The following is a 72,089-nucleotide window of genomic DNA, read 5'->3' as shown; positions in this document are numbered from 1 at the left end:
AGGTGAGAGGTGACACAGAGTGCCACGTAAGGTCGTGACATCTCATGTTTGCTTGTAATTGTGGGCTTGCAGAAGTGCTCGCTCACTGCACAATCATTGTCTGCGGTTTTGAAGAAGCGCTAATCAGAAAGGTTGACAGGAAACATCTGCTATGAAGACGAAGACAATGTTCTTTTAAACTGTGTTAAAAGTCATTGTGGTTTTGATCTGACCTACGTATGAAATGGATCTGACGTTGAGGGGGCGTCATTAAATTTAAGCCCCGATGGTATAAAATATCTGTTTATGCTTTGATTAAGTCGGAGATCAGCCCTGTCTGCGAACGGAGCTGGTTTTCCCACGCGTGTATTTCATTAAAATCAATTGTTTGACCAAGCTCTTGGACCATGGTTGTTTGTACTCTCCTTCCTCAACATATACTGTGTATTGTGTATTTTGTTGTACAGTTATTTTATTTTCAACTTTAATTTATATATTTTATCTTATTCTTTCCCAGTTAAATTTACCCTTCATTCTAATTTGTGTTGTACAGTTATTTCATTTTTAACCTTAATTAGGGCCCGAGCACCGAGAGTGCGAAGGCCCTATTGTATCTACTCCGTTTCTTATTAGGGCCCAAGCACCAAGAGTGCGAAGGCCCTATTGTATCTGCTCCGTTTCTTATTATTATTCACCCCAAACAAGGGCCTTTTTGAGGGCCTAAACATGCTCAAAAACTCATGAAATTTTGCACACATGCCAGGTCTGGTGAAAAATTTTGTATTTTAATGGTTTTACATATGAGCACTGGGAATTGGCTCTACAGCGCCACCTATGCCTTGTTAAATGCAGCCCTACGACCACATCGTTTGAGCTACATGTATGAAATTTGGCACACATGTGTATCATGCCGAGTCGAACAAAAAAGTCACTGGGCCCATTGATGCAAACCCAACAGGAAGTCCGCAATTTAGAAGTGAAGGTGACATTTTGGCTCTAATTTTGCCATTTTCATGCCTCGAACTTTTTCGAACTCCTCCTTGGGATTTGGTCCTATAAACTTCAAATTTGGACAGTGTGTATTACACCCTTGTGCCATGTTGAATTGCGGAGCTTTTGAGTTTTCACAATACTATGAGGCCGTGGCGCCATGGCGAATTTTGATGACTCGCCATGAAAATCTTATTGCCTCTCATTTTGTCATACATTTTCTGACCTTGACCAAAGTGAACACATATGATAAGGCTCCACCCCTGAACATATTTCAACTGCCATATTTGACATCAAGGACAGCGCCACCTAGTGGGAACAGGAAATGTCATGTTTTACACTTTGGGGTACAGTATAGTGATGGGTGACATCTGCAGCCTCAAATTTCTCCAGGAAAGCCTTAAGGAGTTGGTCTTGGGTTACAGTGAAAACTGTGAGTTTTCGCGAAAGGGTGTGACCCCAGCAGCATGGCGAACTTTGATGTCACGCCATGAAGAAACAAATTAGTATAACTCAATGAAATCCAGTCTGATCAGTACCAGACTTTACAGGCATGATGTCAGACCTGCCCTGAACAGATTGATGTGCCCATTGTCGGAAATACGGACAGCGCCACCTAGTGGCAACAGGAAATGTCATGGCTTTAATTTTGTTGTACTGATTTTCACAGGTTCATCGTGGCCACCTCAAAAGCGGTGAATATCACCATCAGTCCCTCGTGATGCTTCAGTGCAAAAATTGTGACTTTAAACTGAACGGCGCACCCTGGTGGCAACGCGGTCCACCATGAAAGATGAAGTGGCTTTTGAGGGTCTTGGCAAGTTTATAGAGGCTTGAAATTTGGCACACACCTCCAATGTGACGAAGGCTTTGTTGTCATGTGATCATTTTCATTGAATATCCCAAAATGGCTCCACAGCGCCCCCTACAAAATTTCAAAACCACAGCCCCTGCTCTGTGTTTTATGTATGAATCTGAAACCTGGTAGGCTTATAGGAGATATCAAGATGTACAAAAAAGTCTCTTGGAGCAATATCCCAAATCCAACAGGAAGTCAGCCATTTTAAAATTAATGTGCAATTTTGGCGACATTTTCTCCTCTTTTCAGGCACCGTGCTTTGACGTACTCCTCCAAGGGATTTCATCAGATTGATGCAATCTCATGTGTGTGGAATCTAAAGACCTTTGTGATGTTAAATTGCGAACCTTTTTACATTCAGGGAAATGGGGTGGTCATGGCGGCACGTGGAGTTTCAATCACTCGCCAAAAAGCAGTAATCTGCTGTCACTCAAAATCAAAATGTCCAATATGTCCCAAAGGTCGCAGGCGTGATGAGACTCGAGCTAGGAAATGTTTGTTATGCCATTTGTCAGTAATGGTTAGAGCGCCACCTAGTGGGACGACTATAATCATGATTGAATGAGATGAAATGATAGCTGGTGGTTAAATGCATGAATTCCATCAATGTGACATCAGATCGGAGGTGCTGGTTTTAGGTGTTGGGCGTGGCTCGACGCGCCGGGGTGCGAGGGCCCTCATAACGCTGCTTGCAGCTTTAATTAGGGCCCGAGCACCGAGAGTGCGAAGGCCCTATTGTATCTGCTCCGTTTCTTATTATTATTAGGGCCCGAGCACCGAGAGTGCGAAGGCCCTATTGTATCTGCTCCGTTTCTTATTATTAGGGCCCGAGCACTGAGAGTGCGAAGGCCCTATTGTATCTGCTCCGTTTCTTATTATTATTATTAGGGCCCGAGCACTGACAGTGCGAAGGCCCTATTGTAATTGCTCTGTTTATTATTATTAGGGCCCGAGCACCGAGAGTGCGAAGGCCCTATTGTATCTGCTCCGTTTCTTATTATTATTATTATTATTATTATTATTATTATTATTCACCCCAAACAAGGGCCTTTTTGAGGGCCTAAACATGCTCAAAAACTCATGAAATTTTGCACACATGCCAGGTCTGGTGAAAAATTTTGTATTTTATTGGTTTTACATATGAGCACTGGGAAATGGCTCTACAGCGCCACCTATGCCTTGTTAAATGCAGCCCTACGACCACATCGTTTGAGCTACATGTATGAAATTTGGCACACATGTGTATCATGCCAAGACGAACAAAAAAGTCTGTGGGCCCATTGACGCAAACCCAACAGGAAGTCCGCCATTTGGAAGAGAAGGTGACATTTTGGCTCTAATTTTGCCATTTCCATGCCTCGAACTTTTGCGAACTCCTCCTTGGGGTTTCATTTCATAACCTTCAAATTTGGACAGTGTCAACTACACCCTTGTGCCATGTTAAATTGCGGAGCTTTTGAGTTTTCACAATACTATGAGGCCGTGGCGCCATGGCGAATTTCGATGACTCGCCATGAAAATCTTATTGCCTCTCATTTTGTCATACATTTTCTGACCTTGACCAAAGTGAACACATATGATAAGGCTCCACCCCTGAACATATTTCAACTGCCATATTTGACCTCAACGACAGCGCCACCTAGTGGGAACAGGAAATGTCATGTTTTACACTTTGGGGTACAGTATAGTGATGGGTGAGATCTGCAGCCTCAAATTTCTCCAGGAAAGCCTTAAGGAGTTGGTCTTGGGTTACAGTGAAAACTGTGAGTTTTCGCCAAAGGGTGTGACCCCAGCAGCATGGCGAACTTTGATGTCACGCCATGAAGAAACAAATTAGTATAACTCAATGAAATCCAGTCTGTTCAGTACCAGACTTTACAGGCATGATGTCAGACCCGCCCTGAACAGATTGATGTGCCCATTGTCGGAAATACGGACAGCGCCACCTAGTGGCAACAGGAAATGTCATGGCTTTAATTTTGTTGTACTGATTTTCACAGGCTCATCGTGGCCACCTCAAAAGCGGTGAATATCACCATCAGTCCCTCGTGATGCTTCGGTGCAAAAATTGTGACTTTAAACTGAACGGCGCACCCTGGTGGCAACACGGTTCAACATGAAAGATGAAGTGGCTTTTGAGGGGCTTGGAAAGTTTATAGAGGCTTGAAATTTGGCACACACCTCCAAATGGATGAAGGCTTTGTTGTCATGTGATCATTTTCATTGAATATCCCAAAATGGCTCCACAGCGCCCCCTACAAAATTTCAAAACCACAGCCCCTGCTCTGTGTTCTATGTATGAGTCTGAAACCTGGTAAGATTATAGGAGATATCAAGATGTACAAAAAAGTCTCTTGGAGCAATATCCCAAATCCAACAGGAAGTCAGCCATTTTAAAATTAATGTGTAATTTTGGCGACATTTTCCCATCTTTTCAGGCACCGTACTTTGACGAACTCCTCCAAGGGATTTCATCAGATTGGACCGATCTGCAGTTTGTGGAATCTAAAGACCTTTGTGTTGTTAAATTGCGAAGCTTTTTACGTCCAGGGAAACGGGGTGGTCATGGCGGCACTTAGAGTTTGAATCACTCGCCAAAAAGCAGTAATCTGCTGTCACTCAAAAACACAATGTCCAATCTCTCCCAAACGTCTCAGGTGTGATGAGACTCGAGCTTGGAAGTGTTTGTTATGCCATTTGTACATAATGGTTAGAGCGCCACCTAGTGGAACAACTAACTAATCATGAATGAATGAGTTGAAATGTTAGCTGGTGGTTAAATGCATGAATTCCATCAATGTGACATCAGATCGGACGTGCTGGTTTTAGGTGTTGGGCGTGGCTCGACGCGCCGGGGGTGCGAGGGCCCTCATAACGCTGCTTGCAGCTTTAATTATTATTATTATTATTATTATTATTATTATTATTATTATTCCGGCAAATGAATTGGCCGTTTGAGGACCTAAACATGCTCGAAAACTCATGAAATTTTGCACACGCGTCAGGTCTGGTGAAACTTTACGTATTTTAATGTTCCCAGACATGGCCAGGGAAAATTAGCTCAGTAGCGCCACCTAGAAAAATGAAAAACGCGAGCCCCCGGTATGGGTATGACCTACACGTTTGAAAGTCGGTACACCTATATAACGTTCAGAGTCGAACAAAAAAGTCTATTATGGCAATGTCCTAAACCCAACAGGAAGTCCGCCATTTTGGATTGAAGGTGACATTTTGGCTCTGATTTTACCGTTTCCATGCCTTGTACTTTAACGAACTCCTCCTTGGGATTTGGTCCTATAAACTTCAAATTTGGACAGTGTCAACTACACCCTTGTGCCATGTTAAATTGCGGAGCTTTTGAGTTTTCACAATACTATGAGGCCGTGGCGCCATGGCGAATTTCGATGGCTCGCCATGAAAATCTTATTGCCTCTCATTCTGTCATACATGTTCCGATCTGGACCAAAGAGCACACATATGATAAGGCTCCACCCCTGAACATATTTCAACTGCCATATTTGACATCAAGGACAGCGCCACCTAGTGGGAACAGGAAATGTCATGTTTTACACTTTGGGTTACAGTATAGTGATGGGTGAGATCTGCAGCCTCAAATTTCTCCAGGAAAGCCTTAAGGAGTTGGTCTTGGGTTACAGTGAAAACTGTGACTTTTCGCAAAAGGGTGTGACCCCAGCAGCATGGCGAACTTTGATGTCACGCCATGAAGAAACAAATTAGTATAACTCAATGAAATCCAGTCTGATCAGTACCAGACTTTACAGGCATGATGTCAGACCCGCCCTGAACAGATTGATGTGCCCATTGTCGGAAATACGGACAGCGCCACCTAGTGGCAACAGGAAATGTCATGGCTTTAATTTTGTTGTACTGATTTTCACAGGTTCATCGTGGCCACCTCAAAAGCGGTGAATATCACCATCAGTCCCTCGTGATGCTTCAGTGCAAAAATTGTGAGTTTAAACTGAACGGCGCACCCTGGTGGCAACGCTGTTCAACATTAAAGATGAAGTGGCTTTTGAGGGTCTTGGCAAGTTTATAGAGGCTTGAAATTTGGCACACACCTCCAAATGGATGAAGGCTTTGTTGGCATGTGATCATTTTCATTGAATAGCACGAAATTGCTCCACAGCGCCCCCTACAAAATTTCAAAACCACAGCCCCTGCTCTGTGTTCTATGTATGATTCTGAAACCTGGTAAGCTTATAGGAGATATCAAGATGTACAAAAAAGTCTCTTGGTGCAATATCCCAAATCCAACAGGAAGTCAGCCATTTTAAAATTAATGTGTAATTTTGGCAACATTTTCCCCTCTTTCCAGGCACCGTTCTTTGACGAACTCCTCCAAGGGATTTCATCATATTGAACCAATCTCCAGTGTGTGGAATCTAAAGACCTTTGTGATGTTAAATTGCGAAGCTTTTTACGTTCAGTGAAACGGGGTGGTTATGGTGGCACTTAGAGTTTGAATCACTCGCCAAAAAGCAGTAATCTGCTGTCACTCAAAAACACAATGTTCAATCTCTCCCAAACGTCTCAGGTGTGATGAGACTCGAGCTCGGAAGTGTTTGTTATGCCATTTGTACATAATGGTTAGAGCGCCACCTAGTGGAACGACTAACTAATCATGAATGAATGAGTTGAAATGTTAGCTGGTGGTTAAATGCATGAATTCCATCAATGTGACATCAGATCGGAGGTGCTGGTTTTAGGTGTTGGGCTTGGCTCGACGCGCCGGGGGTGCGAGGGCCCTCATAACGCTGCTTGCAGCTTTAATTATTATTATTATTCACCCCAAACAAGGGCCTTTTTGAGGGCCTAAACATGCTCAAAAACTCATGAAATTTTGCACACATGCCAGGTTTCGTGAAAAATTTTGTATTTTAATGGTTTTACATATGAGCACTGGGAAATGGCTCTACAGCGCCACCTATGCCTTGTTAAATGCAGCCCTACGACCACATCGTTTGAGCTACATGTATGAAATTTGGCACACATGTGTATCATGCCAAGACGAACAAAAAAGTCTGGGGGCCCATTGACGCAAACCCAACAGGAAGTCCGCCATTTGGAAGAGAAGGTGACATTTTGGCTCTAATTTTGCCATTTCCATGCCTCGAACTTTAACGAACTCCTCCTTGGGATTTGGTCCTATAAGCTTCAAATTTGGACAGTGTCAACTACACCCTTGTGCCATGTTAAATTGCGGAGCTTTTGAGTTTTCACAATAGTATGAGGCCGTGGCGCCATGGCGAATTTTGATGACTCGCCATGAAAATCTTATTGCCTCTCATTCTGTCATACATGTTCCGATCTGGACCAAAGAGCACACATATGATAAGGCTCCACCCCTGAACATATTTCAACTGCCATATTTGACATCAAGGACAGCGCCACCTAGTGGGAACAGGAAATGTCATGTTTTACACTTTGGGGTACAGTATTGTGATGGGTGACATCTGCAGCCTCAAATTTCTCCAGGAAAGCCTTAAGGAGTTGGTCTTGGGTTACAGTGAAAACTGTGACTTTTCACGAAAGGGTGTGACCCCAGCAGCATGGCGAACTTTGATGTCACGCCATGAAGAAACAAATTAGTATAACTCAATGAAATCCAGTCTGATCAGTACCAGACTTTACAGGCATGATGTCAGACCCGCCCTGAACAGATTGATATGCCCATTGTCGGAAATACGGACAGTGCCACCTAGTGGCAACAGGAAATGTCATGGCTTTAACTTTGTTGTACTGATTTTCACAGGTTTATCGTGGCCACCTCAAAAGCGGTGAATATCACCATCAGTCCCTCGTGATGCTTCAGTGCAAAAATTGTGACTTTAAACTGAACGGCGCACCCTGGTGGCAACGCGGTTCATCATGAAAGATGAAGTGGCTTTTGAGGGGCTTGGAAAGTTTATAGAGGCTTGAAATTTGGCACACACCTCCAAATGGATGAAGGCTTTGTTGTTATGTAACCATTTTCCTTGAATAGCGCAAAATGGCTCCACAGCGCCCCCTACAATATTTCAAAACATCAGCCCCTGCTCTGTGTTTCATCTATGAGTCTGACACTTGGTAAGCTTGTGTAAGATATCAAGATGTACAAAAAAGTCTCTTGGAGCAATATCCCAAATCCAACAGGAAGTCAGCCATTTTAAAATTAATGTGTAATTTTGATGACATTTTCCCCCCTTTTCAGGCCTCATACTTTGACGAACTCCTCCAAGGGATTTCATCATATTGAAGCATTCTTCAGTGTGTAGAATCTAAAGACCTTTGTGATGTTAAATTGCGAAGCTTTTTCCGTTCAGGGAAACGGGGTGGTCATGGCGGCACGTAGAGTTTCAATCACTCGCAAAAAGCAGTAATCTGCTGTCACTAAAAAACACAATGTCCAATCTCTCCCAAAGGTCGCAGGTGTGATGAGACTCGAGCTTGGAAATGTTTGTTATGCTATTTGTCAATAATGGTTAGAGCGCCACCTAGTGGCATGACTATAATCCTGGTTGAATAAGATGAAATGTTAGCTGGTGAGTAAAAGCATGAATTCCATCAATGTGACATCACATCGGACGTGCCGGTTTGAGGTGTTGGCAGTGGCTCGACGTGCCGGGGGTGCGAGGGCCCTCATAACGCTGCTTGCAGCTTTAATTATTATTATTATTATTCACCCCAAACAAGGGCCTTTTTGAGGGCCTAAACATGCTCAAAAACTCATGAAATTTTGCACACATGCCAGGTCTGGTGAAAAATTTTGTATTTTAATGGTTTTACATATGAGCACTGGGAAATGGCTCTACAGCGCCACCTATGCCTTGTTAAATGCAGCCCTACGACCACATCGTTTGAGCTACATGTATGAAATTTGGCACACATGTGTATCATGCCAAGACGAACAAAAAAGTCTGTGGGCCCATTGACGCAAACCCAACAGGAAGTCCGCCATTTGGAAGAGAAGGTGACATTTTGGCTCTAATTTTGCCATTTCCATGCCTCGAACTTTTGCGAACTCCTCCTTGGGGTTTCATTTCATAACCTTCAAATTTGGACAGTGTCAACTACACCCTTGTGCCATCTTAAATTGCGGAGCTTTTGAGTTTTCACAATACTATGAGGCCGTGGCGCCATGGCGAATTTCGATGACTCGCCATGAAAATCTTATTGCCTCTCATTCTGTCATACATGTTCCGATCTGGACCAAACAGCACACATATGATAAGGCTCCACCCCTGAACATATTTCAACTGCCATATTTGACATCAAGGACAGCGCCACCTAGTGGGAACAGGAAATGTCATGTTTTACACTTTGGGGTACAGTATAGTGATGGGTGACATCTGCAGCCTCAAATTTCTCCAGGAAAGCCTTAAGGAGTTGGTCTTGGGTTACAGTGAAAACTGTGACTTTTCGCAAAAGGGTGTGACCCCAGCGGCGTGGCGAACTTTGATGTCACGCCATGAAGAAACAAATTAGTATAACTCAATGAAATCCAGTCTGATCAGTACCAGACTTTACAGGCATGATGTCAGACCCGCCCTGAACAGATTGATGTGCCCATTGTCGGAAATACGGACAGCGCCACCTAGTGGCAACAGGAAATGTCATGGCTTTAATTTTGTTGTACTGATTTTCACAGGTTCATCTTGGCCACCTCAAAAGCGGTGAATATCACCATCAGTCCCTCGTGATGCTTCAGTGCAAAAATTGTGAGATTAAACTGAACGGCGCACCCTGGTGGCAACGCTGTTCAACATGAAAGATGAAGTGGCTTTTGAGGGTCTTGGCAAGTTTATAGAGGCTTTAAATTTGGCACACACCTCCAAATGGATGAAGGCTTTGTTGGCATGTGATCATTTTCATTGAATAGCGCGAAATTGCTCCACAGCGCCCCCTACAAAATTTCAAAACAACAGCCCCTGCTCTGTCTTCTATGTATGATTCTGAAACCTGGTAAGCTTATAGGAGATATCAAGATGTACAAAAAAGTCTCTTGGAGCAATATCCCAAATCCAACAGGAAGTCAGCCATTTTAAAATTAATGTGTAATTTTGGCAACATTTTCCCCTCTTTCCAGGCACCGTTCTTTGACGAACTCCTCCAAGGGATTTCATCATATTGAACCAATCTCCAGTGTGTGGAATCTAAAGACCTTTGTGATGTTAAATTGCGAAGCTTTTTACGTTCAGTGAAACGGGGTGGTTATGGTGGCACTTAGAGTTTGAATCACTCGCCAAAAAGCAGTAATCTGCTGTCACTCAAAAACACAATGTCCAATCTCTCCCAAAGCTCATAGGCGTGATGAGACTCGAGCTCGGAAATGTTTGTTATGCCATTTGTACATAATGGTTAGAGCGCCACCTAGTGGAACGACTAACTAATCATGAATGAATGAGTTGAAATGTTAGCTGGTGGTTAAATGCATGAATTCCATCAATGTGACATCAGATCGGAGGTGCTGGTTTTAGGTGTTGGGCTTGGCTCGACGCGCCGGGGGTGCGAGGGCCCTCATAACGCTGCTTGCAGCTTTAATTATTATTATTATTATTGTTATTATTCACCCCAAACAAGGGCCTTTTTGAGGGCCTAAACATGCTCAAAAACTCATGAAATTTTGCACACATGCCAGGTCTGGTGAAAAATTTTGTATTTTAATGGTTTTACATATGAGCACTGGGAAATGGCTCTACAGCGCCACCTATGCCTTGTTAAATGCAGCCCTACGACCACATCGTTTGAGCTACATGTATGAAATTTGGCACACATGTGTATCATGCCAAGACGAACAAAAAAGTCTGTGGGCCCATTGATGCAAACCCAACAGGAAGTCCGCCATTTGGAAGAGAAGGTGACATTTTGGCTCTAATTTTGCCATTTCCATGCCTCGAACTTTAACGAACTCCTCCTTGGGATTTGGTTGTATAAGCTTCATCTTTGGTCAGTGTCAACTACACACCTGGGCCATGTTAAATTGCGGAGCTTTTGAGTTTTCACAATACTATGAGGCCGTGGCGCCATGGCGAATTTCGATGACTCGCCATGAAAATCTTATTGCCTCTCATTTTGTCATACATTTTCTGACCTTGACCAAAGTGAACACATATGATAAGGCTCCACCCCTGAACATATTTCAACTGCCATATTTGACACCAGGGACAGCGCCACCTAGTGGGAACAGGAAATGTCATGTTTTACACTTTGGGGTACAGTATAGTGATGGGTGACACCTGCAGCCTCAAATTTCTCCAGGAAAGCCTTAAGGAGTTGGTCTTGGGTTACAGTGAAAACTGTGACTTTTCGCAAAAGGGTGTGACCCCAGCAGCATGGCGAACTTTGATGTCACGCCATGAAGAAACAAATTAGTATAACTCAATGAAATCCAGTCTGATCAGTACCAAACTTTACAGGCATGATGTCAGACCCGCCCTGAACAGATTGATATGCCCATTGTCGGAAATACGCACAGCGCCACCTAGTGGCCACAGGAAATGTCATGGCTTTAATTTTGTTGTACTGATTTTCACAGGTTCATCGTGGCCACCTCAAAAGCGGTGAATATCACCATCAGTCCCTCGTGATGCTTCAGTGCAAAAATTGTGACTTTACACTGAACGGCGCACCCTGGTGGCAACGCGGTTCAACATGAAAGATGAAGTGGCTTTTGAGGGGCTTGGAAAGTTTATAGAGGCTTGAAATTTGGCACACACCCCCAAATGGATGAAGGCTTTGTTGTCATATGATCATTTTCATTGAATAGCGCGAAATTGCTCCACAGCGCCCCCTACAAAGTTTCAAAATATCAGCCCCTGCTCTGTGTTTTATCTATGAGTCTGAAACTTGGTAAGCTCATGGAAGATATTAAGATGTACAAAAAAGTCTCTTGGAGCAATATCCCAAATCCAACAGGAAGTCAGCCATTTTAAAATTCATGTGTAATTTTGGCGACATTTTCCCCTCTTTTCAGGCTTCATACTTTGACGAACTCCTCCAAGGGATTTCATCAGATTGGACCGATCTGAAGTTTGTGGAATCTAAAGACTTTTGTGATGTTAAATTGCGAAGCTTTTTACGTTCAGGGAAACGGGGTGGTCATGGCGGCACTTAGAGTTTCAATCACTCGCCAAAAAGCAGTAATCTGCTGTCACTCAAAAACACAATATCCAATCTCTCCCAAACGTCGCAGGTGTGATGAGACTCGAGCTCGGAAATGTTTGTTATGCCATTTGTCAGTAATGGTTAGAGCGCCACCTAGTGGGACGACTATAATCATGGTTCAATGAGATGAAATGTTAGCTGGTGGTTAAATGCATGAATTCCATCAATGTGACATCACATTGGACGTGCTGGTTTTAGGTGTTGGGCGTGGCTCGACACGCCAGGGTGCGAGGGCCCTCATAACGCTGCTTGCAGCTTTAATTAGGGCCCGAGCACTGACAGTGCGAAGGCCCTATTGTAATTGCTCTGTTTATTATTATTAGGGCCCGAGCACTGACAGTGCGAAGGCCCTATTGTAATTGCTCTGTTTATTATTATTATTATTATTTCGGCAAATGAATTGGCCTTTTGAGGGCCTAAACATGCTCGAAAACTCATGAAATTTTGCACACGCGTCAGGTCTGGTGAAAATTTACGTATTTTAATGTTCTCAGACATGGCCAGGGAAAATTAGCTCAGTAGCGCCACCTAGAAAAATGAAAAACGCGGGCCCCCGGTATGGGTATGATCTACATGTTTGAAAGTCGGTACACCTATATAACTTTCAGGGTCGAACAAAAAAGTCTATTATGGCAATGTCCTAAACCCAACAGGAAGTCCGCCATTTTGGATTGAAGGTGACATTTTGGCTCTGATTTTACCGTTTCCATGCCTCGAACTTTAACGAACTCCTCCTTGGGATTTGGTCCTATAAGCTTCAAATTTGGACAGTGTCAACTACACCCTTGTGCCATGTTAAATTGCGGAGCTTTTGAGTTTTCACAATACTATGAGGCCGTGGCGCCATGGCGAATTTCGATGACTCGCCATGAAAATCTTATTGCCTCTCATTTTGTCATACATTTTCTGACCTTGACCAAAGTGAACACATATGATAAGGCTCCACCCCTGAACATATTTCAACTGCCATATTTGACACCAGGGACAGCGCCACCTAGTGGGAACAGGAAATGTCATGTTTTACACTTTGGGGTACAGTATTGTGATGGGTGACATCTGCAGCCTCAAATTTCTCCAGGAAAGCCTTAAGGAGTTGGTCTTGGGTTACAGTGAAAACTGTGACTTTTCACGAAAGGGTGTGACCCCAGCAGCATGGCGAACTTTGATGTCACGCCATGAAGAAACAAATTAGTATAACTCAATGAAATCCAGTCTGATCAGTACCAGACTTTACAGGCATGATGTCAGACCCGCCGTGAACAGATTGATATGCCCATTGTCGGAAATACGGACAGCGCCACCTAGTGGCAACAGGAAATGTCATGGCTTTAACTTTGTTGTACTGATTTTCACAGGTTGATCGTGGCCACCTCAAAAGCGGTGAATATCACCATCAGTCCCTCGTGATGCTTCAGTGCAAAAATTGTGACTTTAAACTGAACGGCGCACCCTGGTGGCAACGCGGTTCATCATGAAAGATGAAGTGGCTTTTGAGGGGCTTGGAAAGTTTATAGAGGCTTGAAATTTGGCACACACCTCCAAATGGATGAAGGCATTGTTGTTATGTAACCATTTTCCATGAATAGCGCAAAATGGCTCCACAGCGCCCCCTACAATATTTCAAAACATCAGCCCCTGCTCTGTGTTTCATCTATGAGTCTGACACTTGGTAAGCTTGTGTAAGATATCAAGATGTACAAAAAAGTCTCTTGGAGCAATATCCCAAATCCAACAGGAAGTCAGCCATTTTAAAATTAATGTGTAATTTTGATGACATTTTCCCCCCTTTTCAGGCCTCATACTTTGACGAACTCCTCCAAGGGATTTCATCATATTGAAGCATTCTTCAGTGTGTAGAATCTAAAGACCTTTGTGATGTTAAATTGCGAAGCTTTTTCCGTTCAGGGAAACGGGGTGGTCATGGCGGCACGTAGAGTTTCAATCACTCGCAAAAAGCAGTAATCTGCTGTCACTAAAAAACACAATGTCCAATCTCTCCCAAAGGTCGCAGGTGTGATGAGACTCGAGCTTGGAAATGTTTGTTATGCTATTTGTCAATAATGGTTAGAGCGCCACCTAGTGGCATGACTTTAATCCTGGTTGAATAAGATGAAATGTTAGCTGGTGATTAAAAGCATGAAATCCATCAATGTGACATCACATCGGACGTGCCGGTTTGAGGTGTTGGCAGTGGCTCGACGTGCCGGGGGTGCGAGGGCCCTCATAACGCTGCTTGCAGCTTTAATTATTATTATTATTATTATTATTATTATTATTATTCCGGCAAATGAATTGGCCGTTTGAGGGCCTAAACATGCTCGAAAACTCATGAAATTTTGCACACGCGTCAGGTCTGGTGAAAATTTACGTATTTTAATGTTCCCAGTCATGGCCAGGGAAAATTAGCTCAGTAGCGCCACCTAGAAAAATGAAAAACGCGAGCCCCCGGTATGGGTATGACCTACACGTTTGAAAGTCGGTACACCTATATAACGTTCAGACTCGAACAAAAAAGTCTATTATGGCAATGTCCTAAACCCAACAGGAAGTCCGCCATTTTGGATTGAAGGTGACATTTTGGCTCTGATTTTACCGTTTCCATGCCTTGTACTTTAACGAACTCCTCCTTGGGATTTGGTCCTATAAACTTCAAATTTGGACAGTGTCAACTACACCCTTGTGCCATGTTAAATTGCGGAGCTTTTGAGTTTTCACAATACTATGAGGCCGTGGCGCCATGGCGAATTTCGATGACTCGCCATGAAAATCTTATTGCCTCTCATTCTGTCATACATGTTCCGATCTGGACCAAAGAGCACACATATGATAAGGCTCCACCCCTGAACATATTTCAACTGCCATATTTGACATCAAGGACAGCACCACCTAGTGGGAACAGGAAATGTCATGTTTTACACTTTGGGGTACAGTATAGTGATGGGTGACATCTGCAGCCTCAAATTTCTCCAGGAAAGCCTTAAGGAGTTGGTCTTGGGTTACAGTGAAAACTGTGACTTTTCGTGAAAGGGTGTGACCCCAGCAGCATGGCGAACTTTGATGTCACGCCATGAAGAAACAAATTAGTATAACTCAATGAAATCCAGTCTGATCAGTACCAGACTTTACAGGCATGATGTCAGACCCGCCCTGAACAGATTGATGTGCCCATTGTCAGGAATACATACAGCGCCACCTAGTGGCAACAGGAAATGTCATGGCTTTAATTTTGTTGTACTGATTTTCACAGGTTGATCGTGGCCACCTCAAAAGCGGTGAATATCACCATCAGTCCCTCGTGATGCTTCAGTGCAAAAATTGTGAGTTTAAACTGAACGGCGCACCCTGGTAGCAACGCTGTTCAACATGAAAGATGAAGTGGCTTTTGAGGGTCTTGGAAAGTTTATAGAGGCTTGAAATTTGGCACACACCTCCAAATGGATGAAGGCTTTGTTGTTATGTAACCATTTTCCTTGAATAGCGCGAAATTGCTCCACAGCGCCCCCTACAAAATTCCAAAACCACAGCCCCTGCTCTGTGTTCTATGTATGAGTCTGAAACCTGGTAAGCTTATGGAAGATCTTAAGATGTACAAAAAAGTCTCTTGGAGCAATATCCCAAATCCAACAGGAAGTCAGCCATTTTAAAGTTAATGTGTAATTTTGGCGACATTTTCCCATCTTTTCAGGCACCGTACTTTGACGAACTCCTCCAAGGGATTTCATCAGATTGGACCGATCTGCAGTTTGTGGAATCTAAAGACCTTTGTGATGTTAAATTGCGAAGCTTTTTACGTCCAGGGAAACGGGGTGGTTATGGCGGCACTTAGAGTTTGAATCACTCGCCAAAAAGCAGTAATCTGCTGTCACTCAAAAACACAATGTCCAATCTCTCCCAAACGTCTCAGGTGTGATGAGACTCGAGCTTGGAAGTGTTTGTTATGCCATTTGTACATAATGGTTAGAGCGCCACCTAGTTGAACGACTAACTAATCATGAATGAATGAGTTGAAATGTTAGCTGGTGGTTAAATGCATGAATTCCATCAATGTGACATCACATCGGACGTGCTGGTTTTAGGTGTTGGGCGTGGCTCGACGCGCCGGGGGTGCGAGGGCCCTCATAACGCTGCTTGCAGCTTTAATTAGGGCCCGAGCACTGAGAGTGCGAAGGCCCTATTGTATCTGCTCCGTTTCTTATTATTATTATTATTATTATTATTATTATTATTATTATTATTATTCACCCCAAACAAGGGCCTTTTTGAGGGCCTAAACATGCTCAAAAACTCATGAAATTTTGCACACATGCCAGGTCTGGTGAAAAATTTTGTATTTTAATGGTTTTACTTATGAGCACTGGGAAATGGCTCTAGAGCGCCACCTATGCCTTGTTAAATGCAGCCCTACGACCACATGGTTTGAGCTACATGTATGAAATTTGGCACATATGTGTATCATTCCAAGACGAACAAAAAAGTCTATGGGCCCATTGACGCAAACCCAACAGGAAGTCCGCCATTTGGAAGAGAAGGTGACATTTTGGCTCTAATTTTGCCATTTCCATGCCTCGAACTTTAACGAACTCCTCCTTGGGATTTGGTCCTATATACTTCAAATTTGGACAGTGTCAACTACACCCTTGTGCCATGTTAAATTGCGGAGCTTTTGAGTTTTCACAATACTATGAGGCCGTGGCGCCATGGCGAATTTCGATGACTCGCCATGAAAATCTTATTGCCTCTCATTTTGTCATACATTTTCTGACCTTGACCAAAGTGAACACATATGATAAGGCTCCACCCCTGAACATATTTCAACTGCCATATTTGACACCAGGGACAGCGCCACCTAGTGGGAACAGGAAATGTCATGTTTTACACTTTGGGGTACAGTATAGTGATGGGTGACACCTGCAGCCTCAAATTTCTCCAGGAAAGCCTTAAGGAGTTGGTCTTGGGTTACAGTGAAAACTGTGAGTTTTCGCAAAAGGGTGTGACCCCAGCAGCATGGCGAACTTTGATGTCACGCCATGAAGAAACAAATTAGTATAACTCAATGAAATCCAGTCTGTTCAGTACCAGACTTTACAGGCATGATGTCAGACCCGCCCTGAACAGATTGATGTGCCCATTGTCGGGAATACGTACAGCGCCATCTAGTGGCAACAGGAAATGTCATGGCTTTAATTTTGTTGTACTGATTTTCACAGGTTCATCGTGGCCACCTCAAAAGCGGTGAATATCAACATCAGTCCCTCGTGATGCTTCAGTGCAAAAATTGTGACTTTAAACTGAACGGCGCACCCTGGTGGCAACGCGGTCCACCATGAAAGATGAAGTGGCTTTTGAGGGGCTTGGATAGTATATAGAGGCTTTAAATTTAGCACACCCCTCCAAATTGATGAAGGCTTTGTTGTCATGTGATCATTTTTATTGAACAGCGCGAAATGGCTCCACAGCGCCCCCTACAAAATTTCAAAACCACAGCCCCAGCTCTGTGTTTTATGTATGAGTCTGAAACCTGGTAAGCTTATAGGAGATATCTAGATGTACAAAAAAGTCTCTTGGAGCAATATCCAAAATCCAACAGGAAGTCAGCCATTTTAAAATTAATGTGCAATTTTGGCAACATTTTCCCCTCTTTCCAGGCACCGTTCTTTGACGAACTCCTCCAAGGGATTTCATCATATTGAACCAATCTCCAGTGTGTGGAATCTAAAGACCTTTGTGATGTTAAATTGCGAAGCTTTTTACGTTCAGTGAAACGGGGTGGTTATGGTGGCACTTAGAGTTTGAATCACTCGCCAAAAAGCAGTAATCTGCTGTCACTCAAAAACACAATGTCCAATCTCTCCCAAAGCTCATAGGCGTGATGAGACTCGAGCTCGGAAATGTTTGTTATGCCATTTGTGCATAAGGGTTAGAGCGCCACCTAGTGGAACGACTAACAAATCATGAATGAATGAGTTGAAATGTTAGCTGGTGGTTAAATGCATGAATTCCATCAATGTGACATCAGATCGGAGGTGCTGGTTTTAGGTGTTGGGCGTGGCTCGACGCGCCGGGGGTGCGAGGGCCCTCATAACGCTGCTTGCAGCTTTAATTATTATTATTATTATTATTCACCCCAAACAAGGGCCTTTTTGAGGGCCTAAACATGCTCAAAAACTCATGAAATTTTGCACACATGCCAGGTCTGGTGAAAAATTTTGTATTTTAATGGTTTTACATATGAGCACTGGGAAATGGCTCTACAGCGCCACCTATGCCTTGTAAAATGCAGCCCTACGACCACATCGTTTGGGCTACATGTATGAAATTTGGCACACATGTGTATCATGCCAAGACGAACAAAAAAGTCTGTGGGCCCATTGACGCAAACCCAACAGGAAGTCCGCCATTTGGACGTGAAGGTGACATTTTGGCTCTAATTTTGCCGTTTCCATGCCTCAAACTTTTTCGAACTCCTCCTTGGGATTTGCTCGTATAAGCTTCATCTTTGGTCAGTGTCAACTACACACCTGGGCCATGTTAAATTGCGGAGCTTTTGAGTTTTCACAATACCATGAGGCCGTGGCGCCACGGCGAATTTCGATGACTCGCCATGAAAATCTTATTGCCTCTCATTTTGTCATACATTTTCTGACCTTGACCAAAGTGAACACATATGATAAGGCTCCACCCCTGAACATATTTCAACTGCCATATTTGACACCAGGGACAGCGCCACCTAGTGGGAACAGGAAATGTCATGTTTTACACTTTGGGGTACAGTATAGTGATGGGTGACATCTGCAGCCTCAAATTTCTCCAGGAAAGCCTTAAGGAGTTGGTCTTGGGTTACAGTGAAAACTGTGAGTTTTCGCAAAAGGGTGTGACCCCAGCGGCATGGCGAACTTTGATGTCACGCCATGAAGAAACAAATTAGTATAACTCAATGAAATCCAGTCTGATCAGTACCAGACTTTACAGGCATGATGTCAGACCCGCCCTGAACAGATTGATGTGCCCATTGTCGGAAATACGCACAGCGCCACCTACTGGCAACAGGAAATGTCATGGCTTTAATTTTGTTGTACTGATTTTTATAGGTTCATCGTGGCCACCTCAAAAGCGGTGAATATCACCATCAGTCCCTCGTGATGCTTCAGTGCAAAAATTGTGACTTTAAACTGAACGGCGCACCCTGGTGGCAACGCGGTCCACCATGAAAGATGAAGTGGCTTTTGAGGGGCTTGGAAAGTTTATAGAGGCTTGAAAGTTGGCACACACCTCCAAATGGATGAACGCTTTGTTGGCATGTGATCATTTTCATTGAATAGCGCAAAATGGCTCCACAGCGCCCCCTACAAAATTTCAAAAAGTCAGCCCCTGCTCTGTGTTTCATCTATGAGTCTGAAACCTGGTAAGCTTATGGAAAATATCAAGATGTACAAAAAAGTCTCTTGGAGCAATATCCCAAATCCAACAGGAAGTCAGCCATTTTAAAATTAATGTGTAATTTTGGCGACATTTTCCCCTCTTTTCAGGCTTCATACTTTGACGAACTCCTCCAAGGGATTTCATCATATTGAACCATTCTCCAGTGTGTGGAATCTAAAGACCTTTGTGATGTTAAATTGCGAAGCTTTTTACGTTCAAGGAAACGGGCTGGTCATGGCGGCACGTGGAGTTTCAATCACTCGCCAAAAAGCAGTAATATGCTGTCACTCAAAGACACAAAGTCCAATCTCTCCCAAAGGTCGCAGGCGTGATGAGACTCGAGCTCGGAAATGTTTGTTATGCCCTTTGTCTATAATGGTTAGAGCGCCACCTAGTGGGACGACTATACTCATGGTTGAACCAAATGAAATGTTAGCTGGTGAGTAAAAGCATGAAATCCATCAATGTGACATCACATCGGACGTGCCGGTTTGAGGTGTTGGCAGTGGCTCGACGTGCCGGGGGTGCGAGGGCCCTCATAACGCTGCTTGCAGCTTTAATTAGGGCCCGAGCACTGACAGTGCGAAGGCCCTATTGTAATTGCTCTGTTTATTAGGGCCCGAGCACCGAGAGTGCGAAGGCCCTATTGTATCTGCTCCGTTTCTTATTATTATTAGGGCCCGAGCACTGAGAGTGCGAAGGCCCTATTGTATCTGCTCCGTTTCTTATTATTATTATTATTATTATTCACCCCAAACAAGGGCCTTTTTGAGGGCCTAAACATGCTCAAAAACTCATGAAATTTTGCACACATGCCAGGTCTGGTGAAAAATTTTGTATTTTAATGGTTTTACATATGAGCACTGGTAAATGGCTCTACAGCGCCACCTATGCCTTGTTAAATGCAGCCCTACGACCACATCGTTTGAGCTACATGTATGAAATTTGGCACACATGTGTATCATGCCAAGACGAACAAAAAAGTCTGTGGGCCCATTGACGCAAACCCAACAGGAAGTCCGCCATTTGGAAGAGAAGGTGACATTTTGGCTCTAATTTTGCCATTTCCATGCCTCGAACTTTAACGAACTCCTCCTTGGGATTTGGTCCTATAAGCTTCAAATTTGGACAGTGTCAACTACACCCTTGTGCCATGTTAAATTGCGGAGCTTTTGAGTTTTCACAATAGTATGAGGCCGTGGCGCCATGGCGAATTTTGATGACTCGCCATGAAAATCTTATTGCCTCTCATTCTGTCATACATGTTCCGATCTGGACCAAAGAGCACACATATGATAAGGCTCCACCCCTGAACATATTTCAACTGCCATATTTGACATCAAGGACAGCGCCACCTAGTGGGAACAGGAAATGTCATGTTTTACACTTTGGGGTACAGTATTGTGATGGGTGACATCTGCAGCCTCAAATTTCTCCAGGAAAGCCTTAAGGAGTTGGTCTTGGGTTACAGTGAAAACTGTGACTTTTCACGAAAGGGTGTGACCCCAGCAGCATGGCGAACTTTGATGTCACGCCATGAAGAAACAAATTAGTATAACTCAATGAAATCCAGTCTGATCAGTACCAGACTTTACAGGCATGATGTCAGACCCGCCCTGAACAGATTGATATGCCCATTGTCGGAAATACGGACAGCGCCACCTAGTGGCAACAGGAAATGTCATGTCTTACACTTTGTTGTACTGATTTTCACAGGTTGATCGTGGCCACCTCAAAAGCGGTGAATATCACCATCAGTCCCTCGTGATGCTTCAGTGCAAAAATTGTGACTTTAAACTGAACGGCGCACCCTGGTGGCAACGCAGTTCATCATGAAAGATGAAGTGGCTTTTGAGGGGCTTGGAAAGTTTATAGAGGCTTGAAATTTGGCACACACCTCCAAATGGATGAAGGCATTGTTGTTATGTAACCATTTTCCTTGAATAGCGCAAAATGGCTCCACAGCGCCCCCTACAATATTTCAAAACATCAGCCCCTGCTCTGTGTTTCATCTATGAGTCTGACACTTGGTAAGCTTGTGTAAGATATCAAGGTGTACAAAAAAGTCTCTTGGAGCAATATCCCAAATCCAACAGGAAGTCAGCCATTTTAAAATTAATGTGTAATTTTGATGACATTTTCCCCCCTTTTCAGGCCTCATACTTTGACGAACTCCTCCAAGGGATTTCATCATATTGAAGCATTCTTCAGTGTGTAGAATCTAAAGACCTTTGTGATGTTAAATTGCGAAGCTTTTTCCGTTCAGGGAAACGGGGTGGTCATGGCGGCACGTAGAGTTTCAATCACTCGCAAAAAGCAGTAATCTGCTGTCACTAAAAAACACAATGTCCAATCTCTCCCAAAGGTCGCAGGTGTGATGAGACTCGAGCTTGGAAATGTTTGTTATGCTATTTGTCAATAATGGTTAGAGCGCCACCTAGTGGCATGACTATAATCCTGGTTGAATAAGATGAAATGTTAGCTGGTGATTAAAAGCATGAAATCCATCAATGTGACATCACATCGGACGTGCCGGTTTGAGGTGTTGGCAGTGGCTCGACGTGCCGGGGGTGCGAGGGCCCTCATAACGCTGCTTGCAGCTTTAATTATCATTATTATTATTATTATTATTATTCAGGCGAAACAAGGGCCTTTTTGAGGGCCTAAACATGCTCAAAAACTCATGAAATTTTGCACACATGCCAGGTCTGGTGAAAAATTTTGTATTTTAATGGTTTTACATATGAGCACTGGGAAATGGCTCTAGAGCGCCACCTATGCCTTGTTAAATGCATCCCTACGACCACATCGTTTGAGCTACATGTATGAAATTTGGCACACATGTGTATCATGCCAAGACGAACAAAAAAGTCTGTGGGCCCATTGACGCAAACCCAACAGGAAGTCCGCCATTTGGAAGAGAATGTGACATTTTGGCTCTAATTTTGCCATTTCCATGCCTCGAACTTTTGCGAACTCCTCCTTGGGGTTTGATTTCATAACCTTCATATTTGGTCAGTGTCAACTACACCCTTGTGCCATGTTAAATTGCGGAGCTTTTCAGTTTTCACAATACTATGAGGCCGTGGCGCCATGGCGAATTTCGATGACTCGCCATGAAAATCTTATTGCCTCTCATTTTGTCATACATTTTCTGACCTTGACCAAAGTGAACACATATGATAAGGCTCCACCCCTGAACATATTTCAACTGCCATATTTGACACCAGGGACAGCGCCACCTAGTGGGAACAGGAAATGTCATGTTTTACACTTTGGGGTACAGTATAGTGATGGGTGACATCTGCAGCCTCAAATTTCTCCAGGAAAGCCTTAAGGAGTTGGTCTTGGGTTACAGTGAAAACTGTGACTTTTCGCAAAAGGGTGTGACCCCAGCAGCATGGCGAACTTTGATGTCACGCCATGAAGAAACAAATTAGTATAACTCAATGAAATCCAGTCTGTTCAGTACCAGACTTTACAGGCATGATGTCAGACCCGCCCTGAACAGATTGATGTGCCCATTGTCGGGAATACGTACAGCGCCACCTAGTGGCCACAGGAAATGTCATGGCTTTCATTTTGTTGTACTGATTTTCACAGGTTCATCGTGGCCACCTCAAAAGCGGTGAATATCAACATCAGTCCCTCGTGATGCTTCAGTGCAAAAATTGTGACTTTAAACTGAACGGCGCACCCTGGTGGCAACGCGGTCCACCATGAAAGATGAAGTGGATTTTGAGGGGCTTGGATAGTATATAGAGGCTTTAAATTTAGCACACCCCTCCAAATGGATGAAGGCTTTGTTGTCATGTGATCATTTTCATTGAATAGCGCGAAATGGCTCCACAGCGCCCCCTACAATATTTCAAAACATCAGCCCTTGCTATGTGTTTTATCTATGAGTCTGAAACCTGGTAAGCTTATGGAAGATATTAAGATGTACAAAAAAGTCTCTTGGAGCAATATCCCAAATCCAACAGGAAGTCAGCCATTTTAAAATTCATGTGTAATTTTGGCGACATTTTCCCCTCTTTTCAGGCACCGTACTTTGACGAACTCCTCCAAGGGATTTCATCAGATTGGACCCATCTGAAGTTTGTGGAATCTAAAGACCTTTGTGATGTTAAATTGCGAAGCTTTTTACGTTCAGGGAAAAGGGGTGGTTATGGCGGCACTTAGAGTTTCAATCACTCGCCAAAAAGCAGTAATCTGCTGTCACTCAAAAACACAATATCCAATCTCTCCCACAGGTCGCAGGCGTGATGAGATTCGAGCTCGGAAATGTTTGTTATGCCATTTGTACATAATGGTTAGAGCGCCACCTAGTGGAACGACTAACTAATCATGAATGAATGAGTTGAAATGTTAGCTGGTGGTTAAATGCATGAATTCCATCAATGTGACATCAGATCTGAGGTGCTGGTTTTAGGTGTTGGGCGTGGCTCGACGTGCCGGGGGTGCGAGGGCCCTCATAACGCTGCTTGCAGCTTTAATTATTATTATTATTATTTCGGCAAATGAATTGGCCTTTTGAGGGCCTAAACATGCTCGAAAACTCATGAAATTTTGCACGCGCGTCAGGTCTGGTGAAAATTTACGTATTTTAATGTTCTCAGACATGGCCAGGGAAAATTAGCTCAGTAGCGCCACCTAGAAAAATGAAAAACGCGAGCCCCCGGTATGGGTATGATCTACATGTTTGAAAGTCGGTACACCTATATAACTTTCAGAGTCGAACAAAAAAGTCTATTATGGCAATGTCCTAAACCCAACAGGAAGTCCGCCATTTTGGATTGAAGGTGACATTTTGGCTCTGATTTTACCGTTTCCATTCCTCGAACTTTAACGAACTCCTCCTTGGGATTTGGTCCTATAAGCTTCAAATTTGGACAGTGTCAACTACACCCTTGTGCCATGTTAAATTGCGGAGCTTTTGAGTTTTCACAATACTATGAGGCCGTGGCGCCATGGCGAATTTCGATGACTCGCCATGAAAATCTTATTGCCTCTCATTTTGTCATACATTTTCTGACCTTGACCAAAGTGAACACATATGATAAGGCTCCACCCCTGAACATATTTCAACTGCCATATTTGACATCAAGGACAGCGCCACCTAGTGGGAACAGGAAATGTCATGTTTTACACTTTGGGGTACAGTATTGTGATGGGTGACATCTGCAGCCTCAAATTTCTCCAGGAAAGCCTTAAGGAGTTGGTCTTGAGTTACAGTGAAAACTGTGAGTTTTCGCAAAAGGGTGTGACCCCAGCGGCATGGCGAACTTTGATGTCACGCCATGAAGAAACAAATTAGTATAACTCAATGAAATCCAGTCTGATCAGTACCAGACTTTACAGGCATGATGTCAGACCCGCCCTGAACAGATTGATGTGCCCATTGTCGGAAATACGCACAGCGCCACCTACTGGCAACAGGAAATGTCATGGCTTTAATTTTGTTGTACTGATTTTTACAGGTTCATCGTGGCCACCTCAAAAGCGGTGAATATCACCATCAGTCCCTCGTGATGCTTCAGTGCAAAAATTGTGACTTTAAACTGAACGGCGCACCCTGGTGGCAACGCTGTTCAACATGAAAGATGAAGTGGCTTTTGAGGGTCTTGGCAAGTTTATAGAGGCTTGAAATTTGGCACACACCTCCAAATGGATGAATGCCTTGTTGGCATGTGATCATTTTCCTTGAATAGCGCAAAATGGCTCCACAGCGCCCCCTACAATATTTCAAAACATCAGCCCCTGCTCTGTGTTTCATCTATGAGTCTGACACTTGGTAAGCTTGTGTAAGATATCAAGATGTACAAAAAAGTCTCTTGGAGCAATATCCCAAATCCAACAGGAAGTCAGCCATTTTAAAATTAATGTGTAATTTTGATGACATTTTCCCCCCTTTTCAGGCCTCATACTTTGACGGACTCCTCCAAGGGATTTCATCATATTGAAGCATTCTTCAGTGTGTAGAATCTAAAGACCTTTGTGATGTTAAATTGCGAAGCTTTTTCCGTTCAGGGAAACGGGGTGGTCATGGCGGCACGTAGAGTTTCAATCACTCGCAAAAAGCAGTAATCTGCTGTCACTAAAAAACACAATGTCCAATCTCTCCCAAAGGTCGCAGGTGTGATGAGACTCGAGCTTGGAAATGTTTGTTATGCTATTTGTCAATAATGGTTAGAGCGCCACCTAGTGGCATGACTATAATCCTGGTTGAATAAGATGAAATGTTAGCTGGTGATTAAAAGCATGAAATCCATCAATGTGACATCACATCGGACGTGCCGGTTTGAGGTGTTGGCAGTGGCTCGACACGCCAGGGTGCGAGGGCCCTCATAACGCTGCTTGCAGCTTTAATTAGGGCCCGAGCACTGACAGTGCGAAGGCCCTATTGTAATTGCTCTGTTTATTATTATTATTATTATTATTAGGGCCCGAGCACTGACAGTGCGAAGGCCCTATTGTAATTGCTCTGTTTATTATTATTATTATTATTTCGGCAAATGAATTGGCCTTTTGAGGGCCTAAACATGCTCGAAAACTCATGAAATTTTGCACACGCGTCAGGTCTGGTGAAAATTTACGTATTTTAATGTTCTCAGACATGGCCAGGGAAAATTAGCTCAGTAGCGCCACCTAGAAAAATGAAAAACGCGAGCCCCCGGTATGGGTATGATCTACATGTTTGAAAGTCGGTACACCTATATAACTTTCAGAGTCGAACAAAAAAGTCTATTATGGCAATGTCCTAAACCCAACAGGAAGTCCGCCATTTTGGATTGAAGGTGACATTTTGGCTCTGATTTTACCGTTTCCATGCCTCGAACTTTAACGAACTCCTCCTTGGGATTTGGTCCTATAAGCTTCAAATTTGGACAGTGTCAACTACACCCTTGTGCCATGTTAAATTGCGGAGCTTTTGAGTTTTCACAATACTATGAGGCCGTGGCGCCATGGCGAATCTCGATGACTCGCCATGAAAATCTTATTGCCTCTCATTTTGTCATACATTTTCTGACCTTGACCAAAGTGAACACATATGATAAGGCTCCACCCCTGAACATATTTCAACTGCCATATTTGACACCAGGGACAGCGCCACCTAGTGGGAACAGGAAATGTCATGTTTTACACTTTGGGGTACAGTATTGTGATGGGTGACATCTGCAGCCTCAAATTTCTCCAGGAAAGCCTTAAGGAGTTGGTCTTGGGTTACAGTGAAAACTGTGACTTTTCGCAAAAGGGTGTGACCCCAGCGGCGTGGCGAACTTTGATGTCACGCCATGAAGAAACAAATTAGTATAACTCAATGAAATCCAGTCTGATCAGTACCAGACTTTACAGGCATGATGTCAGACCCGCCCTGAACAGATTGATGTGCCCATTGTCGGAAATACGGACAGCGCCACCTAGTGGCAACAGGAAATGTCATGGCTTTAATTTTGTTGTACTGATTTTCACAGGTTCATCTTGGCCACCTCAAAAGCGGTGAATATCACCATCAGTCCCTCGTGATGCTTCAGTGCAAAAATTGTGAGATTAAACTGAACGGCGCACCCTGGTGGCAACGCTGTTCAACATGAAAGATGAAGTGGCTTTTGAGGGTCTTGGCAAGTTTATAGAGGCTTTAAATTTGGCACACACCTCCAAATGGATGAAGGCTTTGTTGGCATGTGATCATTTTCATTGAATAGCGCGAAATTGCTCCACAGCGCCCCCTACAAAATTTCAAAACATCAGCCCCTGCTCTGTGTTTCATCTATGAGTCTGACACTTGGTAAGCTTGTGTAAGATATCAAGATGTACAAAAAAGTCTCTTGGAGCAATATCCCAAATCCAACAGGAAGTCAGCCATTTTAAAATTAATGTGTAATTTTGATGACATTTTCCCCCCTTTTCAGGCCTCATACTTTGACGAACTCCTCCAAGGGATTTCATCATATTGAAGCATTCTTCAGTGTGTAGAATCTAAAGACCTTTGTGATGTTAAATTGCGAAGCTTTTTCCGTTCAGGGAAACGGGGTGGTCATGGCGGCACGTAGAGTTTCAATCACTCGCAAAAAGCAGTAATCTGCTGTCACTAAAAAACACAATGTCCAATCTCTCCCAAAGGTCGCAGGTGTGATGAGACTCGAGCTTGGAAATGTTTGTTATGCTATTTGTCAATAATGGTTAGAGCGCCACCTAGTGGCATGACTATAATCCTGGTTGAATAAGATGAAATGTTAGCTGGTGATTAAAAGCATGAAATCCATCAATGTGACATCACATCGGACGTGCCGGTTTGAGGTGTTGGCAGTGGCTCGACGTGCCGGGGGTGCGAGGGCCCTCATAACGCTGCTTGCAGCTTTAATTAGGGCCCGAGCACTGAGAGTGCGAAGGCCCTATTGTATCTGCTCCGTTTCTTATTATTATTATTATTATTCACCCCAAACAAGGGCCTTTTTGAGGGCCTAAACATGCTCAAAAACTCATGAAATTTTGCACACATGCCAGGTCTGGTGAAAAATTTTGTATTTTAATGGTTTTACATATGAGCACTGGGAAATGGCTCTACAGCGCCACCTATGCCTTGTTAAATGCAGCCCTACGACCACATCGTTTGAGCTACATGTATGAAATTTGGCACACATGTGTATCATGCCGAGTCGAACAAAAAAGTCAGTGGGCCCATTGATGCAAACCCAACAGGAAGTCCGCAATTTAGAAGTGAAGGTGACATTTTGGCTCTAATTTTGCCATTTTCATGCCTCGAACTTTTTCGAACTCCTCCTTGGGGTTTCATTTCATAACCTTCAAATTTGGACAGTGTCAACTACACCCTTGTGCCATGTTAAATTGCGGAGCTTTTGAGTTTTCACAATACTATGAGGCCGTGGCGCCATGGCGAATTTCGATGACTCGCCATGAAAATCTTATTGCCTCTCATTTTGTCATACATTTTCTGACCTTGACCAAAGTGAACACATATGATAAGGCTCCAGCCCTGAACATATTTCAACTGCCATATTTGACCTCAAGGACAGCGCCACCTAGTGGGAACAGGAAATGTCATGTTTTACACTTTGGGGTACAGTATAGTGATGGGTGACATCTGCAGCCTCAAATTTCTCCAGGAAAGCCTTAAGGAGTTGGTCTTGGGTTACAGTGAAAACTGTGAGTTTTCGCGAAAGGGTGTGACCCCAGCAGCATGGCGAACTTTGATGTCACGCCATGAAGAAACAAATTAGTATAACTCAATGAAATCCAGTCTGATCAGTACCAGACTTTACAGGCATGATGTCAGACCCGCCCTGAACAGATTGATGTGCCCATTGTCGGAAATACGGACAGCGCCACCTAGTGGGAAGAGGAAATGTCATGGCTTTCATTTTGTTGTACTGATTTTCACAGGTTCATCTTGGCCACCTCAAAAGCGGTGAATATCACCATCAGTCCCTCGTGATGCTTCAGTGCAAAAATTGTGACTTTAAACTGAACGGCGCACCCTGGTGGCAACGCTGTTCACCATGAAAGATGAAGTGGCTTTTGAGGGTCTTGGCAAGTGTATAGAGGCTTGAAATTTGGCACACACCTCCAATGTGACGAAGGCTTTGTTGTCATGTGATAATTTTCATTGAATATCCCAAAATGGCTCCACAGCGCCCCCTACAAAATTTCAAAACCACAGCCCCAGCTCTGTGTTTTATGTATGAATCTGAAACCTGGTAGGCTTATAGGAGATATCAAGATGTACAAAAAAGTCTCTTGGAGCAATATCCCAAATCCAACAGGAAGTCAGCCATTTTAAAATTAATGTGTAATTTTGGCGACATTTTCCCCTCTTTTCAGGCTTCATACTTTGACGAACTCCTCCAAGGGATTTCATCAGATTGGACCGATCTGAAGTTTGTGGAATCTAAAGACCTTTGTGATGTTAAATTGCGAAGCTTTTTACGTTCAGGGAAACGGGGTGGTCATGGCGGCACTTAGAGTTTCAATCACTCACCAAAAAGCAGTAATCTGCTGTCACTCAAAAACACAATATCCAATCTCTCCCAAACGTCGCAGGTGTGATGAGACTCGAGCTCGGAAATGTTTGTTATGCCATTTGTCGGTAATAGTTAGAGCGCCACCTAGTGGGACGACTATAATCATGGTTCAATGAGATGAAATGTTAGCTGGTGGTTAAATGCATGAATTCCATCAATGTGACATCACATCGGACGTGCTGGTTTTAGGTGTTGGGCGTGGCTCGACACGCCAGGGTGCGAGGGCCCTCATAACGCTGCTTGCAGCTTTAATTATTATTATTATTATTATTCCGGCAAATGAATTGGCCTTTTGAGGGCCTAAACATGCTCGAAAACTCATGAAATTTTGCACACGCGTCAGGTCTGGTGAAAATTTACGTATTTTAATGTTCTCAGACATGGCCAGGGAAAATTAGCTCAGTAGCGCCACCTAGAAAAATGAAAAATGCGAGCCCCCGGTATGGGTATGACCTACATATTTGAAAGTCGGTACACCTATATAACGTTCAGAGTCGAACAAAAAAGTCTATTATGGCAATGTCCTAAACCCAACAGGAAGTCCGCCATTTTGGATTGAAGGTGACATTTTGGGTCTGATTTTACCGTTTCCATGCCTTGTACTTTAACGAACTCCTCCTTGGGATTTGGTCCTATAAACTTCAAATTTGGACAGTGTCAACTACACCCTTGTGCCATGTTAAATTGCGGAGCTTTTGAGTTTTCACAATACTATGAGGCCGTGGCGCCATGGCGAATTTTGATGACTCGCCATGAAAATCTTATTGGCTCTCATTCTGTCATACATGTTCCGATCTGGACCAAAGAGCACACATATGATAAGGCTCCACCCCTGAACATATTTCAACTGCCATATTTGACATCAAGGACAGCGCCACCTAGTGGGAACAGGAAATGTCATGTTTTACACTTTGGGGTACAGTATAGTGATGGGTGACATCTGCAGCCTCAAATTTCTCCAGGAAAGCCTTAAGGAGTTGGTCTTGGGTTACAGTGAAAACTGTGACTTTTCGCAAAAGGGTGTGACCCCAGCGGCGTGGCGAACTTTGATGTCACGCCATGAAGAAACAAATTAGTATAACTCAATGAAATCCAGTCTGATCAGTACCAGACTTTACAGGCATGATGTCAGACCCGCCCTGAACAGATTGATGTGCCCATTGTCGGAAATACGGACAGCGCCACCTAGTGGCAACAGGAAATGTCATGGCTTTAATTTTGTTGTACTGATTTTCACAGGTTCATCTTGGCCACCTCAAAAGCGGTGAATATCACCATCAGTCCCTCGTGATGCTTCAGTGCAAAAATTGTGACTTTAAACTGAACGGCGCACCCTGGTGGCAACGCTGTTCAACATGAAAGATGAAGTGGCTTTTGAGGGTCTTGGCAAGTTTATAGAGGCTTGAAATTTGGCACACACCTCCAAATGGATGAAGGCTTTGTTGGCATGTGATCATTTTCATTGAATAGCGCGAAATTGCTCCACAGCGCCCCCTACAAAATTTCAAAACCACAGCCCCTGCTCTGTGGTCTATGTATGATTCTGAAACCTGGTAAGCTTATAGGAGATATCAAGATGTACAAAAAAGTCTCTTGGTGCAATATCCCAAATCCAACAGGAAGTCAGCCATTTTAAAATTAATGTGTAATTTTGGCAACATTTTCCCCTCTTTCCAGGCACCGTTCTTTGACGAACTCCTCCAAGGGATTTCATCATATTGAACCAATCTCCAGTGTGTGGAATCTAAAGACCTTTGTGATGTTAAATTGCGAAGCTTTTTACGTTCAGTGAAACGGGGTGGTTATGGTGGCACTTAGAGTTTGAATCACTCGCCAAAAAGCAGTAATCTGCTGTCACTCAAAAACACAATGTCCAATCTCTCCCAAAGCTCATAGGCGTGATGAGACTCGAGCTCGGAAATGTTTGTTATGCCATTTGTACATAATGGTTAGAGCGCCACCTAGTGGAACGACTAACTAATCATGAATGAATGAGTTGAAATGTTAGCTGGTGGTTAAATGCATGAATTCCATCAATGTGACATCAGATCGGACGTGCTGGTTTTAGGTGTTGGGCGTGGCTCGACACGCCGGGGTGCGAGGGCCCTCATAACGCTGCTTGCAGCTTTAATTATTATTATTATTCAGGCAAAACAAGGGCCTTTTTGAGGGCCTAAACATGCTCAAAAACTCATGAAATTTTGCACACATGCCAGGTCTGGTGAAAAATTTTGTATTTTAATGGTTTTACATATGAGCACTGGGAAATGGCTCTAGAGCGCCACCTATGCCTTGTTAAATGCAGCCCTACGACCACATCGTTTGAGCTACATGTATGAAATCTGGCACACATGTGTATCATGCCAAGACGAACAAAAAAGTCTGTGGGCCCATTGACGCAAACCCAACAGGAAGTCCGCCATTTGGACGTGAAGGTGACATTTTGGCTCTAATTTTGCCATTTCCATGCCTCGAACTTTTTCGAACTCCTCCTTGGGATTTGGTCGTATAAGCTTCATCTTTGGTCAGTGTCAACTACACACCGTGGCCATGTTGAATTGCGGAGCTTTTGAGTTTTTGTGATACAGTGAGGCCGTGGCGCCACGGCGAATTTCGATTACTCGCCATGAAAATCTTATTGCCGCTCATTCTGTCATACATTGTCCGATCTGGACCAAAGAGCACACATATGATAAGGCTCCACCCCTGAACATATTTCAACTGCCATATTTGACATCAAGGACAGCGCCACCTAGTGGGAACAGGAAATGTCATGTTTTACACTTTGGGGTACAGTATAGTGATGGGTGACATCTGCAGCCTCAAATTTCTCCAGGAAAGCCTTAAGGAGTTGGTCTTGGGTTACAGTGAAAACTGTGAGTTTTCGCGAAAGGGTGTGACCCCAGCAGCATGGCGAACTTTCATGTCTTGCCATGAAGAAACAAATTAGTATAACTCAATGAAATCCAGTCTGATCAGTACCAGACTTTACAGGCATGATGTCAGACCCGGCCTGAACAGATTGATGTGCCCATTGTCGGAAATACGGACAGCGCCACCTACTGGCAACAGGAAATGTCATGTCTTACACTTTGTTGTACTGATTTTCATAGGTTCATCGTGGACACCTCAAAAGCGGTGAATATCACCGTCTGGCCCTCATGATGCTTCAGTGAGAAAATTTTGACTTTAAACTGAACGGCGCACCCTAGTGGCAGTGCAGTTCACCATGAAAGATGAAGTGGCTTTTGAGGGGCTTGGAAAGTTTAAAAAGTCTTGAAATTTGGCCCACCCCTCCAATGTGCCATCGTGTTATGCGATCATTTTCTTTAAATAGTGCAAAATGGATCCACAGCGCCCCCTACAAAATTTCAAAACATCAGCCCCTGGTCTGTGTTTTATGTATGACTCTGAAAACCCGGTAAGCTTATGGAAGATGTACAAAAAAGTCTCTTGGAGCAATATCCCAAATCCAACAGGAAGTCAGCCATTTTAAAATTAATGTGTAATTTTGGCGACATTTTCTCCTCTTTTCAGGCACCGTACTTTGACGAACTCCTCCAAGGGATTTCATCAGATTGATGCGATCTCCTGTGTGTGGACTCTAAAGACCTTTGTTATGTTAAATTGTGAAGCTTTTTACATTCAGGGAAACGGGGTGGTCATGGTGGCACGTAGAGTTTCAATCACTCGCCAAAAAGCAGCAATCTGCTGTCACTCTAAAACACAATGTTCAATCTCTCCCAAAGGTCATAGGCGTGATGAGACTCGACCTCGGAAATGTTTGTTATGCCATTTGTCAGTAATGGTTAGAGCGCCACCTAGTGGGACGACTAACTAATCATGATTGAATGAGATGAAATGTTAGCTGGTGGTTGAATGCATGAATTCCATCAATGTGACATCAGATCGGACGTGCTGGTTCCGGTGTTGGGCGTGGCTCGACGCGCTGGGGGTGCGAGGGCCCTCATAACGCTGCTTGCAGCTTTAATTTATATTTTATTCCTTCCTAGTTAAATTTACACTTTTTAATTTTTCATATTTATTTCCTATCTTATTCATAGCCTTTTCCTTTTTTTTTCTTTAGGTCACGAGCAGTTGTCTAAGCATTTCACTGCATATCGTACTGTGTATGACTGTGTACGTGACAAATAAAATTTGAATTTGAATTTTATATTTGAACCTTAACATTAGTCATTACAACAAGTGTTTGTGAACTAAAAATCAAGAATGTGGGATGCTGTTTGTCCGTGATTTAAACAGCCCAGCGCTGCTCCCGACGAAGGGAAAACTAATCTTTCATTGTTACGCTGATGACCTGCAGCTTTATGTTCCTTTAACCATTGGAAATTGTGCTGAAGTCTCTAAACTAGAATCTTGTCTATCTGCAATTAAGGGCTGGCTATCTGATCATTTCTTGCTCCTAAATACTGATAAAACATAGTTGATGGTCATTGGGCCACACAAATTTCAGCACTTGTCCCAAAATTTCATCTTGAGAATTGATGACAGTGTCATAAATTGTAGGGACAAGGTAAAAAACTTTGGCGTGTGATTCGACATGGTGCTCTCTTTTGAGTCTCATGTAAAAGAGATAACAAAGACTGCCTTTTATCATTTGAGGAACATCAGCCAGAATCAGACAAGTTTTGTCAAACGACACTGCAGAGGTTCTTGTCCATGCATTTGTGTCCTCAAGCATTGATTATTGTAATGCTCTTCTTTCTGTGCTACCAAAGAAAATTTTCAGAGGTCTACAGATGGTGCAAATGCAGCTGCTCGCATTTTAACAAGAACTGGGAAATTTGAGCACATTAGCCCTGTTCTGAACTCTCTGCATTGGCTACCTTGTCAGGTTCGAGCATATTTTAAGATCCTGCTGCTCACCTACAAGGCTTTAAACGGATTGGCACCTTCATACCTCTCCGACCTTTTACATCTTTATGTTCCATCTCGTGCTCTCCGATCTCAGGACTCTGGCCTTCTAAAGGTTCCTAGAGCCAGAAAAAAAAGACAATTGGAGAGCTTTTTCTTTTCGTGCCCCGTTTCTGTGGAACAACCTCCCACATGATATTCGGCAGGCTGCTCTGTGGAGGTTTTTAAAACTAAGCTGAAGACACATTTGTTCACCCTATCTTACATGTCTTAATTCTATGACTTTTAGTTTTTAAATTTTTACGGTATTTTAACTTGTATTGTGTCTTTTACCTGTATTACTATGTATCGCTTTTATTTTTTTTATCTCTTTAGTTTCAAATAGTTGTACAGCACTTTGTTTGAAAGCGCTTTATAAATAAAGTTATTATTATTATTATTATTATTATTATTATTATTATTAATTTTGTCACCCTGTTTTGATGCAGAATTCACTCGAAATCAGGCAAGAACTGGACTTATTTTTTATAATGTGTTCTTGTGAATTGATTGTGTATCGCATATGTTTGATTTGACTTTCTGCAAGACAACAGTCGTCCGCTGGCCAAAAAGGTTTTCCAAATACCTCCACGTGATTAAGCCTGGATTTAGAAAAGAATAGCAGAAAACATCTGCACCTCCTGCTTCAGATGCAATTTGTGTTTCTGTGTTCAGAGGCAGCGGCGAGAGGGGAGACCTCGGCTCATCCAGCTGGAGAGCCTGACCAGGAGGAGTCAAATATTAGCTCGGCTCTTCCAGGGCACCCTGCAGACTCGGCTGCTGGCAGTGGCAAGGGAGTGTGGCCGCCGCTGGGGTGACGTGAACGCCAAACTGGAGTCCATCACAGGTTGACTGCAGTTATGCGAGTCAGACCTTCTGAGGAGGGTTTCACTTTTCCATCTTCTTTAAAATTGACCCTTGTTTTCTCTCTCTCAGCTCCTTGTCTCAGAGTGGGAGGGATTTGAAGCACAAAGGGAGGAGCTTGTCGTTTGGTTGGCTGATATGGATGTCCATCTGAGTGAGGTTGACCAGCTGACAGGAAACACCTGTGAAAAACTGAAACAACTGCAGGTGTGGGCTTGTTTTGATATGACATATATTTGATATGATACATACGTCAGAGACATTGTCCTAAACTGGACTAACAAAGGACACACCGTAAGGCTTAAGTTCAGTATTTTTACTGAACATGCAAACATCTGCTGATGACAATGTGTTGATTTAAAAGTCTGTTATAAAGCTATTGCTATTTCTAAGGTTTTTATCACTTTCTCATGTTTTATTAATTAAACAATACATGTATTAATTGTTGTGTTATCTATAGATATAATATTTATATTTATTTATTTATAGTATAGCAAATATATTTAATTATTACTGTTTAAATGACTAATATGTGACATGTCTAAGTAGTGATGTTGTGCTGAGGGTTAAAATGCCTTTTTGTCTTTTGGTATATTTAAAAAAAAAAGGTTCTTTGAAAAACCTTTAAAGGTTCTTCAAAGAACCTTTGTTTGAAAGGTTCTTTGTGGCACCAAAAAAGGTTCTTCTATGGCATCAGTCTAAAGAACCACTTTTGGTTCCAGCTGGCACCTTTATTTTTCTGAGTGTAGCCAAATAACAAAGTGGAACCTGACACCAAAGCAAAGACCACAGTGCTGGGTTATTAAAGATGAGCTTGGTATGTCAAAGGAGAAATCATCTGCTGTCAACAGATGGGAGCTGATGGATTACAGACACTCTTAGTGTAAATGAATCAGCTGCATCCAACTTCCTGTTGGACTGAGAATGAAAGTGAGCAGTGGGATGAAATCAACATGTGAAATACAAGGACAGAGAGAAGCAAGGGTTTCACTAGTTTGCAATGAATGCAGTGTGAAGTACTGATACCTCTTTGTTTTTCAGCCCTCCATCTAGATCGAAAGACGTGTTACCCCCAAAAATGAAACTTTTGTCCAAAAACAGAAAAGAAAAAGAAATCTGAAATGATGACATACTGGGAAAAGCCCAGTTAAAGTGTGATTCCCTAAATATTATTTTGAACATAAATATTTCCAGTCTCAGTCACAAAAAGCCAAAAAATGAAATCTGAACTTGAAGTTATCGTGTTGCATGCTTTGAATTCATGTGACGTTAGAGGAAATCATACGCACTTATTCAGCTGAATGAAAACACACCACAAACTTCAGGATAAAATAAAAATAATCATGACAAATAATCCTGATCTAAGCACTGACAAATAATAATAGTGATGAATATTTTAGCCATAATTGTGCAGCTCTTGCAGTCCTATTTAATGACAATAATTTAATGATTTCTGATTATTTTTGCTTGCAGTGAGTCACCTACAGTGTGCCTGTGTGGTTTCTGTAGCAGTGACATGGTGATTGCCTTACATGCCAAAATAATACACTTAAATATTTCATAATTTCTTTCTTGGCTTTTTAGTCTGTTTTAAACTTGGCAGTGTAGTCTGCACAGTGACAGTAAGAAGCATCATCGGCCTACATTCAACTTTATTGACTCAGTGACAGCAGACGGCACAGTCTGCCCTGCACCAGATGGGTACGTCTGCATTACATGCTGTAATACTGCTAACTGCCCAAACAACAAAGAAAGATTAGCATTTAACTTATTGTCAAAGGGTTTTCATGATTATGCAGCAATGCATCACATACACATTTTTTAATGTGTTTATGATTTTCTTTCAGACATTATTTGCTGAGCTGAGCAGTGCTGAGTGTTTAGTTATCATCACACATGGACGTTAATAGTGTACTCTTAACTTGGATATAAAGTCTGTTCACTGCAACAGCAGCTGGTAGGATAGAAAACAAAGTTTCAGACCGAAACAGTGTTTAGTGATATTTGTAGCAATGCTTAAAACTGAGCATCTGAACACATGACAGACGTGAGATGAAAGTCTGGAGATGCCACTTTCTGATTGGTTAAGTGTCGCCTCTGTCAGTGCGCCCCAGGGCAGCTGTGGCTACAAAGCAGTTTTGCCATCACCAGTGTGTGAATGTGTGGATGACTGGATGTAGTGTAAAGTGCTTTGGGGTCCTTAGGGACTAAGTAAAGCGTTGTACAAATACAGGCCATTTACCATTTATTTTTATTATCATTATTATTATTTAGAGCAGAGCGCTGATTGGTCCTCTGAGCATGTGATGAATGTCCCTGTGGGCTGTTGGCTTTCACGTGTGTCAGGCTGTTTGTCATTTGTGAAATACTTCAAAACACCTGATGAAAGTCTGATGCAAACACAGCTGAAAGGTCTGCTTCCTGGAGCACAGCTTTGCGTCTCATCAGCCTCTCTACCCAAATACAAACCTGTTTGATGCTCCACAAGACAAATGCAGCATGATTTGTTGTGGGGTTTTTTTTCATTTCCTTCTGTTTACTCTAAAGATGTTTAATGCATTTAATTCGTAAAACCTCAGAGAATCGAGCCAGCTGGAGAATAAAGCTGTTTAATCTGCAGACTAAAAACAGGCAGCAGCACTTCCTTTCTCACCAAAATCCCTTTGATGAACCATTATGTCCTTAATAAGCCAAACAGCCAAGGTGCAGGAACAGGTAACAGTGACAGCAGACATGACTTATTCAGTGAGAAATAGCATGAGTGGTTATGGAGGTGGGTTTCAGAACCAGCAGTGACCACTCTAACAATATGTTTGATTCATAGCTCGTGTGTTTCATTTTGTATGAAAGTGTAGCATACTCAGTTTTACGTCTCTGTTACTGGCTGAGAACAAATGCTGTACTGGTCCTGCAGGTTGGCCTTATATTCCATATCAAGCACACACTATACACTCACTTTGCTCCATAACACACCTCAGCCACATCACTCAGGAGTGGGCAGTCACCTGCGTAGAGAAGATGCCAAAGACTTTCCACAGACCCAGCCACAGGTGGCCACAAATGAGCGTAGTCCTCATGCTGGTCCCAAGCCCGGAGAGATGGGAGGAGCTGCATCAGGAAAGGCATCCGGCATGAAATCTTTACCAAATCAGACTGGGATGAAGTGATCTGCTGTTGATCAATGAATTATAGCGAGCAGAATAAGATAGCACAGAGCCACAAACAGTAGACATTAGTTTGAAGGGAAAGCATTGTTAACACTGCAAACAAGGCACTGTGGAGTGGGAGGAAGCCCAGGTTTTTGTCTGCCAGCAAGCAATTTTGCATATGTCCACATGAAGTTTTGGAGCTTTGACCCCATGGAGCACGCATCCAACATGACTTATATCACTAATAAAAATAACTAGCATCACATTGCATCCAATCAAATATGTGGTAATTCACAAAAATGTTGAAAAACTGAACATGTAAATTCCTGAAAGTAAAACATAACGAGACCCTGTTTCACCTCAGTGCACTGTAAGGACCTGGGCCGTGCAACAGCAGTTCTACATTTGTAGAAAAGTTACAGATAATGATGGAGCTGATGGGAGCTTTGTGTTTGTTCAGATGCAGTGTGACTCCAGACTTCAAAGACTGGCTGGATGCCTGATGAACCCTCAGGACACCCCTGTGTGTGCATGTGAGAGATTGCGGGTTTATTTTTTCAAATCCGGATGTGGTGTGCTCAGGGTCACTTGGTCTGTAAGAGACTAGAGGAGAGTGAGCATGCTTAGTTACTGTCTGCTTCTCTGAAGTGATGGAAGAGCTGCAAACTTCATGATGAAGGAACAAAAATCTGCATCCTTAATGGGCAAGTACGAGAAAGAAGGGAATGTGAAATTAGAACTAATTAAACTAATTAAGTAATAATAATAATTTGAAAGGCAGATGTCTGTGTGAAAACACACATTCAGTGCAGATGCTAATGAATACGGTTGGTGAAGGTGAACAGCTGCAGGGTCAGTATGTCCACTGTGTTTGAATTTGACTGGGAAAACCAGGAATGCCATTAACCGTGCCTGAGATAGCAGATGCTGGGGTCCATAGTGCACAGAGGTCATCTACTTTCTGCAGAGGCAATCACTCTACACCTGCAAACTTCATGTGGCCTTCAGACTTAGATCACTGCTCCAGAGTCCAGCCAGCACTGAACCAGTGCAGGCATGCTCTCTGGAGGGATGAATCACACTTCTCTGTCTGGCAGTTCAATTAATGAGTCTGGGTTTGTTGGTTGCCAGGAGAACGGTACTCGTGAGATTGCAACGTGGAAGTGTGGAGGGGGGACGGTGTGCGGTTGTTTTCAGGGGCTGGGCTCAGTCCCTTAGTTCCAATAGAAAAAACTGTTAATGCTTCAGCATACCAAGATATTTGGGACAAGTTCAAGCTCCCAACATGTGGGAACAGTTTGGGGATGCATCCTTCCTGTTCCAACATGACTGTGCACGAGGACACAAATGTGCTTCTGGAGGAATGGACAGAAATTCCCATAAACACACAGCTCGTGGAAACCCTTCCCAGAAGAGTTGAAGCTGTTACACTACATGGATTAAGAATAGGATGTCTCTGAGGTACGCATACATTTGAAGGCAGATGAATGAGTGCATTTGGTGATATAGTGCTGTAGACTAGATAGAGTGAAATGAGTTGTACCCTGAATAATGTTCATCCATATAACACTGCTGTGGAACGTTTTTCTGCAGAATAATTATTTTTATGTTTGAGTAATTTGTCTTTCTGTGAAAAACCATCAAGAAGATGCAAACATGGATGCAAACAAAGCAGGATTTCAGTGTCTCTGATCATTTGTTTGTTTTAAGAAACATACACTGAGCTCAAACCTCGATCCTCACATTCACTGTTAAAGCAGCAAAGCCTCGTTTTAGCTCTCCAGCCAAATGGATCCAAGCACTTGGACCAGCTCCATGCTGCTTGGTGGAGACCTGTTTTCCCTCAGTAGGGGTTCAGAATCAAGACGCAGCTGCCATAATGTTTTTGCTCTGTGGAAAGGAACTGAACAGCGTCCAGCTTACAGACCAGGTCAGAGGTCAACAGTCAAGATAACAGCCGTTTCATTCTCTGAACCAAAAACGCAGATTGGTTCATGGCGATTCATTCTTAATCTCTCTGTTTCCATCGACGCTCCGTCAGAACTATAGCTGTTGTCCCAGCTAATGTTGTGTTATTACTGGAAATCTGTATGCAAACAACACATTTCTTCAACCAAGTAAGTGACTTGTTACTTTGGTCCAACAAGTGTGACTGTAAATCATTTCTCAGCAGAGCTAATGAGAGAGCTGCTGGAGCTGATGTTAGACTAGCTCACGGTGCAGAACGAGATGATCTGCGACTGATTACTGCTCATCACTGAATTCTAGCCACACACACCGAGTGTGACGCTGTTCTCTGGATGGAAACGCTGTAACTCCAACATCTTCTTATGGAGTTTGCTGCTATATTATCAATCACGGTAGCCAAGTTTATATAGGTTCTCCTCGTGTATCGTGTGGAGTATGTGATGATGGGAATTAGGTGAATTATGTGGGATCAATAAGATGTTGAGCAGGGGTAGGAATTAATAAGTATGTTCATACTTCTTCCTACTCCTTTTCAGACCAAACATTGTTACATTATGTCAGACGATTTTGTTTTATTTCATTATATATTTTTTGTTTATCTGAACACATACGTGTGTGTGTGTATATCTACATATATATTCGTATCTGTAAATGAAAATATATGTAGTGTGTATATATTGTTTTTTGTTTTATATGTCTGAAACAAATAAAGATACAATACAATACAATATTATGTCTTTCATAGAAACTTTGACTAAAAACACTTAGACACTATAAGCTCTGAGACGATTGATATTTTCAAATTCCATCTAATATTTTTAGTTCTTTCATGCAGTGCTGGTTTGACCTCTGATACTTGAAATAGCATCTGTACACTCTGAATATTACATGGTACACATTAAATACCTCCAAGTTGAATGGTCTTAAGATCAAGGATGGGCGTAGGCTTCAGCCGAACCGCTCATGAGCTCCATAGACGTTAAATGGTAAATGGCCTGTATTAGTATTAGAGATGGCACGATACCACTTTTTTATGTCCGATACCGATACCGATATCATAAATTTGGATATCTGCCGATACCGATATGAATCCGATATAGTGTTTTTTAATCAACAAAACTGTTTTTTAAATATCTTGCTGCATTTTGTATAAGTTCATACTCAAGTTTAAAACAACAACTACACTAAAGCTATTCTGTTATACCTGTATACAAAAAAAAATATTTCATAGTTCAGCAATACTGATCAATCTAATAAACTTAGACCTACACCATCCTCACTATTCTGGTATTTTAAAGAGTACTTAGCATAAATATTAAGCAACCTAACTAATAGGGTTCCAACTCCCAGCAACAACAAAAATAAATAAATAAAAAATAGGGAACCACCCCTCACGCTCCACCTCATGATGTTTAATCGACGTAATCAACCTTAATTTGATGCAGTGTGAAAAAAAATGCACAGAAATCAATTATTTTTCAAGAAATATTAAATAGATTCAACATCTTTCTTCAACAAAATTGCAGACTGCACAGATGGTACCTTCCCAAAGGAAAAACTACTATAGCTTACTAGGGTGTATATATTAGACTTAATAGTTACTATATACAATAATTGACTTCTATTCATTTTACATCAAATTAAAACTTTGGGTGTCAGATAATTATTTATTAAAAGCTCGACATTTTAAATGAGAATAAGAAAGAAAAGTATGTCTTTGTGCCCTCTTTTCCCTGTTCATGCCCTATCGGCCCCCCTGGCTAAACTTTGCTAGATCCGCCCCTGCACAGTTACCAGCGTCAGCTACGTAGAAAAAGATCCTGGTGTAGAAAGTAATATTAAATAAATTCTAACAACAGCTTATCAAGCTTAAACGTGCTGCTGTTGTTCAGCCGCTGGTTTCCTCTTTCTGGTGCAAAGTGGGCCAAAAGCAAACTAGAGACACGGACTTGCGACAGAAAAGCCGATCAGCTGATCGTTAAGCAGTGTCATGATTGAAGTAGCAGCAAGAGGAGGCAGTCGCGCCATATATCGCTTGTTAAGCTTAACGCAGGAATGCTTTACAAACATTCAGAGATGGACTTACACACTTGCTTTACTTCTCTCGGGGATAACTTTGTCGGAGATGAAATGCCGGGTTGCTAGCGAAGCTCCACATGCTATCCAGACCACCGACAGGTCCCGCATGCCACAGCCGCTCTATCACGTGATGCATACTGCTCCGACGTGCTAACGTTCTGAGGTGAGTTATGGCGTGTTGCAAGTTTTGTGAGGTGCTTTCGTGATATTTAATGGATCGGATTACATTTTTTATTTTTCTCCGATATCCGATCCAGTAATTTAGGTCAGTATCGGACCGATACCGATACGTAATATCGGATCGGTCCATCTCTAATTAGTATAGAGCTTTACTAGTCCCTAAGGACCCCAAAGCGCTTTACACATCCAGTCATCCACCCATCCACCCATTCACCCACACACTGGTGATGGCAGCTACATTGTAGCCACAGCCACCCTGGGGCGCACTGACAGAGGCGAGGCTGCCGGACACTGGCGCCACCGGGCCCTCTGACCTACTAAGTTATGCAACAGAAGCCCTGACATGTTCTCTGTTGTCTCCCTTGGCCTCAGTCTTTTGGTCATTGCCTTATTTGCCATTATTTAGTTTATTGGTCAGTGGACTGATTCTTTTATAGTACTTTTCTTCTCTCTAAGCGCACAACACGCCACATTCACACAATCACTGCCTTCGATGCTTTTCAGTGCTTCCTAGCCTTGGGTATCTTGCCCAAAGATATTTGGCATGCAGACTGGGATCAAACCACTAACTTTCCAGTCAGTAGATGACCTGCTCTACCTCCTGAGCTACAGCCACCCTTTATTTCAGCTTTTGCATTTTCTTTTAGTTTTTAAATTCCCTTAATACCCTACCTGGCACTATTTTATTGTCAGCTTTGGTCAGACTTTGTTTTACCATTTCTCTGTTCTGTGGGTTTTAAGGGGTGGCCGCCCACTCGATAGCACAGACAGTTTGTGTTTTGCTAGCGGCTGCTCTGCTTAAACAAACCCTGCTTTAAGATATTTCAAACAGTCTCCTCCAGACTGATACGGGTACCTCCAGCAGAACCAAAAACAGCAATGCTTGAATCCATAAGGGTTCAGATCAATAAGGATGTGACACTATTGAACTAAATGGCAGCAGAAGCTTCCTGTAATCCTGACAGTTCCATGCTTCCCCAGTTTACTCCAACTACAGAGACGGTGCTGTGGACAGCATAGGCCACCTGTGATGAGGAGCAGTGACGTAGCCTTGGAGGGAAACCCAAGACAGATCTGTTTCTTCCCATTGTCATACCTTGATTTGCTGGGGAACCTGGAGCAGGACCTGGTTACATACAGAGCCTGTGGTTAACTTGGTCCCCCTGCTCTGTAACCCAAGTAGACACAACACCAGTCCTGGTTTGATTCAGCTGAACTGGGAGCATGTGGTCCCAACCCTTATCTGCTGATTGGAAGGTGGTCTGCTTCCAGCATGACCAGCTCTGTGTCCAGCGGCTAACACTGCATATCAGACCACAGCTCTGGCAACAGCTGACTCCATTATTGGGGATGTCCAACCAAATTTACCTGTTTCAATCAATAGCCTTTATTGTCATTGTACAAGGTACAACGAAATTGGAGTGCCACTCCCTTGGTGCAAAATGCAATAATAAATATAAATATAAAATATAAAAAGTACAATAAAACAACCGAAGTACTCAAACAATAATAAGTACGATATATACAGAATAGCAACATTCATAGCAGCATAATATAGTGACAGTGGCAAGTATGGTATAGCTAAGCAGGTTCAATTGTTTTGTGCTTATTTACTACAGTGATAGCTCTGGGAAAGAAGCTATCCCTGAATCTGTTTGTCCTGGTTTTATGTGACCTGTACCGTCGGCCTGGTGGTAATAGTTCAAACAGTTGGTTGCTGGGGTGAGAGTGGTCCTTGATGATATTGCCAGCTCTGCTGAGGTTTGCAGTGACCTCCAGGCTGGCCAGAGAGCAGCCAGTGATCTTCTGGGCTGTGTTGATGACCCTCTGCAGTACTTTCCTGTCCGCAGCTGAGCACCCTGCATACCATGTTGTTATGCCGTACGTTAGGATGCTCTCTATGGTGGCTCTATAGAATGTCACCAGCAGCCTCTCCTCCAGGTTGTTCCTCCTGAGCTCTTAGGTTCCATTGTTCGTGGCATAGAGGGGAAAGCCTTTAACACAGTCATCATCACAAATGTTATCCACAAAGAGCAGTCTCAGATACTTACAAACCCCTCAAACATCTGTTCTCCTCAATAAAGATATCTGTGACATCTATGTTTCTGTCCCACTCCCTCCTGTGGCTGTGCGGTGTACGTTTATCAGGCTGCTATCTCTGAGCGTCTCGCTGTCATCAGCCTACCCCGTCCATCGTGTCTACTGCATTGAAATTTAAGCATCTTGTGGGAACACAGCATCCAAAGCTTCCAAACTGGCATCTCCTCTAACATCTTGTACTTTGTTATCCACCAAGAAACTCTCCTTAGTCCACATGTGCTGGCTAGTTAGACCACTACTTAAGTTCTAGCACCAGTTACTTTGGTTTCTCAGGCTTTGTCTATGATGTTCATGTGGAACCTGTACTGTTTATTAATTTCCCTCTTTATTCCACAGTTTTCCATGGCGTTGGTGCAGAAGCTGAATCTATTGGGATTATTTATGTGGTGTTTGCCATGCCAACACATCAATATAACTGCTCATATACCAAGCAAGGCTTGAGCTTTTAAATGTAAGAGTGTTTTTATCACAACAATTTCATCACTGAAAAGAAATTAGATTTTGTTTTTCTTCTTGAACCTTGGTTCCAGTAGGTTGTACTTTTGTACAGTGATCTTCATCTTGGTGATCTTGGGATTTGCAGTTGTTGTAAGCTCTCTTACAGCATTTCTAACCTTGTGTAAAGCTGACTTAACAACCTCACCTGAGGCTGCGTGGGGTCCATTCACTTCACACTGATCATTACCCAAAATATTCCACTCACTGCTCCTGTGAGTGTGCTGTCTGTAACTAAAACCACACGACATCTGTGTCAATTTAGCGTACGTGCTTGCTTCGGCAAGCGCGTACGCTAAATTGGATACGATACAGAGAAGATTAGCATGGCCCCTGCGCAAGGATGACACGCAAATTCGTTAAAAAGCAGAGTGGCTTTGGGGACAAAGGTGGCGCTCCTCCTCCTCTCAGTCCTGCAGGAAATGCAGCGGAGGTGTCGCCCAGAGGGGAGCCATTGAAATGCAGGGTGAAGAATGGCAGAGGGGTCGTTGATGATTTCGGCTGCCTGTCTGAGGGCCTGTTGGCTGAAAACCTGTCAGAGTTCTGACAGGCCAATGATCTTAGAGCACACTGATGCAGTGTGCTGCTGTCTGTTCCTGTATGAAGGCTGAGGGAGTGGAACCAGCAGGTGATGGAGAAGGTCCTGATGCTTTCCATGAAGGCGTAGTAAAAACTCATCATGGTGGGTGTGCTGACTCCAAAGGAGATGAGTTTCCTAAGGAGGTATAGCCGTTGGTGACGCCTCCTGAGAAGAAGAGCAGGGGGGAGAGCATACAGCCCTGGGGGGAGCCAGTGGAGGTGGAACGGAGACCGGAAAGAGAGCTGTTGACCCGCAGTCCTGTTGGTCAAAAAGTCCAATATCCACAGGATTAGCTGATCATCAGGTGAAATCGGGAGGAAAGTTTAGTGGGCAGGATATAAGGCTGCAGAGTGATGCACGCTGATGAGAAATCAGCAAACAGAAGTCTGGCGGAGCGATCAGGGAGCTCCAGATGTTTGTGGATGGAGTCCAAGATGAAGATTTTTGCATCATCGACACCTCTGCGTGCACGGTAAGCAAACTGGAGTGGGTCCATCAGGGGGTCAGTTGCTCTTACGATGTGCTGTTTTATGATCTTCTCCATGGCCTTCATCACCAGGGAGGTGAGGGCCACGGGACGAAGATCATTCAGAGACTTTGTGTTGTTTCTTTTGGGGATGAGGATGACTGTGGAGTGTTTCCACAGCTGGGGGACGGTGTGACTGTCGACTGAGGGTTGAAATAGAGTCCAGAACACACTTCCTAGGTGCCCTGCACAGTGGCTCAGAGCTCGACTGCTGATGTTGTCAGGGCCGGGTGAGCTCCTCTCCCTGGTCCTTCTGAGGGCTCTCACCACGTCCTCAGTGCTGAAGGTGAGTGCAGAGCTGCCAGGTTTGACTGAGGATCTGGACTCCTCAAGCTCGGTGATATTGTCCATCTCAAACCTGGTGTAGAAAGCGTTGAGGTCATCAGGGAGGGAGGAGGGGTTGCTGCCCTCCACCTGGATGGTTCTGGGGGTGGTGACCACAGTATCCACAGAGGCCATGGTTTTGAGGCCCTGCCAGGCTGAGCAGAGGTCCCATGTGGGGAATTTGTTTTTCAACAGTGTTTTTGTACTCCATGACTTGTTCGTTGATGTCATCAGAGGGAGAAAGAAGGCTGTCCCAGTCAGTGGCTTCGAAACATCCTTGTAGGATGAGGATACTTTCCGCTGTCCACTGCTTGATGTTTTTGGTGACCTTTTTAATCCTCTTGATGACTGGGGTGTAAGCAGGGGCCAGCAGCACGGTGTGGTGGTCTGCTGAGCCGAGAGGGCGGAGGAGTGGGGCTTTAAATGCATCTGGTACAGAGCCGTAGCATTTATCCAGAGTCTTCCCCTGATGTGTGCTGCATGTAACATACTGTTGGTATCCTTTAAGCGACTTGTCAGGGGAACAGTGGTTGAAATCACCCAGGATGAACTTGGGAGAGTCCGGTGATAGTTGTTCCAGTTTGTACAGAGTGTTGGTGAAGTAAATGGTAAATGGCTTTTCTAGTCCCTAAGGACCCAAAAGCGCTTTACACATTCAGTCATCCACACATTCACACACTGGTGATGGCACCTACATTGTAGCCACAGCTGCCCTGGGGCACACTGACAGAGGCGAGGCTGCTGGACACTGGTGCCACCGGGCCCTCTGACCACCACCAGTAGGCAACGGGTGAAGTGTCTTGCCCAAGGACACAACGACCGGGACTGTCCAAGCCGGGGCTCGAACCGGCAACCTTCCGATTACAAAGCGAACTCCCAACTCTTGAGCCACGATCGCCCCTTACTCTGTGTACTCTGTGGCTTTAGCTGCATCAGCTCTGGGGTGGATGTAAACCAAGATGATGAAAAGCTGTGGAAAGTCTCTGGGAGGTAGTAGGGGCGCAGGGAAACAGCCAGGAGCTCGATGTCTGTCGTGCACAGCTTCTCCCTCAAAGTGACTGTAGAGCACCAGCTGTTGTTTACATACAGACACACGCCACTGCCAAGTTGCTTCCTGATGCGTTTGCGGTCTCTGTCCAGACGAAGAGGTGGTGAAAGGGCCATCAATGTCCAGCGCGCTGTCGTTGCTGTTGTTTAATCACAATTCGGTGAATTCCAGAATGGAGGCAGTTCTGTACTCATGCAGGTGGTTGATGCAGGCTTGCAGCTCATCCAGCTTGGAGTGGAGAGACCGCACATTAGCAAGGATAATGAACGGGAGTGCTCGTTGTTTGTGTGTCTCCCTCTTTAGTCTGGCTCTCACCCCACTCTTCTTTAATCCCGCTCCTAGTTACCTTTTTATTGTGAGTTTTTCGATTTCCGTGTCCACTGAGTATTGCCCCGGGAAAGTAGTCCGTGGAAGCGGAGCGGAAAAGCCGGATGCCGGGCTGCAGCTGCTGCCGCAGCTGGATGAGGGAGTCCCTGGTGTAGGTGAGCCTTGGGGTCATGTTGAAGTGTCGGAAAAAAGTCCGAAAAATCACAGAAATTAAGAAAAGGAAAAGAATACAAATATACAGAGTAGACAGCAAAATACAACAATGAAAAGAGCAGTTAGAAAAAGAACGCAAAACTGCTCAGCTGATTGGCCGGTCGACCACACGAGCAGCGACCTGGAACCGGTAAATTCACATTGTAGTTCAAATAATGTTGTTACTGTGTTACAAAGGTTCTCACCTGTATTTGGACTGACTGCACTGGACCTCTCCACAAATAATGATGTGGTTCAATCTGCCAGGAAGTCTAGTGTTTTCTAGAAATAGCTAGCGCTAGCTCTTATCCTGCTCTCCCAATATGTTAATATTGGAACACCAGTAACTTGTCCTCAATAACAAAAATATGATATTGATGAGCCTTCAAAGTCTTTTATATAACCAATGTGTTTTTAACCAGCATTAAGGAGGTGTTAATGCTGGCATATCTGGTGTGCTACCACTTCCCATTCATGTAAGTTCAGGGGAACAAGTAGTATAATAGATTTAACAGTTATTTCATATATTATTCAATGAATAATGCAAATTAATAATTACATGGAAATTTTTAAAATAAAACCCAAAACAACTTCAGGTGATGAGTTAACTGCAGTTTAGTACCTGGATAAGCCAGAACATCTTACTATTCATCACTGATTGAAGAAAATAAGAACAACCCCAGGTTTCTCTTCAGCTCTGTAGCCAGGCTGACAAACAGTCAGAGCTCTGTTGAGCCAACCATCCCTTTAACGTTAACTAGTAATGACTTCATGAACTTCTTCACAAATAACATTTTAATCATTAGAGAAAAAATTACCAATAATGTCACGGCTGGCGGAGTGAGCCGTGTGGAGTGGAGGAAAAGGAGGACCCAAAATGCAGCAAACTGATGATACGAGTGACGTTTATTTACAAGGTGGTAGTGGCAAAAACAGGCAATGAAGCATGAGTAATTACAAACGGAAACCTAAACTGGGAGAAACTAAGTGACAAACCTGGGACCATACAAAGGGGTGCGGGGCAGAGAGACGCAGAGACAGGAACACCATAGAACGCAGATGAATGTAGATTAACGCAGTGATACATGGATGAACGCAGACGAGCCGACAACGAACACAGACCGACACCCACTATATATACACACACAAGGTAATCGGGTAATCGCACACAGGAGGGAAGAACAGCTGATCTGAATACACATGATGACTGGAGGACACAAGCTGAACACAATGACAACAGACACAGACTTTCAGAACAAAACAGGAAATCTAGAACCCGAACCGGACACAAGGGGGGGGGGGACACAGAATAACTAGAACAGAGGGAAATAATCACAAAACACAAAACGCTGGGTCAACGACCCAGGACCATGACAGTACCCCCCCTCCAAGGGCTGGCTCCAGACAGCCGACAAAAACAGACGACCAACCCAGGGCGGGCGGCGGGGGCCCAGGACAGAGGGACCAACACTGAACAAAACAAGCTCCAGCGAACCGAGGGAATTGTCCAAAACAAAAACACATGCTGGAGTACGAGAACAAAACACAGGTCAGGAGGCCGGCCCGGAGGCTGACAACTCAGAAGTCCAGGACAGTTCATCTTCTGAGGCCGGCCACGTCGGCGACGCAGATCCATAAGCCGACCGAGCGGAAGGCAGCGGTGGCGGAGTGGAGGCAGTTCAGGGGGCCGACCGTGCACACGGCAGCGGCGGCAACAGGGAAACCGTTCAGGGGGCCGACCGTGCGGACAGCAACGGCGGCGATGACACAAGTCAGGCGGCCGACCACGCAGAAGGCAGCGGCGCCGTCTAGGAGGTCATCCATGTTGACGATGACGCTCCACCAGCGGCCTGGCAGATGACCGTCGATGTCGAGGCAGCAGTTTGGGACCCGAAGGTGGCGTGGCCTTCGCAGCACCAGACGAGACCGAAGCAGAGGCTGGACCAGACGAGGCCGAAGCTGAAGCTGGACCAGACGAGGCCGAAGCGGAGGCTGGACCAGACGAGGCCGAAGCGGAGGCTGGACCAGACGAGGCCGACGAGGAGGCTGGACCAGGCGAAGCTGACGAGGAGGCTGGAGCAGTAGCTGGACCAGGCGACGGCGTGGGTGAAGCAGTAGCTGGACCAGGCGACGGCGTGGGTGAAGCCGTAGCTGGACCAGGCGACGGCGTGGGTGAAGCCGTAGCTGGACCAGGCGACGGCGTGGGTGAAGACACAGAGGCTGCAGCTGGCGAGGATGGAGACACAGAGGCTGCAGCTGGTGGCGATGATGGGTCTTGGGGCTGGACGGGCTCCTCGGGACCCCAGCTGACGAGGCAGAAAGCTGGTGGGGCTCCTCGGGCCCCCCAGCTGACGAGGCAGGAGGCTGGCTAGGTTCTCCTGAACCTCCAGCTGACGAGTCTTGAGGCTGGACGGGCTCCTCGGGCCCTCCAGCTGGCGAGACAGGAAGCTGGGCGGGCTCCTCGGGCCCCCCAGCTGACGAGGCAGGAAGCTGGTTGGGCTCCTCGGGCCCCCCAGCTGACGAGGCAGACTCAGGACCAGTGGGCACAGGGGCCCCTGGAACACACAGGACAAAACCAGCAGGCGCGGGGACCTCTGGTGGGCACAGTTCAGAACCAGTAGGCACACGGGCCTCTGGCAGGCACAGTTCAGAGCCAGCAGGCGCACGGGCCTCTGGCAGGCACAGAACAGAGCCAGTAGGCGCACGGGCCTCTGGCAGGCACAGAACAGAGCCAGCAGGCGCACGGGCCTCTGGCAGGCACAGTTCAGAGCCAGCAGGCGCACGGGCCTCTGGCAGGCACAGAACAGAGCCAGTAGGCGCACGGGCCTCTGGCAGGCACAGTTCAGAGCCAGCAGGCGCACGGGTCTCTGGCAAACACAAAGCAGACTGCAGCTGCACAGAGCATCGACTCAGCTCAGGCAGCGACAGCCGGATGCAGTCCTCAGCTGGCCTCTTAACCTCCAGGGGTCCAGAGTCGGTCGGGGGCTGGGACCCAGCCTCTGGGGAGGCCCTGGAGTGCGTCACAGTCTCTGGGCTGGCCAGCTGTTGCGGACTGACTACTGCGTTATGTGGTGTGTCTCTCTGCTTGACATGAACAGGTGAAAAACAGTGCTTTTCCGGTTGGATGGACTGGACTTGTAGTACAGGCGGAGCTGGTGAAGATGATGGCTGAATAGGTGATAATAAGGCGGATGAGTCTCTTGCCAACTGAGCTATTGACTGAGCTATGGATTGTAACCAAGTGTCTAATAGGTCTGGCTGTGACTGTAATGGGGGTGACGGTTGAGTGGCTAACTGAGGTAGCAGCTGCAGGGCAGCTAACCGAGCTACCGGCTGGGCAGCTGGCTCAACAAACACAGCCCCGGAATAAACAGTCATGCGAGCTGGCGAAACAGACGGAGTGTCTTTTCCACTCACCACAGCCGGCAAAACCTCCTGCCAGCCGGGCAAAACCTCCGGCGGGCCGGGCAAAACCTCCGGCGGGCCGGGAAAAACCTCCGGCGGGCCGGGAAAAACCTTCACCGCCGGGCTGGGTTGGGAAGCGGTAGCGGCTCGAGGGTGGAGGTGCAGCTCATGAAGGAGGAAGTCCCGTGCCAGCGGGTGAAGCGAGTCTAGCAGCCAGGAGTGTGCAGAGAGTAGCTGCTGTAGCCTGGCTTCTACAGCGCGGTGGAACTCTTCTCCCTCCTGCTCGAGCCACAGGTTTACCAACCTTGCGACTGTGTCGGTTACCTCCTCCCGAAACTCCCGGGTAGGTGCGAATGCTGCTGGGTCCATGTTGGTCGGCTCGTACTGTCACGGCTGGCGGAGTGAGCCGTGTGGAGTGGAGGAAAAGGAGGACCCAAAATGCAGCAAACTGATGATACGAGTGACGTTTATTTACAAGGTGGTAGTGGCAAAAACAGGCAATGAAGCATGAGTAATTACAAACGGAAACCTAAACTGGGAGAAACTAAGTGACAAACCTGGGACCATACAAAGGGGTGCGGGGCAGAGAGACGCAGAGACAGGAGCACCATAGAACGCAGATGAATGTAGATTAACGCAGTGATACATGGATGAACGCAAACGAGCCGACAACGAACACAGACCGACACCCACTATATATACACACACAAGGTAATCGGGTAATCGCACACAGGAGGGAAGAACAGCTGATCTGAATACACATGATGACTGGAGGACACAAGCTGAACACAATGACAACAGACACAGACTTTCAGAACAAAACAGGAAATCTAGAACCCGAACCGGACACAAGGGGGGAGGACACAGAATAACTAGAACAGAGGGAAATAATCACAAAACACAAAACGCTGGGTCAACGACCCAGGACCATGACAAATAATCATCCCACAGATGTAATATTATCTACAGCTACTCTTAGTACCATTGATGTTAAGTTAGACTCTTTTTCTCTAATTGATCTTTCTGAGTTAACTTCAATAATTACTTCCTCCAAACCATCAACGTGTCTTTTAGACCCCATTCCTACAAAACTGCTCAAAGAAGTCCTGCCATTAATTAATGCTTCAATCTTAAATATGATCAACCTATCTCTAATAATCAGCTATGTACCACAGGCCTTCAAGCTGGCTGTAGTTAAACCTTTACTCAAAAAGCATCTCTAGACCCAGCAGTCTTAGCTAATTATAGGCCAATCTCCAACCTTCCTTTCATATCAAACATCCTTGAAAGAGTAGTTGTCAAACAGCTAACAGATCATCTGCAGAGGAATGGCTTATTTGAAGAGTTTCAGTCAGGTTTCAGAGCTCATCACAGCACAGAAACAGCTTTAGTGAAGGTTACAAATGATCTTCTTATGGCCTCTGACAGTGGACTCATCTCTGTGCTTGTCCTGCTAGACCTCAGTGCAGCGTTCGATACTGTCGACCATAATATCCTATTAATTGAATTGAATCACCTACAGCTTCATCACCAGCTGAGACACTGCTCCAGTGCTGAGTTGGCATTGTGACCACCAAGCCTCTGAACAAGCCCCACCCTCCTCCTCCTACATTGCTCAGCCTGTACTCTCCCCCACCGAGTGGGCGCTGTACCCATCTCATGATTGGGTGTAATCCTAGCCTGTAGCCATGGTGACAGTTGCTGGGGCTAGGGGCTAGCCAGCAGCAAAGCAACTCAAACGTGAGGACTGCTGAAGGATAGAGGAGGGGTAATCCATTGGCAGCAAGATTTGGACAGATGATGGCAAGTGTGAGTGGTGGTGGAGAAAAGGAGGGGCGGAGGGTGAAGACAGCCAGTTGTGTCCTGAGTCGTGGGGCACAGGTGTCTGTGCATGTAGTCCACAGGGGAGTGCCATTGATTTTTCTTTGTTTCATGTCTCTTTGTGTAGAAACATCATCATAAACTTTAACATAATTTCTATCTAAAGAAATGTTATAGATCAGCTCATTTGAATTTACTGTCAAAATGTGTAATTTAAACAGATCTTGAAACTTTTAAAGCAAAGAAATTAGTTAATAAGTTAAGTTCAAGATTTTGGTTAAATAAATTATGATTAATTTACAGAGCAGCATACACACACCCAACACACCTCTTGATGTACTGTGACTTTACATGAAACATCTACAGGTCACATAAAAACGTGCGCCAGGAAGAACCCTGAGAGCTACAAAAGCTGTCGTCTCTGGTGGATTAACCACCAAAGCACGGACACTGGTGACCTCAGCAGTATTACTAGTAGTAGCACTATTATTACAGTATTGTTTTTCTCCAGCAGTTCTTGTTTTTATTTGTCAGATTTATTATCACTGTGAATGCTAATTCAGCAAAGTGTGTGCCAATGCAATAACACACAATATATATTCTGTGAGAGATTTATTATTCTTAATAGTTAGTATTATTTACTACTCATCACATTTATTATTCTTATTAAGTGTGCAATAGCACTGAGCCATACTGTATAGTATTGGGCAGATTTATTATTGAGTGTACTGGTATAATAACACTGACTTTAACACTAAGACTTTATTTGTCGTCATGTTATTCTTTTATTATTATTTCTTTTTCTTCTGCATAAAATTTCAAAGCACTGCTTGTCTCGGAGCTTTCAAATGCTCCCACAAAAGTTACATTAAAACATCGGGCTACAACTGGATCAGCGATTTTACAAATTTTGCAAAGAACGTTTACTTTTTTCTTGTACCTTACAATATAAAGTGCTTTGAGGCGACTGTTGTTGTGACTCTGCGCTATATATAAATAAAATTGAACTGAATTTAAAATTCCTTTTAAGGGAGCCTGTCTCAAAAACACCAGCCCAGATCACTTTGGAGCCCAATTTCTTTACCTCTCCCTCGAATCGCTTACTTTAGTTACCATAGCAACCAGTTCCCACCACTGTGATTTCACGCTTTCTCAGTCTTAATTGTGCACGAGGGTCAGTGTGTCCTCTGTTTATTAGCACCATTCAAACAGCAAAAGCAAATGAGCACAGCTGTTATTCATCACATGAATAACACTCCTTGTGTTCCAGCCCATACATTATTATAACTATAATTCATAGTTGAGATGATTGACAGGTAATACAGGAAATGTAATATACTTTCAAAATAAAACCAGCTAAAAAGTTAAACATGCATATTAGAGGCTGTAAATGACATCTTTCAAATTGAAAGTTTAGCCATTTTAAAATGACCTCTCGACACATGTTCTGGGTGTCTCTTTCTGGGGATAGGGTTGCTCTTTGTCACCAATTCTTTGCATAATTTTTATGGACAGAATTTCTAGGCATAGCCAATTGGCGGAAGGCTTTCACTTGGGTGGTCTCAGGATCTCATCTTTGCTCAGTCTCACTTCTCTCTCTACTCTTGTATAAACAGAATATGTTTATTCTGTGTTTCATGTAGTCTGTGTCGCGTCGTCTGTGTTACCACCCCCTGTGTTCCGTATCTCCAGCCATAGCTTTTCCTTAGTTTATGTCCAGTTTAGGTTTCTGTTTGAACTATTACTCTTATGCTGCCCTCACTCTGTTTTGTTCCTTTCATCAGCCAGAATAAAAGGCTCGCTTTTGTTTAACTCCACTCCTGCATCCTCGCTTGTGTTCGCTCCTGGGTCCACCACACACATTTCCGCATGGTCTGCCTCCGCAGACCGTGACAGTACGACGCGACCATGCCGGACCCAGCGACACACGAGAGAAGGATCATCCAGACGGTGGAGTCGCTATGTACTAAATGGCTGCAGTGTTCCGGAGTGGAGGAACGGGAGGAGTTGGCCCGGCAAGTGGGAGTATGCGCGTCTGTATTTCCCTGGTTATGGGAGGCACTACACCCACTGATCGTTGACTTTCTCGTCACCACTCTCCAACTCCATCCACAGCCGCAGCGGCCCGGTGTGCGTGCGCCTTCGCCAGAGCCATGCTGTTGCGATGTTACCCCGCTGCCTCATGAGCCAGTGGCAGTCAGAGTCGGAACGGTGAGGCTCACCACCGACACACCGTTGGCTCCCGCTTCATCGGCTTCCGCATCTTCGCCACCGCCTGACTGCACGGAGATGCCCGAGGCTGTTGACTTCGGTGAGGAGGAGCGGCAGCAGGTGTTGCGGGCGTATCGGGAGGACGAGCTACGCTGGAAGCCCTGGCTTATCTCCGAGGAGGAGCTCCCGCCAGCCGCCCCGCCTCGGACCGGCCGCCCGCCCTCGCCGCCTTGGTCGGACTACTTTTCTCCCGCTTATCATCTGGCGCGGATGTGGTCGGAAGACGAGGAGCCGGTCGCCACAGAGATCCACGTTTCGCCCACCACCACTTCAAAAAGGAAGCGGCGTTCACGTCGCCGTCGCTCGTCGCTACGGCATGTCTCGCCCTCCACGGTGCGACGCGAGGATGCTGTGGAGGCAGTGGATTTCGACCTCGGGGAGCGGCAGCGCGCGGCATGCGCTCGACTGGAGGAAGAGCTCCGGCGGAAGCCGTGGCTTGCTCCTGACTATGACGAGGTCTTCCGGGGAACTCGCCTGGCTCTCGGGGGTCCCCTGAGCTTCCAAGAACTCTCACCTACCGCTCCATCAGCGCCCAGTTCCCCAGCCTCCGCGACGCCCCCGGCGCGCATGAGGCGCCCCTGCCTGGTTCATCGGACGCTGCGATCAGGAAGAAACGGCGTTCGCGTGCCCGTCGCGCTGCGCGACGACCGGAGGTGAGTGAATGCAACCTGTCATCACCAGCCTCCATTGAAGCCGTAGAAGATGAACTAGACTCAGAATTACAGAGCCACGGGTCAAAGTTAACAGAGACACATAGTGTGGAAATGGCTGACTCTGGTACTGTGAAAGGTGTGGTCTGTTCGTCTGGCTTCCACGAACAGGGAGTAAGACCCACTCAGACTGTGAATTCCAACACTGGGGAGTTTCAGCCGGTGTACTTGTCACCGCCACCCGAACAGGTGTTTGACTGTCCAGCCTCTAAGCTGACCGGGGAATCCCCTGTTTCGTGTGTTTCTGTTTGTGAAAATAAAGTCACTGTTTCGGAATTAGCCAGTGCTAACTTCAGACTGAGTAATGCTCTGCTAACCAAGCCACAGCCAAGTGAATTTGTTTCAGAGAGGATCTTGGACAGGCCTAGTGATCATGTAGGGACCTCTGACACTACACTTGGATTGAAAGAGAGTTCCACAGGATGTGATGTTGCTTGTGTGGGGAGTGGGGTGGAAGTGTTTTCTTCTGTGTCATTTAATGTGCCTGGGGTTCCATCAAAGACTGAGTTACCTGTGGCTAATGCCTCCCTTCCCAAGCCCGCTCCGCTCACCAACGAGCTACTTAAAGTAGGCCCCTGTGCTTCCTTAGCACATAAGGATTATTTAAAGGAGGGTCATGACGTAAAGTATAAGAGTACTTATTTATTTATTTATTATTTATTAACCTTTATTTAACCAGGAAGATCCCATTGAGATTAAAAACCTCTTTTTCAAGGGAGACCTGGCCAAGATAGGCAGCAGCAGATGTCTCACAGTTACAGAAATTACTCAAACACAGGCAGCAACAACACACATGCAACAATAAGTGAAAGAATACAAATAAAATAAAAATAAAATTCAATAAAATTCAAATAAAATAAAAAGTCAGTTAAAATGACAATCAATCTAATTGAAACAGTTGCATGTTATGGACTTGGCCTCAAGGATTCGTAGTTTAGATTTAAAATCACTTAATGAAATGAATTCAGTCATTTTCCATTCCTTCTGCAGTTTGTTCCAGGCCGAGGGTGCTAAATGGACAAAAGCTCTTTTACCAAGTTCAGTTCGGGCAAATGGAACAGAAAGCAACAAGTAACCATGCGGACGAAGAGAATACCGACCAGCATGTTTCATTACAAGCAGGGAACATATATAAGAAGGCAGCAACCCAAGTATCGCCTTATATATAAAACTGTATAAATGAGAGTTCCTCCGACTTACCAAAGCAGGCCATCCTACCTGAGAGTATAACTCACAGTGGTGAGTCTGAAATTTACAGTTAGTGATGAACCTCAGAGAAGCACGATACACAGAATCAACCATTCGAAGACATTGAGCAGAAGCATTCATATATAGAATATCACCATAATCCAGCACAGGCAAGAATGTTGCAGCAACAAGCCGCTTCTTTGTATTAAAAGAGAAACACAACTTATTTTGAAAATAAAATCTCAGTTTTAACTTCAGGTTTTTCACAAGATTCTCTACATGTGGTTTGAAGGTAAGCGAGTCATCAATTAAGATTCCCAGATATTTATAGGTGTGAACCAACTCTATTTTATTACCTTCAAGAGTGGTTACTGATGGGATTGTTTGGGCTCGTCTCCTTGATTTAGAAAACAACATGAGCTTTGTTTTGTCTGCGTTGAGAACAAGTTTAAGCTGATGTAATGAGTGCTGGACAGCAGAAAAGGCTTTCTGCAAGGAGTCGATGGCTTGGACAAGAGTTGAACCACAGCTGTAAATAACTGTATCATCAGCATAGAAGTGCAAGTTTGCATCTGGCACATGTAGACTAAGATTGTTTACGTAAATGATAAATAGAAGGGGACCTAATACAGAACCCTGTGGCACTCCGCTGTGCACTGTAACAAAGTCAGAACATAGACCGTCAGATTTAATGCACTGAGTCCTGTTACTGAGGTAGTTTGAGAACCATGCCACTGCTCTCTCAGAGAGTCCTGACTGGAAGAGTCTAAGTTTTAAAATACAATGATCAACAGTGTCAAATGCTTTTGACAAATCAATAAAAAGGGATGCACAGTGTTGTTTTTTATCAAGTGCAATAGTAATATCATTTACCACTCTAATTGCAGCTGTGATAGTACTGTGATTCTTCCTAAAGCCTGATTGATATTCAGATAAAATGGCATTGATGTGCAAAAACTCCTTTAACTGCTCACACACAAGAGCTTCAAGAACTTTGGCCAGCACAGATAGATTAGATATTGGTCTGTAATTAGTTAACACTGCTGGGTCGCCCCCTTTTAATAGAGGAACAACAAAAGCTGATTTCCATACTGAGGGAATTTTATTCGTGTCCAGTGTGAGGTTGAAAAGTGTTGTGAGAGGCTCTGCTACAAAATCAGCTGCCAGTTTCAAGAAGTAAGGATCTAGTAAGTCTGGCCCTGGAGATTTTCTAGGATCTAACAGTTTAAGAGCTTTACAGACCTCCTGCACAGAGAAAGGAACAAAGTTAAATGGCTGACCAGTGTACACCGGAAGGTTTGTGCCAGATTTTACAGAGACTGGGTTCAGAGAGTCAAACAAAGAGCCAGAAGATATAAAGTGCTTGTTAAAACAATTCATAATCTCCTTCCTATCATAAACAGGAACAGAATCCTTAAAAACATAGGTGGGTAGAGCGTGGGAGCTTTTACTCACTGAAAGAGACTTAATGATTTTCCAGAACTTCTGTGGATTATTTAGGTTCTCAGTGGTGACAGACAGATAATATTCTGTTTTAGCTTTCTTAATAGAGGAAGTACATCTGTTTCTTAGTTGTCTGAAAAGAAGCCAATCACTGGGGTAGCCTGTTTTCCTCGCTTTGGCCCAAGCCAGGTTACGCTCATGAATGATATCTGCCAGCTCTTGGGAGAACCAGGGGTTTTCACGACCTTTTATCCTATATCTTCTTAATGGAGCATGTTTATTCACAATTTGCATAAACCCATCCTTAAAGAATGCCCACGCTAATTCTACATCAGGGATCAATCCTATTTTCTTCCAGTCATAATTTGACAAATCATGATAAAATGCTTGCTCATTAAAATGTTTAAGAGTTCTTTTAAAAATAATACGATGTTGTGACTTGGCCACTTTAGTATTTCTAATAGCAGCAACAACACAGTGGTCACTTAAGTCGTTACAAAAGACACCCAAAGATGAAAATTTATGAGGAACATTTGTCAAAATCAAGTCAATCAAGGTAGACTTTTCGGGGCTTTTGAGATTCGGCCGAGTGGGTAAATTGACCAGCTGGGTAAGACTGATAGAATCACAAAAAGATTTAAAATCATCTGAAACAGTTTTGAGCCAATCCCAGTTAAAGTCACCAGCTAGAACAAGCTCCCCATAATTTAGTCTGGACAGCAAAAGGTTTAAAGAACGCAGAGCTTCTGTGGAGGCAGAAGGGGGTCGATAGCAACAAGCAACTGTTATGCAAAGACCCTTTGCAACATTCACATTCAGAGCCAAAAATTCCAATTGTTTGCAAATTGATTCTGATAGAACTATTGTAGCATCAAATTTTGACTTAACATAAGCAGCAACACCACCACCTTTCTTAAACCTATCGGTGCGATAGATATTGTAGCCAGCCATGCTAACATGTTCATCAGATATATATTTAGACAACCAAGTTTCAGAAATGAGGACAATATCTGCATCTGTTGATTGAACCCAGATCTTGATCATATCCATCTTGGGTAACAAACTGCGCACATTAAGATGAACTATCTTCAGCCCAGGTGAGGATTTAAATTCAGATGGTGTCTGGCTACATTGCAGCTCAGGGCCTGGGTTAGGTTGCACATTACCAGATAAGAGCAGTAGTAAGACGATCAGAAGTCTCTGCTTTGTACTTATTGATTTTGACGTGTGAAATGTTGACACAAAGCAGGATTTTTCGTAACTAATTTTGTAATTGTACAAAGCAAGAAGGTTTTGAAGATGAGGTAAATCTTTCTGTAGTTCAGAATGATTAATGTCCTGTTCCAAATACATTGGAAATTGTACAGGATGTATAGCAGCAGTGACGCATGTAGATCTGGGAACCATGTCACGCAGAATGGGGTCACTGTTAAATGTTCTCATCTTAGAAAAATTGAGTGTCCAAAAGTCCCCCACGGCCAATAAGCAAAGTAAAGTTATTAAAAAAGCCATTATCCAAAACACAATGATTGTTGATGCTGAATTAAATAGGCTGCACAAACCTAGGATGGCAAGTAAGGCTCCAGCCAAAAGTTCGGGTCCTGGTGGCTTGCTAGCAGAGGGCTTCTGCTAGCACATTCACCAATGTGGTGTAGAAGGCTTCAATCAACAGCACAGCGCCCGATGTATTGCAGATAAGCTTTTCGAGCAGCACAGGCCTTGGTGTGGTGCTGATGTCTTGCACTAGCAACACAGATGCAGTTTGTTCAGCCGGCAGCAAAGGCCCTGGGGTGGTGCAGATGGCCCCAGCCAGCAGTACAGGCCCTGGTGAGGCTCAGTTGGTTTATGCTAGCAGCACAGGCCCTGATGTGGTGCCTATGGGTCCAGCTGGCAGCACAGGCCCTGGTGAGGCTCAGTTGGTTTAGCAGCACAGGCCCTGGTGTGGTGCCTATGGGTCCAGCCGGCAGTGCAGGCCCTGGTGAGGCTCAGTTGGTTTATGCTAGCAGAACAGGCCCTGGTGTGGTGCCTATGGGTCCAGCTAGGCCCTGGTGCGGTGCAGATGGCCTCAGCCAGCAGCACAGGTCCTGGGATGGTGCCGATGGATCCAGCTGGCAGCACAGGCCCCGGTGCAGTGAGATGGCCTCAGAAAACAGCACAGGCCCTGGTTGAGGCTCAGTTGGTTTATGCTAGCAGCACAGGCCCTGGTGTGGTGCAGACAACCTCTGGTAGTAGCAGAGGTCCCCCCCAAAAAAGACCACTTTCCAAGAATTTACAGAATAGTTTACTGAGTGTGAGATGATGTGTAATCCTGTTTTGCATGCTGCTCCTATTCCCAATGAACTTAAAACTGAGAACGCTGATCATGAACTCACGTTGGAACTTAAAGATGACGACATGGAGTCAAATCAGGGTAACATGAACTGTGTAACATCACCCGTCTCAGCTAGGAATGCTAGCACAGCATTAGCCGTACCCATTTCACCATACACACTACATAACACCCTTGAGTTACAGTCCACCTCACGCATGGTTCCTAGTCAATATAACACTTACCGCCATCATGCTGGTCAGTTCTCATCGCCCAGATTCATTCCTGAACATTTCATGTTTGCCCAGGAGCCTATCCGTGAAGGCCTAAGTCGTGTTTTTCTGGGGAATGTTGTAGTCCTTGTTTTCCCTGTGGCTGACCCGGCTTATCTGGGCCGTCAAGCTCTGTCATTGCTCGAGACTGAAGGGAGGAATATAGAAGCAGGACTTTCTGTTTTAGAGCCTGTTATGTCAGCCTACATGAGTCTTGAAGTGAATGAGCTGGTCTTTGCCTCAGGACATCTGACACCTGTTTGCTTCTGGACTGTTAACTGTAAGATGTCAGGTGAACCCGTTCAGCCTCCCGTCTCCGCTGGAGGGTCCGAGGGGCCCGTTCAGCCACCCGTCTCCGCTGGAGGGCCCGAGGAGCCCGTTCAGCCACCCGTCTCCGCTGGAGGGTCCGAGGGGCCCGTTCAGCCTCCTGTCTCCGCTGGAGGGTCCGAGGGGCCCGTTCAGCCACCCGTCTCCGCTGGAGGGTCCGAGGGGCCCGTTCAGCCACCCGTCTCCGCTGGAGGGCCCGAGGAGCCCGTTCAGCCACCCGTCTCCGCTGGAGGGCCCGAGGAGCCCGTCCAGCCTCATGCCTCGTCAGCTGGAGGGTCCGAGGGGCCCGTTCAGCCACCCGTCTCCGCTGGAGGGTCCGAGGGGCCCGTTCAGCCACCAGCTGCTCCACCGGCAGCCTCGTCCACGTTTGCAGTGGCCGTGTCTTCATCCACGCTAGCTGCGGCCTCCGTGTCTCCGTCCACGTCGCCGTCTGGTCCAGCCTCCGCCTCTGCCACGCCTGGTCCAGCTCCAGCCTGTGCTTCGCCTGGTCCGGCCTCAGTCTCAGCTCCTGCTTCACCGTCGCCTGGTCCAGCTTCGACTCCGGCTTCAGCCTCATCTTCGCCTAGTCTTCGTCCTCGTCTGGCCCAGCCTCAGAGTCTTCCTCCTCGTCTGGCCCAGTCTCAGAGTCTTCGTCCTCGTCTGGCCCAGCCTCAGAGTCTTCGTCCTCGTCTGGCCCAGCCTCAGAGTCTTCATCCTCGTCTGGCCCAGCTTCGACTTTGGCTTCTGCTCCTCCTGGTCCAGCTTCAGCCTGTGCCTCGTCTGGTCCTGCCTCGTCTGGTCCTGTGCCCACCGGGCCATGGCCAGCACGCCTAACACTGGAGAGCTGCCGCTGCCTTCCACGCGGCCGGCCCCCTGAACTGCTCCGTTTCCTTCGCCGCCGCCGCTGCCTTCTGTGCGGCCGGCCTCCTGAACTGCTCCGTCATCTCCTTCGCCGCCACCGCTGCCTTCCGCGCGGCCGGCCACCTGAACTGCTCCGTCATCTCCTTCGCCGCCGCCGCTGCCTTCCGCGCGGCCGGCCACCTGAACTGCTCCGTCATCTCCTTCGCCGCCGCCGCTGCCTTCCGCGCGGCCGGCCACCTGAACTGCTCCGTCATCTCCTTCGCCGCCGCCGCTGCCTTCCGCGCGGCCGGCCTCCTGAACTGCTCCGTCATCTCCTTCGCCGCCGCCGCTGCCTTTCGCCCGTGCTCTCTCTCTCCTCCTGTTTGCACCTGTGTACTTCCTGTTTTACTTTGACAGTCTCCCGTCAGTGTTGTTTACTCCTGCCATGTCTTCAAGTCAAGTCAAGTCAACTTTATTTGTCAATTCTGCCACATGTACAGGACATACAGAGAATAGAAATTTCGTTACTCTCAAACCCTAGTGATTAAAAAATGCAAATAAAATAATTAAAAAGTAAAAATGTAAATAAATACAATACAATTTTACGTATAACAAAAAAAAAGCTATGCAATATACAATATACAATATTCAAGTAAGGAGGCATAGTAGTGCAAATAGGCAAATAGTGCAAATGGAGATTTAGTAGTATGCGGTAAGAGATAGTGTAACAACAAAGTCTTATGAGGTAATGGCAGTCCAATGCTCCACAAAGTGACTGGTAACTGGTGCAGGCCAGTGAGTGAGTCAGAGAGTGTGTGTGTGTGTGTGTGTGTGTGTGTGTGTGTGTGTGTGTGTGTGTGTGTGTGTGTGACAGAGTTCAGTGAGACTGTGGAGGGGAGAGGGGGCAGAATCGGGAGGGAGTTAAGCTTCCTGACAGCCTGATGGATGAAGCTGTCCTTCAGTCTGCTGGTCCTGGCCTGGAGACTCCGCAGTCTCCTCCCTGACGGCAGCAGCTTGAAGAAGCTTTGCATTGGGTGCGTGGGATCAGCCGCTATGCAAAGGGCTTTTTTAGTGAGACGGGTGCTGTAAATGTCCTGGAGGGAGGGGAGAGAGACACCAATGATCCTCTCTGCAGCCCTCACTATGCGTTGGAGGGTTCTATGACAGGACGCATTGCAGGCTCCAAACCACACAGTGATGCAGCTCGGCAGGATGCTCTCGATGGTGCCTCTGTAGAAAGTGTACATGATGGGGGCTGGTGCTCCTGCTCTTCTTAGTTTGCGGAGAAAGAAGAGACGCTGCTGTGATTTCTTGGCCAGTGCTGTGGTGTTGTACGTCCAGGAGAGATCCTCTGTGATGTGCACACCCAAGAACTTGGTGCTGCTCACTCTCTCCACAGACGCTCCGTCAATGGTCAGAGGAGCATGTTGGGTGTGCACTCTCCTGAAGTCCACAACAATCTCCTTCGTCTTCTCCACATTCAGAGAGAGATTGTTGTCAGCACACCACGTGGCCAGGCATCTCACCTCACTTCTGTAGTCGGTCTCATCCCTGTTGCTAATGAGACCCACCACCGTTGTGTCATCCGCAAACTTGATGAAGAGGTTGGAGCTATATGATGGAGTGCAGTCATGCGTCAGCAGAGTGAAGAGGAGGGGGCTCAGCACACATCCCCGCGGGGCCCCCGTGTTTAGAATGATGGTGCTGGATGTATTACTGCCAACCCGTACTGCTTGAGGTCTTCCGGTGAGGAAATCCAACAGCCAGTTGCACAGTGAGGTGTTGAGCCCCAGCTGGACCAGTTTTTGAATGAGCTGTTGGGGGATTATAGTGTTGAATGCTGAACTGAAATCTATGAACAGCATTCGAACATATGAATCTTTTTTGTCCAGGTGTGTGAGTGCTGAGTGGAGTGCAGTGGAGATGGCATCATCGGTTGAGCGGTTTGGCCGATACGCAAACTGGAAGGGATCCAGGGAGGGGGGCAGGACAGTCTTGATGTGCTGCATGACTAGTCGTTCGAAGCACTTCATCAGGATGGGAGTAAGTGCAACAGGACGGTAGTCATTAAAGCAGGAGGGAGATGACTTTTTTGGAACCGGAATGATTGTGGTGGCTTTAAAACATGTGGGGACGACAGCCTGGATGAGTGATATGTTGAAGATGTCTGTGAAGACATCAGTGAGTTCCACTGCACAGTCTCTCAGTACACGACCAGGAATGTTGTCAGGACCCGGAGCTTTACGTGCATTGATCCTGCTGAGGGATCTCCTCACGCTGTCCGGGGACAGAGTCATCACCTGGTCACCAGGAGGGGGTGGGGTCTTCTGTGCAGTGGTGTTGTTTTGGACTTCAAAGCGAGCAAAGAAAGTATTCAGCTCGTTCAGCAGGGGGATAGTGCTATCACAGGTCTGTGGTGGGGGCTTGTAATCTGTGATGGTCTGAATGCCCCGCCACAGGCTCCGTGAGTCTCTGCTGTCTTTGAAGTGATGAGATATTTTCCTGGAGTACTGTCTCTTAGCCTCTCTGATGCCACGGGAAAGGTTGGCCCTAGCTGTCCTCAGGCTCGCCTCGTCTCCATCTCTGAAGGCAACATTCCGAGCTTGTCTTGTTATGTTTATCTGTGTCAGCTGTGTTCCCATGTGTGGCCACTTCCCCTGATCATCCCTCTTGTGTATTTAGTCTCTGTGTTTCATGTAGTCTGTGTCGCGTCGTCTGTGTTACCACCCCCTGTGTTCCGTATCTCCAGCCATAGCTTTTCCTTAGTTTATGTCCAGTTTAGGTTTCTGTTTGAACTATTACTCTTATGCTGCCCTCACTCTGTTTTGTTCCTTTCATCAGCCAGAATAAAAGGCTCGCTTTTGTTTAACTCCACTCCTGCATCCTCGCTTGTGTTCGCTCCTGGGTCCACCACACACATTTCCGCACGGTCTGCCTCCGCGGACCGTGACAGTTGTTTTGATCTCCTCCATATCTGCTTCATGCCCTGGAGGACGGGGCAGTGGCCCCCCCACACCCTCTAGCAGATCATTACATGAAGGAACCTTTTAAAAACAAGCGCGTCCATGCTCACAGGTGTACACACGGGTGATCACACCCACAAACTACACCCTTTTTGGCTCCTACCTCAAAGCACACTGTGTTCTGTTGATCTTATGTGCTGCACAATAATGTTTAATATTTAGTATTTACTGTTATATTCCCACAGATCATCGTGATGTTGTTTATTATGTTGCTCTCGTTTTCTTCTGCTTGTTTTCTTTTTTCATTCTCAACAGGTGAAATAAAAAAAATAAAAAAACAATAACATGTAATATTTAGTATCTACTGTTAGTTAGTTTATTGTGATGGTGTTGTTTTTATTATGTTGCTTGAAGAGAAAATCTCCGTCCCGGTTTCCCTCCAAGGCGTGAGCACCGATAAGCAGAGTTTTGTCCTTTCCTTATAAGACTCCTAATTATTCAAAGTAACACTCAGGTATGCCGCTCAGCTGGGTTAGTTACGACGTCGGGAGCAGCTTGGGAGAACAAGGAAACACAGACTGCTTCAGGTTGCCTTCCCAAATCGACTCAAAGGTTTATTTATCATACAACAGTTTATATAGAGGAAAAAGGTTCGTGTGTCAGCAGATTCTCAGTTCAAACCGGTACAGACCAAATAAGGAAACGTCTTCCTTCCTTGTGAGCAAAGAAGTATCCTTTGTGTAGTTTATCAGTTCAGCTACAATTTATGATCATCCCAGCAAAATACACTCCTAGACATAGAATACAGAGTTCTTTCATTAGTGAATTCTGAAACGAACCACCTGGCCTTTAACAAGCCTTTTTCTAAGAGATAAAGAAGGGAGGATGGGAGTAAGGGAGTGATCTCTGTGGTGTTTTCAACCTTGAGGTACCATCCTGTGATTCTTACACATTAATACATGGGTCAGAGAGAAAGAGAAAAACAACTAGTAAATGGGCCTTATTGAGTAACAGTTTCATGTATGATATCACTATAAAACAATATCCTGTAAATGCTACCATGGTATCAAAATATCACAACAGTTCCCCCCTTTTATCATGAAATGATAACATAGTATAAAGACAGAATGTAATAACATAATATAAAGACAAATCATAAATGTGAAACAAATCATAAATGTAACTGGTCCTTCGAGCAAGCTTAATATCAAAAATTCTGAGAGCGTATACATGGTATCACACAACAGACAATAATCATCAAAAACAAATAATACATGCTGCAACGGTTACAAAGGCTACAATTAGTTCCTTCCATTTTCCAAACGTGTCCTGTAGCCACTTATCTAGCCACTGACCGTGGCCTGTATTGGCAATTAGTTCTATCTTCAATGCTTCAAGTCTATTCATAGCTTGTGTGAATGAACCGTTAGGGGCGGTATTATTGGGAATGAAAGTACAGCATACATCAACGGTCACTAGACCACAGGTACCGGTCCAATTAACAGGTAAAGCTAATCTAAGAGTATTATTGCACAACCAATAACCGTTAGGGATTGCTCTAGTTAGACGCGTGACCATGTGTGATTTAACTAACTCCCCCCAGTCAGTATCATTTAATACACCTTCTGGGGGAACAATGATCGATTCTCCGCTCGAACTTGAACTGTGTGTGTGTTCCTCCAGATATGATAAAACTTCAGCCACAGAGACAGCTAGCCATGTCTCATTACAGCGTGCACCTGGGGAGTCAGAGAAGAATGTATAGTTATCCTTTGTATAATCTATGTGGGTGTCTGGGCCAGTTAACTTTAGTCGATATAAACCAAGTTCAGGTGGAGTTTATTTTAGCTGTGCTGACTTTTTACAGTCAGTTACAATAACTCGTACTGCTACTAGCTAGCATGACAGAGTTAAAAAAAAAAAAAAAAAAAAAAAAAAAGCATGACAGAGTTTCTATACAGCTGGGTGGGTGCTATGATGTTACTGATAGTGAACTTTATTCATAAGGTTAGTTAGCAGAGTTGCCAACCGTCCCGTGAAAAACGGAATCGTCTCGTATTCAGAGAAAATATTACGCGTTTCGTGTTGAGCTGAAAAGGAACAGTTTGTCCCGAACTTTAGCTAGAATGAAAAAGACACAAAGCTGGATTTATTCTGTCGTTACGCTGCACAGCTGCCTCTTCTTCTCTCCTGTTTCTACTTCAATCATGAAACTGATCAATGATCAGCTGATCGGCTTTTCTCTCTTGTTTGTTTATCGCCCACTTTGTGCCAGAAAGAGGAAACCAGCGATGTCGCGCTAAACAACAGCAGCACGTTTAAGCTTGATCGGCTGTTGTTAGAATTTATTTAATATTAATTTCTAGTATCAGCTGATGTTTGCTGGAGCCACAGCTGTAAAGCTGCTGGTCATGATGTCGGTTTGGATATGTGGTGAGAGGGAAACATGAGGATGAAACCAGGAGATGTCCTTACTGAATCATCAGAGCTGAACAGTGATGGAGAAACAGGTTTACCTTTTAGGTGACATGAATGAGTTGAAGTTATGAACTGTTTCTGAGAGACAAATAACACCAGGATCCTTTTCTAAGTAGCTGACAGCTGGTAACTGTGCAGGGGCGGGTCTAGCAAAGTGTTGCCAGGGGGGCAGGTAGGGCATTAACAGGGAGAGGGGGGCACAAAGAAATACTTTACTTTATTATTCTCATTTAAAATGTCTCGCTTTTATTAAATAATTATCTGAATCTTACAACCAGAGTTTTTATCTGATGTAAAATGTATAGAAATCACACATATACCAACAAGACTGTGCATCACTGTCACCACAGCATCTGTTTTCATTCAAAGGCTTTATGGCTTTAATACCTGGGGGGCCAGTCTCTAGTCAAAATGCCCGGGCCGATTTTTTTGTCCCAGTCCAGCCCTGGACACCACACGCAGTGAGTTAATCTAAAATCACATTAACATGTGTATCTCTGTATTAACAAACATGCCATATTGGCCCAGTTTATTTTTCTTATCATTGTTGTGAGGAGACCATAAATAGCATTTGCATTTTCTGTTGTACAGTTCATTGGCTCTTATGGATAAAAAGTCTTTTTTATTGTTTCAAAATAGCTGATAACTATTCGCTGATAGCTGCCAACATCTGCGAACAAATATAATTATATAAAGTGGTTCTATATAGTGTGTAACTGTTAATATAGAGGATTATTACATTTATTGCTAATGCAATCATATGGCACACTGACCTCTGAGGAATTTTTGATGGCACTCGCCATCAGAAAGGTTGCTGACCCCTGAAATATTGACTGTTGGAGTGTAAACTGGATTTAGTGATCTTTGAAAACTTATTCAGAAACCATGAATATACTGTAACTTTAAAACTGCTTTAACGTCTTACTTGTTAAGCAACAGTATTAGTTAGTTTTTTATGAGAAAAATGAATCTGACTCATATTTTAAATATACAAACAACCCCACTGAAAACAGCAACAAGCAGCTGGGACAGCCATGATGGCTAAATGCTAACATCAGCAGGCTAAAATGCTAACTGTCCCACTGCTAACATGCTATTTGTACATGGTCCATATCACATGCATTTAACCTGACATGTCATTCACACATAGAGGATACTCATAGTTGCTGTGAGCTCTGAAACTCTGACCCTCTTACTATAAGTATAGTTGGTTTCATATTAAAGAGTTTACTCTGACAAATAACTCAAACTTACAACAGAAAAAGAGTCCACACAAGTGCATTGTGAGTTACAGTACTTACTTGTTTATTTATAGAATGGCAAAGTAGTTATGTGGTGTGTGCACGGATGGGTGAGTTTAAATTTGTATCCATCAGCAAGAGAGGTGACACGAGACAGAGAGACTTTAGTCAAGACTGACAAAATGTGTTATTGACACACCAACTTCCTGTGTCAGCTTTTAATTCTCTTAACACAACAGAAAACAACTGCCCCTCTTTCAACATTGTTGATGACAAAACTTACAGATTTCTAGCAATTTATTACACAAATGGAAATTTGGAAGTAAAATTTAAAACATATAGCAATTAAACCAAAGGTACACAGACTTACAGTCCACCTGGTGCTGCAGACAGTGTTGGGAAGGTTACTTTTAAAATGTATTCCATTACAGAATACAGAATACATGCCCCAAAATGTATTCTGTAACGTATTCCGTTACGTTACTCAATGACAGTAACGTATTCTGAATACTTTGTGAAGGAAACGGTTTCCAGGGCCTACTCCGTGGATCGGCTTCCTCCGAGGCGTGGACGTCTATCAGCAGAGAATGTACCTTCACCTATCAGCAGAGAATGTCCCTTAGTCTGTAACACAGTCAAATATATTCTCAAGCAACATTCAAGCATGCCATTCAGCGTGTTAGTACGAGCAGCTCGGGAGCAGCTTGGGAGAACAAGAAAACAGAGACTGCTTTAGATTGTCTTCCCAAAGTGACTCAACTTTATTCACAAGTACAACAGTTTATATAGAGGGTAAAATTCATGAGACAGCAGATTATCAGTTTAAACCAGTACAGACCAAGATAAGGCAGCGTCTTCCTGCCCATGGGTGAAGAAGCATCCTTTGTGTAGTTTATCAGTTCAGCTACAATTGTGATTATCTCAGCGACATATTTTCAAGGCACAAAACGAAGAGTTCTTTCATTAGTGAATTCTGTTTTAAATATTTTTATTACTTTTTCAACAACATTCAAAGGTAGTTTCCCATAATATGCTGTTGTAATAGAAACCCTTTTCCCCCACCCTCACCTCCCGCTCTGCTCTCTTCCGACCAAAGAAAAAAAAAAAACAAGCTCAAATGAAATATATATACAATTGTACCATATGTGGCATTTATACATAATTCAAGAGAAAAAGAAAAAAAAAGGGAAAGAAGAAAATATATTCAATAGGAACAAACAAAAATAGCATGCACAATGCTAACAATTTCCTCCTACTCCACTCTCCTACATAAGTTGTTCTATATTTACTACTTTTAAAAAATGTTTAAATGGCTTCCAAATTTCATCAAAATATATTAACTTATTTTTCAGAAAGTACGTAATCCTTTCCATTTCCATACACTGTGTCAAGGAGTTTATCCAAGCGCCAATAGCAGGAGGAACTGATGTTTTCCAATTTATTGCAATCATACGTTCATTAGTGAATTCTGAAACAAACCATCTGGCCTTCAACAGGCGTCTCCTAAGAGATTAAGAAACTAATGTAGCTGAGGGAGTGATCTCTGTGGTATTTCAACCTTGTACCAGCCTGTGATTCTCACACATCAATTCTTGGGTCAAAGAGAAAAATAACTAAAACAAAGGGGCCTTATTGAATGACAGAGTTTTCCTGCATAATGTCACTATAAAACAATATCCAGTAAATGCTACCATGGTACTAAAATACCTAACACTTTGGATTACTTAATATATTATCATGCTTTTTACAACAACGTGAATGTACTATTGCTGTGTGATTTATTACTATTACTGAAGGTCCGCGACTCCGAACTGTAGTAAAGGGACCTCTGACTAATACGGCGGGGTCTCTGTCGGCTCGTAGCCGAAAAATAGCTTTACTTTGTTGTGTGGGTCAACTTTTCTTGCGAGAGACAGAGAGAGGCGTTGAAAGACTGCTCCAACGGAACTTATTGTTTTCGGAGGAAAACACGAACACGGCGTACAGTCGAGTCTTAATAGCTTACTTACAACTGGGCTCGTCAGGCTCTCTTCTTGGCTGCAGTGGTTATTATTATATTTACATGCTTCCAGCTCCCGTTTTTCCTCGATGACAACTCGTACCTTTCCACTCCCCTTTTTCTCCCTCCTCGCGCTCACAGACACATAACGTGTATGGCAGTCCATTCTCCCTGCAGCACGGACTACACTGCCCATGATGCTACATTCTTTAGAGCTATACTTGTAGCATTCTGCCTGTTAGCTTAGCACAACAACAACAACGAAAAGGCGCTCTCTCACCCAGGAAACACACAGTCGCAGAAAGAGAGAGAGAGCGTCGCCCTGTAACCATGGCAACCGTAACGCTGCCGCCTGGAACAACAGAACGTAGCTGTCAAACAAAACCCAAACAGTCCTGACCCGCGACAAAATGAAACAGGAAAGTACCGCAGTGTAATCCATTTATTTCAACAAAGTAACTGTATTCTGAATACCACCTTTTTAAACGGTAACTGTAACGGAATACAGTTACTCATATTTTGTATTTTAAATACGTAACATGTATTCCGTTACTCCCCAACACTGGCTGCAGATACTCGTAGACAGCAAAGTTATGCTTCAGTCCAGGTTTTGCTGACAACAGGTACAGTTCAGGTTCACA

At 44.5% G+C, this 72,089-nt stretch overlaps 1 non-coding gene and 2 pseudogenes across 1 annotated transcript; 1 reads left to right on the top strand and 2 right to left on the bottom strand.

Moving 5' to 3' along the window:
- Positions 1–44,570: 44,570 nt before the first annotated feature.
- LOC146571821 (uncharacterized) lies at positions 44,571–47,065 on the bottom strand (annotated as a pseudogene).
- On the top strand, positions 45,477–45,585 carry LOC146571822 (U6 spliceosomal RNA). The gene has a single exon (XR_014892961.1). It is a non-coding gene; the product is annotated as a U6 spliceosomal RNA (small nuclear RNA).
- Positions 47,066–47,834: 769 nt separating the features above from the next.
- On the bottom strand, positions 47,835–51,977 carry LOC146571820 (uncharacterized; annotated as a pseudogene).
- Positions 51,978–72,089: the final 20,112 nt, after the last annotated feature.

The sequence above is a fragment of the Mchenga conophoros genome, linkage group LG6 (assembly GCF_057382185.1).
Source record: "Mchenga conophoros isolate Kocher_MC1m ecotype Shallow Benthic linkage group LG6, M_conophoros_male_GT1.1, whole genome shotgun sequence".
Classification (NCBI taxonomy): Eukaryota; Metazoa; Chordata; class Actinopteri; order Cichliformes; family Cichlidae; genus Mchenga; species Mchenga conophoros.
The sequence above is the reverse complement of the archived record's forward strand: the minus strand, read 5'-3'. Positions and strand labels throughout refer to the sequence as shown.